Source organism: Musa acuminata, chromosome BXJ2-7 (assembly GCF_036884655.1).
Source record: "Musa acuminata AAA Group cultivar baxijiao chromosome BXJ2-7, Cavendish_Baxijiao_AAA, whole genome shotgun sequence".
Taxonomy (NCBI): Eukaryota; Viridiplantae; Streptophyta; class Magnoliopsida; order Zingiberales; family Musaceae; genus Musa; species Musa acuminata.
In genome coordinates, this window is record NC_088344.1 from 13,692,544 (window position 1) to 13,764,632 (window position 72,089).

The following is a 72,089-nucleotide window of genomic DNA, read 5'->3' on the forward strand; positions in this document are numbered from 1 at the left end:
TCAATTCTCAGCAGAGAAGACATCTTTGCATTTGAGATAAGAGCCTTAGAAAAGTCTTAACAAGTCTTGTTTTTCAAATTGCTTGAGTGTTCACCTCCTCTCATCTTGTTGAAAAGAATTGTAAGAGTGTGAACCACTTGTAAAGGTTGCAAGAGGGGTATTAGTCCTTCCCCTACAAAGAGATTTGCTAGTGGAAGTTGGGAGCCTCTTCGAAGAAAGCTTCGTAAGTGGATGTAGGTCATTTTGACCGAACCACTTTAAACCTACTATGTTATCTGGTTTGCATCCTACTCTTGCCATTTACATACTGCAAACTTCTTTACTTAGTCACTACGCTTCCATACGCTTCTAAGTTATTAAGCTTCCAAAATCGCTTTTCATCGATATTGATTTTTATCGTACGAAAGTTTTTAAACCAACGTTAATTTACCGTTGGACTAATTCACCCCCCCCCCCTCTTAGTGCCGCTCCGATCCTAACAATTGGTATCAGGGCAAGGCTCACTCTCATATTTGGTTTAATACCCAAGAGAGATGGCTTACTCCGGCATGCATGAGGGACATTCTATCACTCGTCCACCTATGTTTAATAGGTCATATTACACATATTGGAAGACCCGTATGAGGATCTTCCTCATTTCCATGGATTTCGAGCTTTGGACTATTGTCGAAAACGGATTTCAAAAATCTTCTCTTCCAATGAGCGAATGGAATGAATCAGAGAAGAAGGTTTTTGCTTTAAACGTAAAGGCTATGAATGTCATGTTTTGTGCACTAGACAAAAATGAGTTTAATCGTGTTTTAATTTGTGACTCGGCTTTTGATATTTGGAGAACTCTTGAGGTCACTCATGAAGGCACTAGCCAAGTGAAAGAGTCCAAAATCAACATCCTTGTGCACTCTTATGAACTTTTCCGAATGAAACCAAGTGAGTCCATCGGAGACATGTACACCCGTTTCATGGATGTCATCAATGGACTCAAAGCTCTTGGTAAAGATTTTTCTAACTTTGAACTAGTAAACAAAATCTTAAGATCTCTTCCTAAAAGTTGGGATCCAAAAGTTACGACCATTCAAGAGGCCAAAGACCTCAAAACATTCCCTCTTAAAGAACTTATTGGGTCTCTAATGACCTACGAAATGACGTGTCAAAATCATGACGAACTCGAGAACCCCCTTCCAAAGAACAGGAAGGATATGACATTCACATCACAAGAAGATCACTTGAAAGGAACATCAAGTGATGAGGACAGTGAAAATGACATTGAACATAAAAAGGACCAAGTGATATGCTATGAATGCAAGAAGCCAAGGCATTTCAAAAATGAATGCCCCCAAGCCAAGAAGAAGCAACCAAAGAAGAAGAAAGCTCTAAAGGCAACTTGGGACGATTTAAGTGATTCCGAAAGTGAAGAAGCTAGCAACAAAGACGAGGCAAACTTCGCGCTAATGGCTTTAGGAGAAGAGGCATGTGATTTAATTAATGAAGATTTATCTTTTGAAGAACTCTCTATTGCTTTTCATGAATTATTTGATGAATGTAGAACTATTAGTAAGAAGTTAAGTATCTTAAAGAAAGAGCATGTTTTACTATAAAATAAGTTTGATAGTCTTCAAACTCCTCCATGCTCTAAGTGTGAGCATTTAGAAGCAATAAAAAATAAAAATTTACTTCTTAAAGAAACCTTAAACAAGTTTAAAGTTGGTAGCAAAGGATTAGATATGATCCTTGCAAACAAGGGTCACGTCGCAAATAAAAGTGGAATTAGATTTGTAAAAGGATCACATTAAAATCCTACCACTTTTATAAAAGGACCTACATTACATGTTTCGTCTTATATGAAATGCAACTTTTGTTACAAATCCGGACATATTGCCTACAAATGTCCATTTAGGAAAATTAGTCCATAAAAATTAATATGGGTTCCTAAAGGAACTATAAATGATTCAATAATGAATAACAAAATTAGTGGATCAATTTTTAAGGCACCCAAAATCAAATGGGTACCTAAAAATCATCCTCTTTTATAGACAAACCCACAAGCTAGGAGTAAGAGATGGTATCTCAATAGTGGATGCTCAAGGCATATGACTGGAGATCCATCTCATTTCTCTATGCTCACTAGCAAAGAAGAAGGGTACGTCACCTTCGGAGACAACAACAAAGGTAAAATCATTGGTAAGAGAACTATAGGTAACAAATTAAGTTTTTCTATTGATGATGTTTTACTAGTTGATGGATTAAAATATAATCTCTTGAGTATTAGTCAATTATGCGATAAAGGTTATATCGTTAGATTTGAATCAAATATGTGTATTATCGAAAAACCAAACAATAACATGACTATGATTGCATTAAAACAAAACAATGTCTACACCATCAACCATGATGAACTAAGTAATGAAATATGCTTCTCTGCTCTAAATGATGATGCTTGGCTTTGGTATAGGAGATTAGGCCATGCAAGTATGAAACTAATATCCAAAACCTCATCTAGAGAACTAGTATGAGGAATTCTAAATATAAAGTTTACTAAGGACAAAGTATGCGATGCATGTCAACTAGGTAAACAAATAAAAATTAATTTCAAACCAAAAATCAAATTAGCACCACTAGACCACTACAATTGATCCATTTGGACTTATTTGGACTAATTGACACAACAAGTCTAGGAGGAAGCAAATATGCTTTTGTAATTGTGGATGACTATACTAGGTACACTTAGACCTATTTCTTAGTTCACAAAAGTGATTGTTTCAAGTGCTTCTCAAAAGTTTGTAAACTCACTCAAAACGAAAAGGGCTTCATGATTTCATCAATTCGGAGTGATCACGGTGGCGAATTTCAAAACCGTGATTTCCAAAATCTTTGTGAAGTTAATAGATACAATCACAACTTCTCCACTCCAAGAAATCCTCAACAAAATGGAGTAGTTGAAAGAAAAAATAGAAACCTATAAGAAATGGCAAGAACTATATTAAATGAACATAGTCTACCCAAGTATTTTTAGGCCGAAGCCGTGAATACGGCTTGCTACATCATGAATAGGGTTCTAATAAGACCATCTTCATCAAAAACTCCCTATGAATTATGGAATAACAAAAAATCAAATGTTTCTTATTTTAAAGTTTTCGGTTGCAAATGCTTTATTTTGAATGAAAATGATGCCTTAGGAAAATTTAATGCTAAATCCAATGAAAGCATCTTTCTTGGTTACTCTTCTATTTCTAAGGCTTTTCATATTTTTAACAAAAGAACCTTAGTTATAGAAGAGTCTATTCATGTAGTTTTTAATGAAATTTCTAATTTAAAGAAAAATGATTTTGATGATGATCTTGGTTTTGATAATTTGAATTTAAATGAACCCCCTCCTCAAAATAGCAACTTGGATGCATCTTCTTCCGAAATTTCCTTACCCAAAGAATGGAAGTATATGGATGCTCATCCAAATGAGCTAATTATAGGAGATATATCAAAAGGGGTTCAAACTCGCTCTTCTTTCAAGAATTTTTGTGCCAACGCCGCCTTCCTTTCTCAAATCGAACAAAAATGCATTGACGAGGCCTTAAAAGATGATTTTTGGGTCATTGCAATGCAAGAAGAATTGAACCAATTTGAGAGGAATAAGGTATGGAAGCTTATTCCTAGACCTAGTGACCATTTAGTCATTGGTACTAAATGAGTCTTTAGAAATAAGCAAGACGAATGCGGTATCGTGGTTAGAAATAAGACTAGATTAGTGGCCAAAAGTTTCAACCAAGAAGAAGGTATCGACTACGAAGAAACCTTTGCTCCTGTGGTAAGATTAAAAGCCATTAGGATGCTCCTTGCCTATGCTAGTAGTAATAATTTTAAACTATTTCAAATGGATGTCAAAAGTGCTTTCTTGAATGATTTTATTTCCGAAGAAGTATATGTTGAACAACCTCCCGGAAAACTCTCTTCTTCCTAATCATGTATTCAAATTAACTAAGGCTCTTTATGGCTTAAAACAAGCTCCTAGAGCTTGGTATGAAAGGCTTAGTTCCTTTCTTATTTTAAATAATTTTACTAAAGGCAAGGTTGATACTACATTGTTTATCAAACACTTTGAAAACAATTTTCTTATTGTACAAATTTATGTTGACGATATTATTTTTGGCTCTTCGGATGAATCACTATGTGAATCATTTGCCAAATGCATGAGTCACAAATTTGAAATGAGTTTAATGGGTGAATTAACTTTCTTTTTGGGATTACAAATCAAACAACTCAGTGATGGTATATTTCTTAACCAATCTAAATATACATTAGAATTGTTAAAATGATTTAACATGAATAATTCAAAAGCAATAAACACCCCTATGAGTTTCGACTAAGTTAGATATGGATGAAAATAGTGAAAATTTTGATCAAAAAATATATAGGGGAATGATAGGTAGTCTACTCTACCTCACCGTGACTAGACCGGACATCATGTTTAGTGTAGGACTCTACGCTAGATTTCAATCTAATCCTAAATTATCTCACCTTAAGAGTGTTAAAAGAATATTTAGATATCTTAAAGGAACTCCAAATTTAGGATTGTGGTATCCAAAGTCTGATAAATCTGATTTAATAGCTTATGCATATGCCGATTTTGGCGGATGCAGGATAGATAGAAAAAGTACATCCAGAACATGCCAATTTTTAGGACATGCACTTGTTTCTTGGACTTCCAAGAAACAAAATTCAGTTGCGCTATCTACGGCGGAAGCCGAATACATTGCTGCAAGTGCATGTTGTGCACAAGTTGTCTGGATGAAAAATACATTAGAAGACTATGGAATTCACTTAAAAAACATTCCCATAAAATATGATAATATAAGTGTCATATGTCTTACCAAAAATCTGATTCAGCACTCTAGAACTAAGCATATAGATATTAGGCATCATTTCATATGCGATCATATCCTTAACAATAATGTCGTTCTAGAATTTATTGACACAAAGCATCAATTAGTATACATTTTTACAAAAGCCTTAAATGAAGACTAATTTGAATTTATTAGAAGGGAACTAGGTATATTAAATTATCCCTGAAAATAAGGTTGTTTAAATGTATTTTTCGAAAAATGTCTCATCCTTGTTCCGTTTTCGTTCTTTTGTGGATTTGATTTCATCCTTCTCTTTCGATTCCAAACGATATATTAAAGTACAACTCAATATCTCAACCTATCTTGAGTCAAACATCTCTGAAAATCAAGAAGGGGGAAGAAAGAATTTTTTCTTCTCTTCCGCGGCAAGCCAGCGGTGGCACCGCCAGGATCGACAGTAGCACCGCCTGAGCGCTCGGGCGCCATGCAGTGGCACCAATTGTTTTGGCGGTGGCACCACCTAAGAGCCCCTTTATAAGTCAAGGGGTTAGGGCCGGCGGTGACACTGCCCCCAACCCATGAGAAACCGCCTCAAGCTCTCCCACAACCTCTCTAAACCTTCATTCCAGCATTTAGAAGCCTTGGAGAGTGATTCTTGTTAATCCAAGCTCTCCATCTTCTAAGAGATTCTCAATAAGGTAAAATTTAAAAATTTTCCTCTCTTCTCATTAGTTTACCTACTCCTTACAGTTTCATTTATCATCTTGTCTAGATAATGGCTCCTAAAAGATCAAAAGGGAAAAGGGTTGAAGGAGATTCATATGACCAAGACCTTTTTAGATCCAAAGAAGTAGCTCTTAAGTTTCCAAACTTCGAAACAAGATGTATCCATAAGGATAAACACATTGATCTCAATGAACTAGGAAACCTAGAACCCATTAGGTGGTTTGCACATCTAGATGCCCTACCTCTGCTACAAATAAATGAACCAATCTATCCTAGGTTAGTTAGGCTATTTTATGTAAACTTATATGTGGATAATGATAGCCTAAGTACTTACCTACTATGGACACAAATTAGAATTTTTGATAGTACTATTTGTGAACTAATTGGAATCACTAAAAAAGATAGGGGCTGTTATTTTAGAGGTAAATGGGATGTCAATACAATCGGAGCAACTTACTCCGAAGCCGTCGAAACTATTTTTGCAAATCCTGACCTTGGCATAATACCCAAGAGTTGTGAGCACCTACTGCCCTTTAACTCTAAAATCCTTCATCATATCATAACTAGCATACTATTCCCTAAGTAATTTCATCTCGATGAAATGAGTCAAATAGAAATAAGCACCATGTATTGGATCATGACCGGTCAACATAATTGTTTTGGATACTCAATCCGGTAATACATGCAAGGTATTATAGCTAAAGACACTATGTTGCCATATGGAGGGTTAATCACTCAATTCCTACTTGCCCATGACATTTTTATCCCACCCGATGAAGAAACAATTCAAAGTGATCGGTATAACATTATCAATAGAAATCTGCTGAAAAGACTTAGGTGCATATTGCTAGTCATAGGTGCCCAGCAAGCCAATCACGTGAGTGATGGCACGTGACTTAATATAAAATCTTTTTGCTTATTATATTTTGGCATATATCACTTTATATAAATGCATACATATATTGTGATGTCCTTGGATTTGTGCAATGAGAATCGGATCGTGATGAGATTACGATAGTGAGATCGATTCACCTTTAAACACATATCCTAAATAATCTCGGTCATAGGTTACTCAAGAGGGATATCGTGATAACCGGACAGACTGGTGTGCTGTATACCCGTCCATATGATGGATGCAGCTGGTCTCATAGCTGCTTGTGTAGGGACACTAGGGATACAGTACAGGTGCTCATTGGAGAATGAGTTCACTGATTGATCCGCTCACGGAATGCTGGATGGTTGATGATGCCTTATTGTCAGACAGCGATTCCGTAGTCCTAGTGGTGTATCTGGTCCTTAGACTTGAGACACCAAGGATGTTCTGTATGAGTGCTCCACTCTTTGATACCAGACTTATAGGTTTGGTTGTCCCAGATCTAGTACAGCTGGTCATTGGGAGTGGTAGTCGACCTTACGAGGGCTATTGAGTGTCAATAGAGGATCATCCACTCTCGATGTCATGAGAGGAATATCCCATGTGTTCTTGCTCAGACAAATCCCTGGCCAGGGTCATTCGGGTTGAGAGAGAAAGAGTTCTCCGGGAGAATCCGATTAGAGCGAGACTCGAGAAGAAACCGTGTGGGTCTGACAACACCATGCTCGATATACGATCTCTGGTATATTAGATGGATGAGAGACTATAGGTACACGGTAATTGAGGACAGATAGGTCCAATAGATTGGATTCCCCTGTATCGTCTAGGGACTACGACGTAATGGCCTAGTACGTCCGTAGTCGATGAGTCGAGTGAATTATTACAGAGATAATAATTCACTAAGTTAGAAGGAGTTCTGACAGGTATGACTCACGGCCAGCTCGATATTGGGCCTAGAGGGTCACACACATATGGTAGGCATTGCGATGAATAGAGGTTCGGATATGAGATATCCGACGGAGCCTTTGTCTTATTGGATGCAGATCCAATACCCACTAGGGGAGGACCCATTAGGGTTTGACAGGGGACCTCTATAAATAGGAGGGATTCAGAGCCCCATGGGCTAGAGAGCTTTTGTTTGCCTTTTCTTATTCTCCTCTCCATCTCCACCTCAGAGTAGGTTTGGAGTTTTGAGGAGCGTCGTCGCAACCCTGCTGTGTGGATCACCGCTAGAGAGGAGGACGCTTGACCTCCTTCACCCTCTCCTAAGGATCTGCAAGGAAACAGGGATATACGATCTCCCTAGGTAACACAATATACTCTATATGCAGTTTCATGTTTCACGGATTTTTGCGTATCAATCTTCGCACGACGACGAACATCTCTTTGGGAATCGGGGATTTTGTTTTTCTTGTTCTTCTGCTGCGCATATGATGTCGCCCCTAAGGATTTCCCAACAGTGATATCAGAGCCAAGTTGCTCATGCGAATGATTGGTTTTGAACTGCGTGTGTTGTGTTTAGGAAGAATTTTGACGTCAAAATTATTGACGCAAAAACAAGGAAGGGCAGCAACAGTTATAGCCCTCGATCTACGTGCATGCAGCGTAGCCGTAGGCAGGCAGCCCACGGGCAGAGGCGCCGCAGGACAGCGACGCCTGCCACCGTAGGGCAGCGGCGCCCGCCGCCATTACTCCCGCGGGCGAAACCCCCCCACAGGGGCGATCGCCCGGTGGGACAGCACCGCCCGCGGAGGCGGCGGCACCGGAAGGGGGCGCCCACCCGTAGCGGCAGCGCTGCCAGCGGGCGTGCCGCCTGCAGGCGAGGGCATTGCCCTCGCCCCGCCGCACAGGCCGCCGCCGGCAGGGTGGCGGCGACGACAGCAACGAAAAGGGGAAAGGGCATTAGGGTTTTCCGGGCAAAAGATAGTTTTGCCCCTCGAAATTTGAGAAATTCCATTTTCTGTCTTTTGTCCAAATTACGAAAATACCCCTATAAATTCAGAAATTCCCTATAATGTCCCTGATTTCAGAAAATATTAATTAATTAAAAAGTTTAGTTGATTATTATTTTTTATTATTATTATCTAGTAGTCCTACATGATGATGATTATTTATACATGTGATGTATGATGTGTGGACGGATGATCATGGACCGTGTGATGTGTGTACTTGTGATTATTATTATTGAGGTCTGCGAACCTCCAATATATTTCTCGTTTATTGTCAAACCTGCATGCCTATAATTAAGTTGTAATCACATGAGGAGACACAGCGGGAGCGTGGATGCGATAGTGGGACCCACGAGACGGACGATCGTGATGCATGAAGATGCATCAAGATGTCAACGGAACCGACAAGGACGAAATGGACGATCATAGGGCATGGAGATGCACCGTTGCACACATAGATCTTGATGTGAGTGATTAGGCCTACTGGCTCGAGCCTAATCATATTAGGTTGTGGTCCATGATCATCTGGTGTAATTGCTTATACACATACTAGATATGTATATATATTTGCATGCGATGTAGATATATATTAAATATGTATATGTGTGACATGTCATATTAGGAGACCAAATCATAGAAATATCTCTCGATAATATTAAGTCGGTAAACGTGAGGCAATTAGATTGACCCACGTGGCCTTCCATCGTTATAAGTAGGAACCGATTCCAGGTGTAGGTTGAGTTGGCCGAGTCCCTCGAGACTAACCTATATCGCGATTCGCTATCTTGCTTATGACATAGAGATGTCACCGGTGACCTGAGGGCATGGTATACTTGGTCGAGTCCCTCAAGGGTATATCATCAAATCAGACTCATCTTGTAACGAAGGTGTTGACTTAACCGAGCATCATGGTTGGTCTAGTCCCTCAAGGCCAAGGTGATTCGGAGGCCGAACAGGACGGGAATCACAAGGAGTTGTGATCGACAAGAGTTGCCTACCTTTTAGGCTTAGTGTGATTGGTCGAGTCCCTCGAGGTTACACTAAGACGCTGATTATATCCTGATCCCCACTAGAAGTCTGCCGGAGACTTCCGTTTCACGTGCTGAGGGTGTCGCGTGACTCGTTAGTAAAATAGCGAGAGCATATTAAGATAGAAGTCCATATCTTGATAGTTTATTTCTTGTAAAATTTGCATGTTATTCATTTCTGCTGCATCTTTATTTTTAGAAAATGTCATTTTCAAATCTCTTACATGGCATACTTGATGTCAACCGCCTCACTGGTCTAAATTATACGGATTGGCTCCGTAACTTGAGAATTGTTCTCACAGTGGAGAAAATCGTGTACGTCCTTGATACAATGATGCCTGCGCTCGAAGAAGGGGCAAACGAGGATGAGATCGCTCGCTACGTGAAGTACATTGATGACTCCACTCTTGCTCAGTGCTATATGTTGGGCTCTATGACTCCTGAGTTACAGAGACAACATGAAAAGATGGATGCCAAATCCATTCTCCTACATGTCCGCAAATTGTTTGAGGAATAGGGAAGGACTCAGCGATATGAGATATCTAAGAGCCTCTTCCGCGCTAGGATGACTGAGGGGACACCGGTTCAGAACCATGTCCTAAAGATGATTGAGTGGATAGAGAAACTCACAGGTCTAGGAATGGTCCTAGAGGATAACTTGTGTGTGGACATTGTGCTTAAGTCCCTACCAGATTCCTTTTCACAGTTCATAATGAATTTTAATATGAACAAGCTTGAAGTGACTCTCCCAGAGCTTCTCAATATGTTGAGGGAGGCAGAGAGTACTATCAAGAAAGAGAAGCCAGTTCTCTACACTGGTGAGACCAAAAGGAAAAGGAAAGCAGAAAGGTCCCTTAAGAAAGGAAAGGGCAAGGTCAAACCAGGTAAAGCAAAGGTTACTAAGAAAGACCCAGCAAAGGACAAAGGCCAGTGCTTCCACTGTGGTAAAGATGGGCACTGGAAGAGAAATTACAAAGAGTACCTTGCAGAAAGGGTGAAACAAAAGCTTGATGAAGCTTCAGGCACATTCATGATCAGTCTCCATTTGTCAGACTCTTATGATAACATATAGGTATTGGATACCGGTAGTGCTTATCATATATGCAATTCGTTGCAGGTTCTGGCAAGGCCTAGGAGACTAGAGAGAGGCGAGATGGACCTCAAGATGGGTAATGGAGCAAAAGTTGCTGTAGTAGCTGTTGGCGAGGTCACCCTACATCTGCCTAGTGGAGCTTTTATTGCATTAGATGCATGTTATTTTGTTCCTTCTATTATCAAAAACATTATCTCCATTTCATGTTTAACAGTTAGTGGATATAAATTTATTTTTGAGAACAATAGTTGTTCGATATTATTAGATGATAAGATCATCATGAAAGGAACATTGCATAATGGTTTATTTATATTAGACACCACTCCACATATCATGAATGTAAATGTGTCCAAAAGGAAATGAGATGAGTTGAACAGTGCATACCTGTGGCATTGTAGGCTAGGTCACATCCATGAAAGAAGGATTCAAAAGTTGCTAAATGATGGATATCTAGATCCATTCGACTATGTGTCATATGCAACTTGTGAGCCTTGCATTCGTGGAAAACTGACCAACTCTCCATTTAGTAGAACTAGAGAGAGAGCCACTGAGTTGTTGGAACTCATACATAGTGATGTATGTGGACCCATGTCAACTCATGCCATTAGAGGTTACTCCTACTTCATTATATTTACTGATGATTTCTCAAGGTATAGATATATGTACTTAATGAAGTACAAGTTCGAGGCCTTTAAGAAATTCAGAGAGTATAAGAATGAGGTGGAAAACCAGACTGGAAAGTGTATCAAAACTCTTCGATCAGATCGAGGAGGTGAGTACTTAAGTACAGAGTTCACTCAGTTCCTCAAGGACCATGGGATATTATCCCAATGGACACCTCCTTATACACCTCAGCTCAATGGTGTCTCTGAAAGGAGAAATCATACATTATTAGATATGGTACGGTCCATGATGAGTTTCGCTAACCTACCCATCTCATTCTGGGGATATGCCCTAAAAACCGCAGCTTACCTTCTGAACAGAGTTCCAACTAAGTCGGTAGTGTCTACACCATATGAGATATGGAAAGGGAAGAAGCCTGATCTTAAGGTTGTTAAGATTTGGAGCTGCCCTACACATGTTAAAAGACACAACCCCGATAAGTTAGAATCAAGAACAGAGCGATGCAAATTTGTGGGATACCCCAAGGAAACTTGTGGGTATTATTTCTATCATCTCGAGGACCAAAAGGTCTTTGTAGCTAAGAGAGCAGTGTTCCTTGAGAAGGAACACATTCTTGGAGGAGATAGTGGGAGAATGATAGAATTGAGCGAGGTTGGAGAACCAAGCTCAAGCACCACTCTACAGCCCGAGTCTGTTCAGGTACCTAATACATAAGTTTCAACTTTACGCAGATCTGATAGAGTATCCCATCCTCCTGAGAGATATGTGGGACATATTAGAGGAGAGGATGCAGAGAATATTGATCCTCAGACCTACGAGGAGGCTATTATGAGTATAGACTCCGGGAAGTGGCAAGAAGCCAAGAATTCTGAGATGGATTCTATGTACTCCAATAAGGTTTGGAACCTAGTTGATGCGCCCGAAGGTATTGTACCCATCGGTTGCAAGTGGATCTTTAAGAAAAAGATCGGAGTAGATGGAAAGGTAGAGACCTATAAAGCAAGGCTAGTGGCTAAGGGGTATCGTCAAAGGCAAGGTGTTGACTATGACGAAACCTTCTCACCCGTAGCAATGCTAAAATCCATCAGAATTCTATTGGCTATTGCAGCACACTATGACTATGAGATCTGGCAGATGGATGTGAAAACCGCATTCCTCAATAGGAACCTCGAGGAGGAGGTGTATATGATGCAACCTGAGGGATACGTGTCAAAGAACCGTCTAGATAAGGTATGTAGGTTGCTTAGATCCATTTATGGATTAAAGCTAGCTTCCCGAAGTTGGAACATAAGATTTGATGAGGCAATCAGATCTTATGACTTCATTAAGAACGAAGATGAGCCTTGTGTATACAGAAAGGTAAGTGGGAGCGCTATGACCTTTTTGGTGTTATATGTGGATGACATCCTGATCATTGGGAATGACGTAGGAATGCTATCCACAGTAAAGGCTTAGTTATCTAGACACTTCTCCATGAAAGACTTAGGGGAAGCATCCTATATTTTGGGGATTAGAATCTATAGAGATAGATCTAAGAGGATACTTGGCTTGTCCCAGTCCAGGTACACAGAAACCATTGTCAAAAGGTTTGGCATGGAAAATTCCAAGAGAGGTCTCATACCGATGAGACATGGGATATCGCTTTCTACGAGTATGTCCCCAAAGACTCCAGAAGAAAGGGCGAACATGGATATGATACCTTATGCCACAGCAAAAGGGTCTATCATGTATGTCATGCTATGTACTAGGCGTGATATAGCGCATGCTCTGAGTGTCACGAGCAGGTATCAGGCGGATCTAGGCTTGGAGCACTTGAAAGCAGTAAAGTGTATCCTTAAGTACTTGAGAAGGACTAAGGATCTTTTACTAGTATATGGAGGTAATAGCCTTAAGGTTGAAGGCTACACTGACTCAAGTTTTCAGTCTGATGTCGATGATAGTGCTAGTCATAGGTGCCCAGCAAGCCAATCACGTGAGTGATGGCACGTGTGACTTGATACAGAATCTTTTTGCTTATTATATTTTGGCGTATACAACTTTATAACTATTGCATAAATGCATATATATATTGTGATGTCCTTGGATTTGTACAATGGGAATCGGATCGTGATGAGATCACGATAATGAGATCGATTCACCTTTAAACACATATCCTAAATAATCCCGGTCATAGGTTACTCGAGAGGGACATCGTGATAACCGGATAGACTGGTGTGCTGTATACCCGTCCATATGATGGATGTAGCTGGTCTCATAGCTGCTCGTGTAGGGACACTAGGGATACATTACAGGTGCTCATTGGAGAATGAGTTCACTGATTGATCCGCTTACGGAATGCTGGATGGTTGATGATGCCTTATTGTCAAACAGTGATTCCGTAGTCCTAGTGGTGTATCTGGTCCTTAGACTTGAGACACCAATGATGTCCTGTATGAATGCTCCACTCTTTGATACCAGACTTATAGGTTTGGCTGTCCAAGATCTAGTACAGCTGGTCATTGGGAGTGGTAGTCGACCTTACGAGGGCTATTGAGTGTCGACAGAGGATCATCCACTCTCGGCGTCATGAGAGGAATATCCCATGTGTTCTTGCTCAGACAAATCCCTGGCCAGGGTCATTCGGGTTGAGAGAGAAAGAGTTCTGCGGGAGAATCCGATTAGAGCGAGACTTGAGTAGAAACCATTTGGGTCTGACAGCACCATGCTCGATATACGGTCTCTGGGATATTAGATGGATGAGGGACTATAGGTACATGGTAACTGAGGACAGACAGGTCCAATGGATTTGATTCCCTTGTATCGTCTGGGGACTACGGCGTAGTGGCCTAGTACGTCCGTAGTCGATGAGTCGAGTGAATTATTACAGAGATAATAATTCACTGAGTTAGAAGAAGTTCTGACAAGTATGACTCACGGCCAGCTCGATATTGGGCCTAGAGGGTCACACACATATGGTAGGCATTGCGATGAGTAGAGGTTCGGATATGAGATATCCGACGGAGCCCTTGTCTTATTGGATGCAGATCCAATACCCACTAGGGAAGGACCCATTAGGGTTTGACACGGGATCTCTATAAATAGGAGGGATTCACAGCCTCATAGGCTAGAGTCTTTGCTTGCCTTTCCTATTCTCCTCTCCCTCTCCACCTCAGAGTAGGCCTGGAGTTTTGAGGAGCGTCGTCGCAACCCTGCTGTGTGGATCACCGCTAGAGAGGAGGACGCTTGACCTCCTTCACCCTCTCCTAAGGATCTGCAAGGAAACAGGGATATACGATCTCCCTAGGTAACACAATCTCTATATGTAGTTTTGTGTTTTGCGGATTTTTTGCGCACCAATTTTTGCACGACGACGAACATCTTTTTGGGAATCGGGGATTTTGTTTTTCTTGTTCTTCTGCTGCGCTTATGATGTCGCCCCCATGATTTCCCAACAGTGGTATCAGAGCCAGGTTGTTCGTGCGAATGATTGGTTTTGAACTGCATGTGTTGTGTTTAGGAGGAATATTGACGTCAAAATCGTTGACGCAAAAGCGAGGAAGGGCAGCAACAGTTGTTGCCCTCGATCTGCATGCCTGCAGCCACCTGCAGCGGCAGCCGCAGCCGCAGCCAGGCAGCACAACGCCGGCGCATGCGCAAGCGCTGTGCCAGCAGCAGCCGGCCGGCGGTCTGCTTGCAGCAGGGTTGCTGCTGGTGGGGCTGGCAGCCCATGGGCAGAGGCGCCGCAGGGCAGCGGCGCCTGCCACCGCTGCTCCCGCGGGCGAAACCCCCCCCAAAGGGGCGGTCGCCCGACGGTACAGCACCGTCTGCGGAGGCAGCGGCGCCCGAAGGGGGCACCCACCCGCAGCGGCATCGTCGCCAGCGGGCGTGCTGCCTGCAGGCGAGGGCAGTCCCCTCGCCCCACCGCACAGGCCGCCGCCGGCAGGGTGGTGGCGGCGGCAGTAGCGAAAAGGGGAAAGGGTATTAGGGTTTTCTGGGCAAAAGATAGTTTTGCCCCTCGGAATTTGAGAAATTCCAGTTTCTGTCTTTTGTCTAAATTATGAAAATACCCTCAGGAATTAAGAAATTCCCTACATGTCCCTGATTTCAGAAAAATATTAATTAATTAAAAGATTTAGTCGATTATTATTTTTATTATTATCTAGTAGTCCTACATGATGATGATTATTTATACATGTGATGTATGTTGTGTGGACGGATGATCATGGACCGTGTGATGTGTGTACTTGTGATTATTATTATTGAGGTCTGCGAACCTCCATTATATTTCTCATTTATTGTCGGGCCTGCGTGCCTATGATTAAGTTGTAATCACATGAGGAGGCGCAGCGGGAGCATGGATGCGATAGCGGGACCCATGAGACGGACGATCGTGATGCATGGAGATGCATCAAGATGTCGACGGAACCGACGAGGACGAGATGGACGATCACAGGGCATGGAGATGCACCGTTGCACACATAGATCTTGATGTGAGTGATTAGGCCTACTAGCTCGGGCCTAATCATATTAGGTTGTGGTCCATGATCATCTGATGTGATTGCTTATACACATACTAGATATGTATATATATTTGCATGCGATGTAGATATATATTAAATATGTATATGTGTGACATGTCATATTAGGAGACCAAATTATAGAAACATCTCTCGATAATATTAAGTCGGTAAACGTGAGGCAATTAGATTGACCCACGTGGCCTTCCATCGTTATGAGTAGGAACCGATTCCCGGTGTAGGTTAAATTGGTCGAGTCCCTCGAGACTCACCTATATCGCGATTCGCTATCTTGCTTACGACATAGAGATGTCACCGGTGACCTAAGGGCATGGTATGCTTGGTCGAGTCCCTCGAGGGTATATCATCAAATCAGACTCATCTTGTAACGAAGGTGTTGACTTAACCGAGCATCATGATTGGTCGAGTCCCTCGAGGCCATGGTGATTCGGAGGCCGAACAGGACGAGAATCACAAGGAGTTGTGATCGGCAAGAGTTGCCTACCGTTTAGGCTTAGTGTGATTGGTCGAGTCCCTCGAGGTTACACTAAGACACTGATTGGATCCTGATCCCCACTAGAAGTCTGCCAGAGACTTCCGTTTCACGTGCTGAGGGTGTCGCGTGACTCGTTAATAAAATAGTGGGAGAATATTAAGATAGAAGTCCATATCTTGATAGTTTATTTCTTACAAAATCTGCATGTTATTCATTTCTGCTACATCTTTATTTTCAGAAAATGTCGCTTTCAAATCCCTTACGTGGCATACTTGCTGTCAACCGCCTCACTGGTCCAAATTATACGGTTGGCTCCGTAACTTGAGAATTGTTCTCACAGCGGAGAAAATCGTGTACATCCTTGATACAGTGATGCCTACGCCCGAAGAAGGGGCAAGCGAGGATGAGATCGCTCGCTACGTGAAGTACATTGATAACTCCACTCTTGCTCAGTGCTATATGTTGGGCTCTATGACTCCAGAGTTACAGAGACAACATGAAAAGATGGATGCCAGATCCATTCTCCTACATGTCCGCAAATTGTTTGAGGAACAGGGAAGGACTCAACGATATGAGATATCCAAGAGCCTTTTCCGCGCTAGGATGAATGAGGGGACACCGGTTCAGAACCATGTCCTAAAGATGATTGAGTGGATAGAGAAACTCACAGGTCTAGGAATGGTCCTAGAGGATAACTTGTGTGTGGACATTGTGCTTCAGTCCCTACCAGATTCCTTTTCACAGTTCATAATGAATTTTAATATGAACAAGCTTGAGGTGACTCTCCCAGAGCTCCTCAATATGTTGAGGGCGACAGAGAGTACTATTAAGAAAGAGAAGCCAGTTCTCTACACTGGTGAGACCAGAAAGAAAAGGAAAGCAGAAAGGTCCCTTAAGAAGGGAAAGGGCAAGGGCAAACAAGGTAAAGCAAAGGTTGCTAAGAAAGACCCAACAAAGGACAAAGGCCAGTGCTTCCACTGTGGTAAAGATGGGCATTGGAAGAGAAACTGCAAAGAGTACCTTACAGAAAGGGCGAAACAAAAGCTTGATGAAGCTTCAGGTACATTCATGATCAGTCTCCATTTGTCAGACTCTTATGATAACACATGGGTATTGGATATCGGTAGTGCTTATCATATATGCAATTCGTTGCAGGTTCTGGCAAGGCCTAGGAGACTAGAGAGAGGCGAGATGGACCTCAAGATGGGTAATAGAGCAAAAGTTGCTGTATTAGCTGTTGGCGAGGTCGCCCTACATCTGCTGTTAGGACTCTAGCTATGAGAGTCCTAATTGAGAGGGACATTCTGTTAGGACTCTAGCTAGGAGAGTCCTAATTGAGAGGGACATTCTGTTAGGACTCTAGCTAGGAGAGTCCTAATTGAGAGGGACACTCTATTAGGACTAACTAAGAGAGTCCTAATTAAAAGGGATATTCTGTTAGGAGATTTTTTCTTAGAGAAGAATTAGGAGTTGTAAGGGAATAGGAGTCTTGAGTATGAGTCATATTAGGAGTTGGTTAGAAGTAAGAGTCTTAAGTAGGAGTCCTATTAGGAGTTAGGGTTTAGAAGCCCTATAAATAGCCATGTATTCCTTCTCTTTTCATAAGCAATAGATGAATCTTTTCTGCAGCCTTTGAGCAGCAACTTGGAGGGAGGAACCCCTATAGAGTTTCATTGAGGCCGATCCCCTAAAGAGATCAACCCCAAGTTTAGAATCTGCAAGGGTTCTAACACCTAGTATCAGAGCAGCATTCTTGGCATCTCGCTGCCCTTCCATTGCCATCCATCAACCCTCCACAACCATCCAAAGCAATTCCCACAATTGCTTAAAAGATCGTTGCCGAATTCCACCATCATCTCCACCACCGCAGATCAACCTTTGATCTCCCCGTGAATTGCAACAGGTTCTGGTTTTCTACCTTACTGCTGCTGCAATTTATTTATCCCTATCCGAAAATCCAAAAAAAAAAAAAAAAATTCGTTCCTATATTGCTGCAAATTTTCATCGTAAGTTGCTGAAATTTTTCGACGAGAATTCTGCTATCGCAACTTACACCAATTTTCTTGCTATTACTGTCGAAATTTTCTTGATGGACATCTTTGCTATCATATAAACTGAGATATTGCTGTCAACTCTCTCCTCAAATCTCTCAAATTTTTTGTGGAGATTTCGTCGAGAAACCGCTGTTTCTTTGACGATAATTCTGCTCTTACAAGACAACACAATTCTGCAGCAAACTTTCACTGATTTCTATCAAATCTATACATGCCTTTAACTCGTCAACAAAAGAGAGATCTTAACATCACAGATTTGGAGTCATATACTATGGCATCTGAGGAGGCAATCAATGCAAAATTTGAAGCCTTTGAGGCACGAATTGAGGATAAGATTCGGACTCTCCTTACCGAATTCAGTTTGGGCCGACCACCAAGCCCGAAGAAATCACATCAAGGAGAGAGCTCTAACCAATCACATCATGCCCAAAGAGATGAATTCCAAGAGAGGGGAGGCTCTATGACCGACCCCAACTATTCGCGCATGAGAGTGGACTTCCCTAAATGGGAAGAAGGAGACCCAATTGGTTGGATCTCGCGCGCTGAGCGATATTTTCGGTACCATAAAACTACGGATGCATCCATGGTGGAAATTGCAGCTATACATCTTGAAGGGGATGCCATACAATGGTTTGACTGGTTTGAACACACTTATGGAGCCCTTTCATGGTGACAATTCAAAGAAGGACTACTGATCCGTTTCGGACCAACTTATTACGAGAACATTGACGGACAACTAGCAAAGATCCGACAAACCTCCACCATTCAGGAGTACCAAACCAGGTTTGAAAGGTTATCTAATCAAACTCGTGATTGGTCTGAAAAACAGTTATTGGGGACTTTTATTGAGGGCTTAAAGCCGGAGATCCGGGGAGAAGTTAAGGTGCGACAACCATACACGCTTATGGCAGCCACCTCTTTCGCACGACTTCAAGAGGAGCGATTGAACCATGAAGCCCGGAGGACAAGGATCACTCCACGACCTACAATACTAAAGCCCTCAGCCCCCCCTACTATCAACCGAGTCCCTGCACCGAAAAGGTTAACAAGAGAAGAACTTCGGGAGCGATCTGCGAAGGGGTTATGTTGGCATTGCGACGAGCCGTGGAGCCGCGAGCATCGCTGTAAAAAAGGTAGACTTCTTATGATTGAACCAGTAGAAGAAGAGGTCATTGAACATCTAGAAGAGAGCCTTGAACATGAAGAAGAAGATATGAAAGAAGAGCCACAGCCGACCGATATTACGGTACATGCACTAGCCGGCTATTCAAATCCGCAAACGATGAAAGTTGGAGGCCTTCTCAAACAACAGCCGATCACTGTTCTCATCGACACGGGTAGCACTAATAACTTCCTGAATAGTAAGGTTGCTGCTCAGATGGCACTGCATATTGAAGGTTGTGTTGAATCTCGTATTTTGATGATGAAACTACTTGATATATGTTTATGATTTAATCTGCGTTTTGAGTGACGCAGGATGCTTTGATCAGGATGAGACAATTAAAGCAGGAAAATCATGTTGTGCCGGAGGAACATGTCAGAAGATTGGACGTCGGGCCGGTGGATCGGTCAACGTATCGACAGAAGGCTTCGGGCCGTGGACTCGGGCATCGGGCCAAGAAGAGCGGGTATTGTGCCAAGGATATCGGAGTTGCGGAGTCAACTGGCCGATTGGGCAATAGGCTGCAGGAGAGGACGATGCGCCGAAGAATCGGACGAAGCGTCGAGGGACCAATGACATGTCGGACAACTTGGTTAATTGCTTAGGATTAATTGTCTCGATCGAAGTTTTGTTTTGTTGTGCAGGATTAACTATGATAACGATGAAGACATAAAGCGAAACAAAGTGTCGGAGTCAAGCGCGAAGGATTTGTTGCGAGTTCGAGAGTTCGACGGAAGTCCGAAGGTTCGTCGGGAATGCTACCGGAACTAGCCTAGAATGAGTTGGGAGCTTGCCGAAGGGTTTTTCGGAAGCTCGCCGGAAGGTTCGTTGGAAGTTCGCGGAGCTCGCCGAGAAAGATCGGAGCTTGCCGAAGAAGCTCGTTGGAACTCGCTATGATCAAATCGTGAAGTCTAGGAGCTTGCCGGGAGTCCACAGAATGGTTTCCGAGAGTTCATCGGAAGATCGTCGGAAGTTTGCCGGAAGCTCGCCAGAAGAAGTCTTGACTTGCGGACTTTGTAATAGCTTAGAAAATGTCTTTAAAATCATAGTTAGCACGTTAATTAGAGTTAGGATTAGGTGTTAATCCTATAACCCAAGTAGGGGCCAATTAGGCTCAAGTTCGGATTGGTTTGGGCCAAGTTTGGAGCCAAACCAAGTGAGCTGAAATAGTGAAAAGAGGTGCAACCGCCCCAGCAGGAGGTGCCACCGCCCAGGCTAAGTCTCCCAGCGAGACTGGGCGGTGCAACCGCCCCAGCCAGGAGGTGCAACCGCCCAGGGCTCAGTCTCCAAGCGAGACTGGGCGGTGCAACCTCCTCTGTCGAGAGGTAGCACCGCCAGAGCTCAAGTTTCGAGCTCTGGCAGGCGATGCAACCACCGAGCTCGGTCTTCGAGCTCTAGCAGAGAGCTGCAACCTCTCTGGACAGGAGATGCACCGCCTGAGCTCGGTCTTCGAGCTCTGGCAGAGAGGTGCAACCACCTCTGGCAGAGAGGTGCAACCACCTCTGGCAGAAAGGGGCGATCACCTCTGGCAGAGAAGAGAAACTTCTCTGGTCAGGAGATGCACCGCCTGAGCTCGGTCTTCGAGCTCTGGCAGGAAGGTGCAACCACCCCTGACAGAGAAGGTGGAACCGTCCGAGCTCAGTCTTCGAGCTCTGCCAGGCGGTGCCACCTCTCCAGTCGAGAGGTGCAACCGCCTGAGCTCAGACTTCGAGCTCTGCCAGGCGGTGCCACCTCTCCAGTCAAGAGGTGCAACCGCCTGATCCCGGAATTCCGGGATTTGATCGTTTTGAGCTCGAAATTTGAATTGGGTTGGGGCCTATAAATACCCCACCTATTCAGCATGGAAAAGACACAGATCCACAACGAATTCTTGATCTTTTCTGTGATTCTAAGAGCTCAAATTTGTGTAAAGTCCAAAAGTTCTCCTCTTTCTGTTCTTCAAGTCTTGAGTTGTAAAGAGAGGAGAGAAAGGATCTGTAAGGGTTGTCTCCTGAGCCCGTCAAAAGGAGTGAAACTGTAAAAGGGCAGTTGGCCTTCGCCCATTGAAGGAAGGCACCTAGTTGACGTCGGCAACCTCGTCGGTGGAGGAAGCCAAAAGTGGAGTAGGTCAAGGCTGACCGAACCACTCTAAATCTCTGGTTTGCGTTTATTTTTGAGCACTTTATCATTACTGCAAACCTCCTTCATTACTACTGCTCTCTGCGCTTTCACGAACAAGTTCTAAGTGTTGTTCTTCCGAATCTGCATTCAGACGTAAATCGGCTTTCCTCGCACAATCATCAGATCTCAGTTCATGTTTACGTCTTGATTTCAACTGCATAACTACCTTCTGCGAGTATACAAACGAGTTTCAAAGTTTAGACGTAAATCTGCGTCTAGACGTAAAACTGCGTTTAGACGTAAATCTGCGTTTAGACGTAAATCTGCGTTTAGACGTAAATCTGCGTTTAGACGTAAAACTGCGTTAAGACGTAAATCTGAGTTTAGACGTAAATCTGCGTTTAGACATAAAACTGCGTTTAGACGTAAATCTGCATTTAGACGTAAAACTGCGTTTAGACGCAAATCTGAGTTTAGACGAAAACTGCGCTTAGACGCAAAACTGCGCTTAGACGCAAACTGTGTTTAGACGCAAACTGCGCTTAGACGCAAACTGCGCTTAGACGCAAACTGTGTTTAGACGCAAACTGCGCTTAGACGCAATCTGCGCTTAGACGCAAACTGCACCTAGATATAAACTGAGAATTAGCTTTTGCATCATAATAGTTTTTATTGAACGAACGCAGCTTTCGGTTTTAATCGCTGTAAAATTTCCGCTGCACTAATTCACCCCCCCCTCTTAGTGCTCTCGATCCTAACAATTGGTATCAGAGCAGGGTATTTCTCATTTCGGATTTACACCCGAGAGAAATGGCTCTTCAAGAGGGCTTTTCGGTCTTTCGTCCACCGTTCTTTAACGGATTGGACTATACTTATTGGAAAACTCGAATGAGAGTTTTCTTAATTTCTCTAAATCTGGATTTATGGAATATCGTTGAAAACAGCTTTCAACTTCCCTCTAAACCGACGAACGAATGGTCGGATTTGGAGAAGAAGTATTTTTCTTTAAACGCAAAGGCTATGAATGCCTTATTTTGCGCTTTGGACAAAAATGAGTTCAATCGGGTTTCTTTGTGCGAAACGGCTTTCGATATTTGGCGCACTCTTGAAATCACGCACGAGGGAACTAGTAGAGTCAAAGACTCGAAAGTTAATATTTTACTGCATGATTTCGAGCTTTTTCATATGAAACCAAGCGAAACCGTTGTTGACATGTACACCCGTTTTACGGATGTCGTCAATGGTTTAAAATCACTTGGTAAAAGCTTTTCGGATTTTGAACTCGTTAACAAAGTTTTGCGCTCACTTTCTAAAACTTGGGATTCAAAAGTAACTGCTATTCAAGAAGCTAAAAACCTAAACAACTTACCACTTGAAGAACTAATTGGTTCATTGATGACATATGAAATGGTGCACAATGCACATGATGAACATGTTGAACTCTGGACAAATGAATGCCACTTGAGCGATGACTCAAGTGATGAGGACAATGATGAACAAAACAACCTTCCAAAGAACAGGAAGGATTTGGGACATAGAACATTTGAAGACCACTCGAGCATAAGCTCAAGTGATGGTGAACTTAAACTACAAATGAAACGAAAATTAAAAAGCAAAAAGAATCGAACTACTTGCTTTAAACGCAAGAAGAAGAACAAAAATTGGGATGAATCGAGCTCCTCCGAAGAAGAGAAAGTCAACAAAAGCAAGGTGACAAACTACGCCTTAACAGCCTACAATGATGAGGTAATCGAAATCCCCCTAATTTATTTTGAAATTACTTGATGCTTTCATGATATATTTTCTTTTTTAGTTTAGAATTAATTTTCTTGAAAATTACATGTTTAAAAATAAAAATACAAAAATTATGATCATGCTGATAATTTCGAAAATGATAATATTACATATTTTATGATAAACAAACAAAATGATTTTGATCATGGTTAAGAAGTAATAATGTGTATCATGTTTGATTAACATTGTTGAATGAAATCACGTTTGATTTAAAGTAATGCATAAAGATATAATATTAAATGGTTATTAACAATTTTATGCATGTGATTTTAAGTTATCCATGATCATGAGCTTGTTTGATCTTCTTGATTTAATTTCAAGATCTATAGCAAAAATCGTGTCTGAATATATGAAAGTGTTAATTTCATTTTCGGATTCACTTAACAATTGGTATCCTAACAATCAGGATTTTCTCGTACACTTATGAAAAATATTTTTCTAAAATGGATTTGAGGAAATGATTCATGCTTATAAATTCCATCTTGAAATATGAATGATAGTGTTTTTGCTTGCAAAGATTTGTTTCACATTCATATCTCCTATGATTCATGTGCAGAAAAAGAATTTATAAATCATAATACAATGAGATTTCCTATGCAAAGATAAAGTGCTTTTGTGATTCTTTGCTAAAGAGAATAATTATTAAAATCATGATCTTGATAATTATAACATGAAGCTCTTTATAAATCAAGATCGTTCATTATGCTCCCTACATTTATCAAAAAGGAGTTCTTCAAATGAAATGCAATTCAATGAAGTGTCATATTGATATCTTGAAACTTGGAATATTTTAAAATGTGATCTTGATAAGAATGTTTCAAGTTGCTCTTTGTACTATATCTTTTCGAATGAATCATGAGCCTTGATATCATATATTTCATAATACAAGATTTCTTTGCCTTATGTCTTGAACTTTCATTCTTATCTTAATTTGGCATATAAAGACTAAGGCATGCTTAGATAAAAAAAAAAAGGAATCTCTTAAAAAATGCTTTTCCTATCTGATCGAGATTAATGATTTCATGATATTTTGTGAATCTCGAAATTAATTTTAATGACTAGATTATGAATTTCAAGTTAATGATTTGATTTGAATAAGTTTTATCTAAATCATAATCTTGATCTTGCAAAATTGAAGTCACAAATAATATCTTGTGGTATTCATAAATTAATACTCACAATATGAAAGCATTGATATTCATGACTTGAATTGGATTGAAACATTGTATGCTTAAATTAATCATTCTCCTATGTTTCAAAAATTCCTTAAATGCCTTATGTGATGATTGAAAACTAACTTGATTTATGATGAATCATGAATCATGACTTGATCTATGATGTAAATGCCTTGAAATAATTGAAATATTTAACACTTTTATGCTCTTCCCCCTACCTTCTTCTTGTTTTCAATGATAAAATGGGGAGAAGTTTTGATCATGCATGGTAGGATATAATTTGACAAAATTGATACCATCATGATATGAAACATTTATGATGTGCAATTATGCATGCAATACTTGTGCTGTGATGTATTGCATATGATGTAAATCATGATCTAAAATGCTATGAGTGCCAAGTTACACATTTTGAGAAGAAATTGCTATATTGAAACATTAATGTAATTATGAATGGTGATATGATATCATGCATGTAATACTTCAACTTATGATAATGATGCATGCAATGATAAAATATTCATGATGAAAAATTGTCTTGACATTCATAACTTGATTATTCATCCTTTGTCATGATTTTGAAATCGTTGTAAAAGGAAAAAAGAACTACAAAACTGTATTCTCTCTTCCTTTTTTACAATGACAAAGGGGGAGATAGTTAGCTTGTACAAGTCAAGAAGATGCAAAAACTTGATTGCTTGCTTGCCTATCTTAAGTAGCAAAGATTGCTAATTTGCTCATTTCAAGAAGAAAAATTGTCTTCTTGAACATCACTATCTTGAATATCCCAGTTGAAGCAAAACTTGCAATTTGCACATTGCAATAGGAAGCAAGAATCATGAGCTTACACAAGAAAGCTATCTTGTATTTGCTTTCGAAATTTTTGCTAGCTTATATATTGTGAAACTTGTATATCGTAAAAATTGCTAGCTTGTTGGTCTAAAGAGAAGCAAAAAGTTGCTATCTCAAAAGAGGCAAAAATGCTAACTTGCGCATCTAGCAAAGTGAGCAAAATTTTCAAGAAGCAAGAGTTGCCTTCTTGAACATCTATAATTTGCTAGCTTACATGATGTAGAACTTGCTATCTTATATGCTATAAAACTTGCATATCTAAAACTTGATAGCATGAATGTTCTAAGCATGATGTAATACTTGCTAAATCTTCTAGCTCCAAAGATTGCATGATGATAAAACTTGATATTATGATTTTCATGCAATAAGTTGAACCAATATCACAAACACTTGATTGTGATACTTCTCCTTTTTGTTGATGACAAAGGGGGAGAAGTATGTTGATGACATGACATGTCATGCATAAGTTTATGCATATGTTCATGTTGACGTGTTGCAAGTATTCAAGATGAATATTGCAATGGCTTGAATTCAGTTTGAATTCAAGGTTCTATCAATATGGCATATTGATAGGGGGAGTTTGTTTAAACTCCGGGAGTTAAGTTTAACTCCGTCATCAAGTGGTTGTCATCATCAAAAAGGGGGAGATTGTTGAATCTCGTATTTTGATGATGAAACTACTTGATATATGTTTATGATTTAATCTGCGTTTTGAGTGACGCAGGATGCTTTGATCAGGATGAGACAATTAAAGCAGGAAAATCATGTTGTGCCGGAGGAACATGTCAGAAGATTGGACGTCGGGCCGGTGGATCGGTCAACGTATCGACAGAAGGCTTCGGGCCGTGGACTCGGGCATCGGGCCAAGAAGAGCGGGTATTGTGCCAAGGATATCGGAGTTGCGGAGTCAACTGGCCGATTGGGCAATAGGCTGCAGGAGAGGACGATGCGCCGAAGAATCGGACGAAGCGTCGAGGGACCAATGACATGTCGGACAACTTGGTTAATTGCTTAGGATTAATTGTCTCGATCGAAGTTTTGTTTTGTTGTGCAGGATTAACTATGATAACGATGAAGACATAAAGCGAAACAAAGTGTCGGAGTCAAGCGCGAAGGATTTGTTGCGAGTTCGAGAGTTCGACGGAAGTCCGAAGGTTCGTCGGGAATGCTACCGGAACTAGCCTAGAATGAGTTGGGAGCTTGCCGAAGGGTTTTTCGGAAGCTCGCCGGAAGGTTCGTTGGAAGTTCGCGGAGCTCGCCGAGAAAGATCGGAGCTTGCCGAAGAAGCTCGTTGGAACTCGCTATGATCAAATCGTGAAGTCTAGGAGCTTGCCGGGAGTCCACAGAATGGTTTCCGAGAGTTCATCGGAAGATCGTCGGAAGTTTGCCGGAAGCTCGCCAGAAGAAGTCTTGACTTGCGGACTTTGTAATAGCTTAGAAAATGTCTTTAAAATCATAGTTAGCACGTTAATTAGAGTTAGGATTAGGTGTTAATCCTATAACCCAAGTAGGGGCCAATTAGGCTCAAGTTCGGATTGGTTTGGGCCAAGTTTGGAGCCAAACCAAGTGAGCTGAAATAGTGAAAAGAGGTGCAACCGCCCCAGCAGGAGGTGCCACCGCCCAGGCTAAGTCTCCCAGCGAGACTGGGCGGTGCAACCGCCCCAGCCAGGAGGTGCAACCGCCCAGGGCTCAGTCTCCAAGCGAGACTGGGCGGTGCAACCTCCTCTGTCGAGAGGTAGCACCGCCAGAGCTCAAGTTTCGAGCTCTGGCAGGCGATGCAACCACCGAGCTCGGTCTTCGAGCTCTAGCAGAGAGCTGCAACCTCTCTGGACAGGAGATGCACCGCCTGAGCTCGGTCTTCGAGCTCTGGCAGAGAGGTGCAACCACCTCTGGCAGAGAGGTGCAACCACCTCTGGCAGAAAGGGGCGATCACCTCTGGCAGAGAAGAGAAACTTCTCTGGTCAGGAGATGCACCGCCTGAGCTCGGTCTTCGAGCTCTGGCAGGAAGGTGCAACCACCCCTGACAGAGAAGGTGGAACCGTTCGAGCTCAGTCTTCGAGCTCTGCCAGGCGGTGCCACCTCTCCAGTCGAGAGGTGCAACCGCCTGAGCTCAGACTTCGAGCTCTGCCAGGCGGTGCCACCTCTCCAGTCAAGAGGTGCAACCGCCTGATCCCGGAATTCCGGGATTTGATCGTTTTGAGCTCGAAATTTGAATTGGGTTGGGGCCTATAAATACCCCACCTATTCAGCATGGAAAAGACACAGATCCACAACGAATTCTTGATCTTTTCTGTGATTCTAAGAGCTCAAATTTGTGTAAAGTCCAAAAGTTCTCCTCTTTCTGTTCTTCAAGTCTTGAGTTGTAAAGAGAGGAGAGAAAGGATCTGTAAGGGTTGTCTCCTGAGCCCGTCAAAAGGAGTGAAACTGTAAAAGGGCAGTTGGCCTTCGCCCATTGAAGGAAGGCACCTAGTTGACGTCGGCAACCTCGTCGGTGGAGGAAGCCAAAAGTGGAGTAGGTCAAGGCTGACCGAACCACTCTAAATCTCTGGTTTGCGTTTATTTTTGAGCACTTTATCATTACTGCAAACCTCCTTCATTACTACTGCTCTCTGCGCTTTCACGAACAAGTTCTAAGTGTTGTTCTTCCGAATCTGCATTCAGACGTAAATCGGCTTTCCTCGCACAATCATCAGATCTCAGTTCATGTTTACGTCTTGATTTCAACTGCATAACTACCTTCTGCGAGTATACAAACGAGTTTCAAAGTTTAGACGTAAATCTGCGTCTAGACGTAAAACTGCGTTTAGACGTAAATCTGCGTTTAGACGTAAATCTGCGTTTAGACGTAAATCTGCGTTTAGACGTAAAACTGCGTTAAGACGTAAATCTGAGTTTAGACGTAAATCTGCGTTTAGACATAAAACTGCGTTTAGACGTAAATCTGCATTTAGACGTAAAACTGCGTTTAGACGCAAATCTGAGTTTAGACGAAAACTGCGCTTAGACGCAAAACTGCGCTTAGACGCAAACTGTGTTTAGACGCAAACTGCGCTTAGACGCAAACTGCGCTTAGACGCAAACTGTGTTTAGACGCAAACTGCGCTTAGACGCAATCTGCGCTTAGACGCAAACTGCACCTAGATATAAACTGAGAATTAGCTTTTGCATCATAATAGTTTTTATTGAACGAACGCAGCTTTCGGTTTTAATCGCTGTAAAATTTCCGCTGCACTAATTCACCCCCCCCTCTTAGTGCTCTCGATCCTAACAGGTTGCAGCAAGTTCGATGTAAAGGTTGCCGACGGTAGAATCCTAAAGTGCTACCAAAGATGCCCGCAGGTGAAACTATTACTGCAAGACCAAGAAATTATCACCGATTTCTTCCTCCTACCAATCGATGACTATGAGGCAGTGCTTGGTATAGAATGGCTGACTACACTAGGTGATGTCTCTTGGAACTTTTCTAAATTAATTATGAAATTCTACTGTAAGGGCAAACAGATCATCCTACGCGGGAAGCGCGGAAGCAACGTTACCACTGTTTCGACCCAACGAATGGAGAAAGTTTTACACAAGGTAAATGGTGCCTTTTTGATGCACCTCCAGCAGCAACTAGAGGGGAAGAAAATAGAATTTGAAGATCAAAATCTTGCCCAATTGCTTACTGAATTTGCCGACATATTTGCTGAACCATGCGGTCTTCCTCCTTCTCAGCAACATGACCATCGAATTCCAATCCTTCCGGGCAAGCCACCAGCGAACACTCGACCATACCGATATCCTCACCTCCAGAAAGATGAAATTGAAAAGATCGTAAAGGAGATGCTTGAAACAGGGGTGATTCGACCAAGTTGCAGCCCCTATTCCTCACCGGTGCTACTTGTACACAAGAAGGATGGAACTTGACGGATGTGCATCGACTACCGAGCTTTAAATGGCATCACCGTCAAGGACAAATACCCAATACCAGTGGTGGATGAACTTCTTGATGAATTGAAAGGAGCTCGAGTCTTCACGAAGTTGGACCTCCGATCCGGTTACCACCAAATTCGGGTATGTAACGATGACATTCCAAAAACTGCATTTCGCACACATGATGGCCATTATGAATTCTTGGTAATGCCTTTTGGACTCACTAATGCTCCTTCAACCTTTCAAAGTCTCATGAATGATATATTTCGGAGCTTTCTTCGTAAATTTGTGCTAGTATTTTTTGATGATATTCTCGTTTACAGCCCTTCTCTTGAGACTCACTTTCAGCATTTACGGATTATTTTGACGATTCTTCAGGAGAATACTCTTTTTGTTAAGCAACCAAAGTGCAGCTTTCTCCAGCAAAAAGTAGAGTACCTTGGGCATATAATATCAAAAGAAGGAGTGGCGGTAGACCCAACAAAAATTGAGGCAATGCGAGGCTGGCCGAAACCTACAAACGTGAAATTACTACGGGGGTTCCTTGGACTAACGGGCTACTACCGAAAATTTGTTAAGGACTATGGGAAGATCAGTACACCACTCACTTCTTTACTGAAAAAAGATGCTTTCCAATGGTCGGACAAAGCCTCTGCTGCCTTCGACAAACTTAAAGCAACCATGACAACAACGCCGGTGCTTGCGCTACCAGATTTCAATAAACCCTTCATCATTGAGGCCGACGCATCTGGAGTCGGAATTGGAGCCGTTCTCATGCAAAATGGTCGACCACTCACATACACTAGCAAGGCATTATCTCCCTCCCATCAAAATATGTCAGTATATGATAAGGAGATGCTTGCCATTGTACACGCAGTAACGAGGTGGAGACCCTACCTGATCGGCCGGCGATTTCAAATTAAAACTGACCATAAAAGCCTCAAGTACTTTTTGGAGCAAAAGATATCATCCCCTGAGCAGCAAAAATGGGTAACCAAACTTCTTGGATTTGATTATGAAATTATTTACAAAAAGGGGAAAGAAAACGTTGTTGCAGATGCACTCTCACGGCTACCTGAACAAGCTAAGGTTTCAGCCATCTCCCTTCCTACCACCGGTCTCCTTGAGGACATTAGGGAAGAATGGAAGAAGGATCCAGAGATCAGCAAGATCATAAAAAAATTGGAGGAGGATCCAAGTGCAATAACCCACTACACCTGGGATTCGAGGGATTTACGCTACAAAGGTCGCATTGTGCTTATACCTGACTCCCCTTGCATCGCAATCATCTTGCATGAAATGCACTCTATACCTTCAGCAGGGCACTCTGGATTCCTAAGAACCTACAAAAGAGTGAAGTAAAATTTTTATTGGAGAGGGATGAAAAAAATTATTGCTGAATATATGGCACAATGTGATGTATGTCAACAGCACAAGGGTGAAACTGTGGCAAATCCAGGGAAGCTACAACCACTACCCATACCAGACTCAGTGTGGACTGACATCTCCATGGACTTCATTGAAGGGCTGCCATCTTCCAAAGGTAAAAGCACGATTCTCGTGGTGGTTGATCGACTTACGAAATATGCTCATTTTTGTGCTGTGAGAAATCCCTACACTGCTGCTAGTATTGCTTAGATTTTCATAGAAAATATTGTTAAACTGCATGGGATGCCAAGGTCCATCGTAAGTGATCATGACAGGATCTTCACTAGTAAATTTTGGACCGAGTTATTTCAGTTACAAGGCACCAAACTCAAGATGAGCACAGCATATCATCCACAAACTGACGGCCAAACAGAGGTGGTAAATAGGTGCTTAGAGACGTACCTCCGGTGTTTCGCTAGCGACCGACCAAAAGAGTGGGCAAAATGGCTTCCTTGGGCCGAATGGTGGTATAATACTACATATCATTCATCTACAAAATGTGCCCCTTATAAAGCATTGTATGGTCGACCAGCACCTGTGATTCCAAAGTATGTAATTGGCTCGGCCAAGGTAGATCAGGTTGACCAAGAATTGATTGATAGGGACAAACTCTTACAATTGTTAAAAGATAATCTCTCTACCGCTCAAGCCAGAATGAAGCAGCAAGCCGACACACGACGAAGTGAAAGAGAATTTTCAGTGGGAGATTGGGTTTATCTTCGCCTACAACCATACAAGCAACTCTCTATCAACACTCGAGCCTCCATGAAGCTATCCCCACGTTTTTATGGGCCCTATCAGATCACAGAGCATATTGGAGCTGTGGCATATAGACTTAAATTACCTGAAGATGCCAAAATTCACCCTATCTTCCACGTATCATGCCTAAAGCCCAAGTTGGGAGAACACGAGTCACCCCAGATCCAACTGCCCAACACAACTGAGGATGGAGTTATTCAAGCCCAACCACAGGCCATCCTCGATCGCAGGATCGTGATGCGTCGCCGACATCCCTCTACTGAAGTACTAGTGCATTGGAATAATCTACCACTTGAAGACGCCACATGGGAACCATATGAGGAGCTGAAGACCCGGTTCCCTGAGTTCATGGAATCTCAGCCTTGAGGACAAGGCTGATTTGAAGAGGGCGGGTCTGTTAGGACTCTAGCTATGAGAGTCCTAATTGAGAGGGACATTCTGTTAGGACTCTAGCTAGGAGAGTCCTAATTGAGAGGGACATTCTGTTAGGACTCTAGCTAGGAGAGTCCTAATTGAGAGGGACACTCTATTAGGACTAACTAAGAGAGTCCTAATTAAAAGGGATATTCTGTTAGGAGATTTTTTCTTAGAGAAGAATTAGGAGTTGTAAGGGAATAGGAGTCTTGAGTATGAGTCATATTAGGAGTTGGTTAGAAGTAAGAGTCTTAAGTAGGAGTCCTATTAGGAGTTAGGGTTTAGAAGCCCTATAAATAGCCATGTATTCCTTCTCTTTTCATAAGCAATAGATGAATCTTTTCTGCAGCCTTTGAGCAGCAACTTGGAGGGAGGAACCCCTATAGAGTTTCATTGAGGCCGATCCCCAAAAGAGATCAACCCCAAGTTTAGAATCTGCAAGGGTTCTAACATCTGCCTAGTGGAGCTTTTATTGCATTAGATGCATGTTATTTTGTTCCTTCTATTATCAAAAACATTATCTCCATTTCATGCTTAACAGTTAGTGGAAATAAATTTGTTTTTGAGAACAATGGTTGTTCGAAATTATTAGATGATAAGATCATCACGAAAGGAACATTGCATAATGGTTTATTTATGTTAGACACCACTCCACATATCATGAATGTAAATGTGTCCAAAAGGAAACGAGATGAGTTAAACAGTGCATACCTGTGGCACTGTAGGCTAGGTCACATCCATGAAAGAAGGATTCAAAAGTTGCTAAATGATGGATATCTAGATCCATTCGACTATATGTCTTATGCAACTTGTGAGCATTGCATTCGTGGAAAATTGACCAACTCTCCATTTAGTAGAACTGGAGAGAGAGCCACTGAGTTGTTGGAACTCATACATAGTGATGTATGTGGACCCATGTCAACTCATGCCATTGGAGGTTAGTCCTACTTCATTACATTTACTGATGATTTCTCAAGGTATGGATATGTGTACTTAATGAAGTACAAGTCCGAGGCCTTTGAGAAATTCAGAGAGTATAAGAATGAGGTGGAGAACTAGACTGGAAAGAGTATCAAAACTCTTCGATCAGATCGAGGAGGTGAGTACTTAAGTACAGAGTTTACTCAGTTCCTCAAGGACCATGGGATATTATCCCAATGGACACCTCCTTACACACCTCAGCTCAATGGTGTCTCTGAAAGGAGAAATCGTACTTTATTAGATATGGTACGGTCCATGATGAGTTTCGCTGACCTACCCATCTCATTCTAAGGATATGCCTTAGAAACCGCAGCTTACCTTCTGAATAGAGTTCCAACTAAGTCGGTAGTGTCTACACCATATGAGATATGGAAAGGGAAGAAGCCTTATCTTAAGGTTGTTAAGATTTGGGGCTGCCCAGCCCACGTTAAAAGACACAACCCCGATAAGTTAGAATCAAGGACAGAGGGATGCATATTTGTGGGGTACCCCAAGGAAACTTGTGGGTATTACTTCTATCATCCCGAGGACAAAAAGGTCTTTGTAGCTAAGAGAGCAGTGTTCCTTGAGAAGGAACACATTCTTGGCGGAGACAGTGGGAGAATGATAGAGTTGAGCGAAGTTAGAGAACCAAGCTCAAGCACCACTCTACAGCCCGAGTTTGTTCAGGTACCCAATACACAAGTTTCAACTTTACGCAGGTCTGATAGAGTATCTCATCCTCCTGAGAGATATGTGGGACATATTAGAGGAGAGGATGCTGAGGATATTGATCCTTAGACCTACGAGGAGGCTATTTTAAGTATAGACTCCGGGAAGTGGCAAGAAGCCATGAATTCTGATATGGATTCTATGTACTCCAATAAGGTTTGGAACCTAGTTGATGTGCCCGAAGGTATTGTACCCATCGGTTGCAAATTGATCTTTAAGAAAAAGATCGGAGTAGATGGAAAGGTAGAGACCTATAAAGCAAGGCTAGTGGCTAAAGGGTATCGTCAAAGGCAAGATGTTGACTACGACGAAACCTTCTCACCCGTAGCAATGCTAAAATCCATCAGAATTCTATTGGCTATTGCAGCACACTATGATTATGAGATCTGGCAGATGGATGTGAAAACCGCATTCCTCAATGGGAACCTCGAGGAGGAGGTGTATATGATGCAACCTGAGGGATTCGTGTCCAAGAACTGCCCAGATAAGGTGTGTAGGTTGCTTAAATCCATTTATGGACTAAAGCAAGCTTCCCGAAGTTGGAACATTAGATTTGATGAGTCAATCAGATCTTATGATTTCGTTAAGAATGAAGATGAGCCTTGTTTATACAGGAAGGTAAGTGGGAGCGCTATCACCTTTTTGGTGTTATATGTGGATGACATCCTCATCATTGGGAATGACGTAGGAATGCTATCCACAGTAAAGACTTGGTTATCTAGACACTTCTCCATAAAGGACTTAGGGGAAGCATCCTATATCTTGGGGATTAGAATCTATAGAGATAGATCCAAGAGGATGCTTGGCTTGTCCCAGTCCAGGTACATAGAAACCATTGTCAAAAGGTTTGGCATTGAAAATTCTAAGAAAGGGCGAACATGGATATGATACCTTATGCCTCAGCAATATGGTATATCATGTATGTCATGCTATGTACTAGGCCTGATATAGCACATGCTTTAAGTGTCATGAGCAGGTATCAGGCGGATCCAGGCTTGGAGCACTAGAAAGCAGTAAAGTGTATCCTTAAGTACTTGAGAAGGACTAAGGATCTTTTACTAGTATATGGAGGTAATAGCCTTAAGGTTGAAGGCTTCACTGACTCAAGTTTTCAGTCTGATATCGATGATAGCAAGTCGAATTCAGGGTATGTGTACACCTTGAATGGAGGAATAGTGTGCTGGAAGAGTTCCAAGCAAGATACCACTGCTAACTCGACCACAGAGGCGGAGTACATTGCTGCATCAGATGCAGCAAAGGAGGGAGTCTGGGTGAAGAAGTTCATCACAGATTTGGGAGTCGATACAGATAGCGACAAGTCGACTTCCTTATATTGCGACAACTTTGGGGTGATTACTCAAATAAGGGAACCCGGGTCTCATCAGAAGTGTTCTGAGGAGGTTCCAGCTTATAAAAGAGATCGTAACCCGAGGAGATGTAGTAGTGGAAAGAGTTCCATCCGAAGATAACATTGCAGATCCACTGACAAAGCCGTTGTCTCAGATTGTCTTTGAGCGTCACAGGGGTCTGATGGGGATCAGACACATAGGTGATTGGCTTTAGGTCAAGTGGGAGATTGCTAATCATAGGTGCCCAACAAGCCAATCACGTGAGTGATGGCACGTGTGACTTGATACAGAATCTTTTTGCTTATTATATTTTGGCGTATATCACTTTATAACTATTGCAAAAATGCATATATATATATATATATATATATATTGTGATGTCCTTGGATTTATGCAATGAGAATCGGATCGTGATGAGATCACGATAATGAGATCGATTCACCTTTAAACACATATCCTAAATAATCCCGGTCATAGGTTACTCGAGAGGGACATCATGATAACTGGATAGACTGGTGTGCTGTATACCCGTCCATATGATGGATGCAGCTGGTCTCATAGCTGCTCGTGTAGGGACACTAGGGATACAGTACAGGTGCTCATTGGAGAATGAGTTCACTGATTGATCCACTTACGGAATGCTGGATGGTTGATGATGCCTTATTGTCAGACAGCGATTCCGTAGTCCTAGTGGTGTATCTGGTCCTTAGACTTGAGACACCAAGGATGTCCTGTATGAGTGCTCCACTCTTTGATACCAGACTTATAGGTTTGGCTGTCCCAGATCTAGTACAACTGGACATTGGGAGTGGTAGTCAACCTTACGAGGGCTATTGAGTGTCGACAGAGGATCATCCACTCTCGGCGTCATGAGAGGAATATCCCATGTGTTCTTGCTCAAACAAATCCCTGGCCAGGGTCATTCGGGTTGAGAGAGAAAGAGTTCTCCGGGAGAATCCGATTAGAGCGAGACTTGAGTAGAAACCGTATGGGTCTGACAGCACCATGCTCGATATACGGTCTCTGGGATATTAGATGGATGAGGGACTATAGGTACATGGTAACTGAGGACAGACATGTCCAATGGATTGGATTCCCCTGTATCGTCTAGGGACTACGGCGTAGTGGCCTAGTACGTCCGTAGTCGATGAGTCGAGTGAATTATTACAAAGATAATAATTCACTGAGTTAGAAGGAGTTCTGACAGGTATGACTCACGGCCAGCTCGATATTGGACCTAGAGGGTCACACACATATGGTAGGCATTGCGATGAGTAGAGGTTCGGATATGAGATATCCGACGGAGCCCTTGTCTTATTGGATGCAGATCCAATACCCACTAGGGAAGGACCCATAAGGGTTTGACACGGGATCTCTATAAATAGGAGGGATTCACAGCCTCATAGGCTAGAGTCTTTGCTTGCCTTTCCTATTCTCCTCTCCCTCTCCACCTCAGAGTAGGCCTGGAGTTTTGAGGAGCATCGTCGCAACCCTGCTGTGTGGATCACCGCTAGAGAGGAGGACACTTGACCTCCTTCACCCTCTCCTAAGGATCTGCAAGGAAACAGGGATATACGATCTCCCTAGGTAACACAATCTCTATACGCAGTTTTGTGTTTTGCGGATTTTTTGCGCACCAATCTTCGCACGACGACAAACATCTTTTTGGGAATCGGAGATTTTGTTTTTCTTGTTCTTCCGCTGCACATATGATGTCGCCCCCATGATTTCCCAACAGATAGCAAGTCGAATTCAGGGTATGTGTACACCTTGAATGGAGGAGCAGTGTGCTGGAAGAGTTCCAAGCAAGATACCACTGCTGACTCGACCACAAAGGCGGAGTACATTGCTACATCAGATGCAGCAAAGGAGGGAGTTTGGGTGAAGAAGTTCATCACAGGTTTGGGAGTCGTGCCAAGTAGCGAAGAGCCGATCTCCCAATATTGCGACAACAACGGGGCGATTGCTCAAGCAAAGGAACCTAGGTCTCATCAGAAATCTAAGCATGTTCTGAGGAGGTTCCACCTTATCAGAGAGATCGTGACCCGAGGAGATGTAGTAGTGGAAAGAGTTCCACCCGAAGATAACATTGCAGATCCACTAACAAAGCCGTTGTCTCATATTTATTTTGAGCGTCATAGGGGTCTGATGGGGATCAGACACATAGGTGATTGGCTTTAGGTCAAGTGGGAGATTGCTAGTCATATGTGCCCAGCAAGCCAATCACGTGAGTGATGGCACGTGTGACTTAATATAGAATCTTTTTATTTATTATATTTTAGCATATATCACTTTATAACTATTGCATAAATGCATACATATATTGTGATGTCTTTGGATTTGTGCAATGGGAATCGGATCGTGATGAGATCACGATAGTGAGATCGATTCATCTTTAAACACATATCCTAAATAATCCCAATCATAGGTTACTCGAGAGAGATATCGTGATAACCGGACAGACTGGTGTGTTGTATACCCGTCCATATGATGGATGCAGCTGGTCTCATAGCTGCTTGTGTAGGGACACTAGGGATACAGTACAGGTGCTCATTGGAGAATGAGTTCACTGATTGATCCGCTTACGGAATGCTGGATAGTTGATGATGCCTTATTGTCAGATAGTGATTCCGTAGTCCTAGTGGTGTATCTGGTCCCTAGACTTGAGACACCAAGGATATCCTATATGAGTGCTCCACTCTTTGATACCAGACTTATAGGTTTGGCTGTCCCAGATCTAATACAACTGGTCATTGGGAGTGGTAGTCGACCTTACGAGGGCTATTGAGTGTCGATAGAGGATCATCCACTCTCGACGTCGTGAGAGGAATATCCCATATGTTCTTGCTCAGACAAATCCCTGGCCAGGGTCATTCGGGTTGAGAGAGAAAGAGTTCTCCGGGAGAATCCGATTAGAGCGAGACTCGAGAAGAAACCGTGTGGGTCTGACAACACCATGCTCGATATACGGTCTCTGGTATATTAGATGGATGAGGGACTATAGGTAAACGGTAACTGAGGACAGACAGGTCTAATGGATTGGATTCCCCTGTATCGTCTGGGGACTACGGCGTAGTGGCCTAGTACGTCCGTAGTCGATGAGTCGAGTGAATTATTACAGAGATAATAATTCACTGAGTTAGAAGGAGTTCTGACAGGTAGGATTCACGGCCAGCTCAATATTGGGCCTAGAGGGTCACACACATATGGTAGGCATTGCAATGAATAGAGGTTCGGATTTGAGATATCCGACGGAGCCCTTGTCTTATTGGATGCAGATACAATACCCACTAGGGGAGGACCCATTAGGGTTTGACAGGGGACCTCTATAAATAGGAGGGATTCAGAGCCCCATGGGCTAGAGAGCTTTTGTTTACCTTTTCTTATTCTCCTCTCCATCTCTAGCTCAGAGTAGGTCTGGAGTTTTGAGGAGCGTCGTCGCAACCCTGTTGTGTGGATCACCGCTAGAGAGGAGGACGCTTGACCTCCTTCACCCTCTCCTAAGGATCTGCAAGGAAACAGGGATATACTATCTCCCTAGGTAACACAATCTACTCTATACGTAGTTTCGTGTTTCGCGGATTTTTGCGTACCAATCTTCACATGACGACGAACATCTCTTTGGGAATCGGGGATTTTGTTTTTCTTGTTCTTCCGCTGCGCATATGATGTCACCCCCAAGGATTTCCCAACACACATTTAGCAACGGTATATGGGTTAGGCAACCTAGTAGGACTTATCCAATTCCCCCACCAGTTGAACACCCTGAAACACCAATTCTTAGGAGAAATGAATCTCCTCCTCCTAGTCCCTTTGGCGCAGCACCTTCGGCTCCTGTTTCATCCTCCGAAGAACTCATTATAGCAAAATTGAATTAGATCAAATCGCAGCAAGAACAAATTCAAATCCAGCAAATTGAAAGTTTGAAGGAACTACGATATATGAATCAAAAAATAGATGTCATATATCAGCACTGTGGCTTACCTCCTAAGGATTAATCAATGTAGTTTCTTATTCTGTTCTGATTACTCTTAATGTGAAGTTAGAAGTCTATCTTCTTTTGAACAAAAATTGAACCTTTGTTTAAGATGTATTGTTAAATTCTGGATAATTGCTGATTTGGTTTTGAATCTAGATAAATATTTCTTGCGAGATTAATTTTGAATGATGAATTTCATATGATTAATCTTTATGCTGACTTCTTTTGATTTTATGATCACAAACTGTGTGTTTCAAGTCTCATCTCCTTATTTTTTGTTGATAACAAAGGGGAAGAAGTGATGACTTGTATGACTTTTGCACATCGATAGCATCACTTGTATGAATTACAAAAGCTTGTCTTATATGCCTTGCTTGTCTTATATGTCTTAATCTTTGAGTATATCGCAAGATTGGTTGATCATATGAAATCATTCCTCACATTTATATCATGAAATTCATATTAAAAATCTTTATCATTTTTTTATCTCTCGTCAAAATGAAAATTGTCTCTTATCATTTGACTTAAAAATGATTTTCAATAGCTAAAAATTATGAGAAATACGAAGGTTCATATTTGCTCATGCTTAATAAGACAACGATAAGTTCAACGTTAGAACTTCTCGATTTATGCTTGAATTCAAAGGGATGGAATTCAAGTGATTTTATCTGCTCACAATATGGCATATAGATAGAGGGAGTTATGTTTAACTCCGTCATCAATTGATTGTCATCATCAAAAAGGGGGAGATTGTTGAATCTCGGATTTTGATGATGAAATCAATTGATAGGTTAATTGATCTAATCCATATTATTGAAGTTGAGTGTGCAGGATTAATTATGACAGCTTAAAAACATAAAGCAAGGATACCGGAGTCAAGTTCGATGGACATTTGAGAGTCCGAAGATTCGTCGGAGATGCTGTCGGAACTAACCAAGAAAGATCGGAGACTTGTCGGAACTTTCAGAAATCTGCCGAAGAGATCGTCGGAGGTTCGCAGAGATCACCGAGAAGGCTCGGCTACTCATTGAATGCGTCACAAGATCGGGAGCCTACTGGGAGTCCGTCGAAAGAAACCCGAGGGCATATCGGAAGTCCACCGGAAGAACACGGGAAAGCTCGCCGAAACAAAACTTGACGTTGGCCAGTTAAACACTTGCTTAGGATTATGTTTTTAGGTATGTAGTTCACATGCAATTAGGGTTAGGATTAAGGGATAATCCTATACCTTAGTTATGGGCCAACTGGGCCCAAAAGTGACTTGGTTTGGGTCGGACGTGAAGCCCAACCAGAAATTTGTAAGGACAGGCGGTGGAACCACCGGATTGGGTGGTGGCACCGCCCAGAACCCGAAGTGTTAGGCGGTGGCACCGCCAGACTAGGCGATGGCACCGCCCAGCACCCGAGAACAGGCGGTGGCACAGCCACCAACAGGAGGTGGCACCGCTAGTACGCCTGCCTAACAGACATTGATAGGCGGTGGCACCACCACCGACAGGCGGTGGCACCACCACCGACAAGCTGTCACGAACGGTCGTCGCGCACCCGCAACAACTCCGTTCAACGAACCGTTCGTCGCTCACACCTGCATGTACAGCTGCTTGACAGCATGTTTTCTCTTAGTTTTGGGTCATTTTTCTTGTAAATATGTAAGTTCGAACAAGCTGCAGCGTTGCAAAGCGACCGTTCACCGAACCGAGCAAAACAGCCCCAAAACAGCCCAAAACAGCTCCGTTTTCGCGTGCCGCGGGAGGTGAGCGGAGAACTGCCTCCGCTCACCAAAACGTCAGCCATCTTAGACCCCAGGAACCCCCCGGGTGGCACAAGGCTGGATGGGGCTTCGGTTATATACCGGGCGTTGAGATCTCTTTCGCAAGTTCTCACGTGACCTTTACGGGAACTTGTCTTTGCGCCCGGGACCATGTGAGCGGCTGTTTGTGGGCTTGCAGCTGTTCGTTCATCCTTGAAAGCCTTGTGTTTCTCCCTCTCCCTCTTTTCTCTTGTGCACACAAGGTGTTCGTCGAATTGCTTGTAAAGCTTCCCCTTTCGTGAGACTTCGGGACTTGTCCGTTGCTCGTTCTTTCAAACTAACTTCTTTCTCTTTTACAGGTCCTTAGGGACCTGCGAGAGGTTATAAAGTGGGCTGATCCTTGCGGAGCAAGATCGCAAGGGCGAAGCGCGACTTAGGGAACGCAAGCTAAGTTCGCGTCTTTGGCCGCAAGGGTGCCTCACGCCTTAGGCAATTCTAACTAAGGTCGTGACATTGTGGTATCAGAGCGGGCAAGCTCTTCGATCGAACAGCAAACGAACTTCGCAACTTCGCCATGGCAAAGTATCGTGGCGAATCAAGCAAGACGGGGCAAGCCGGACCCTTGCCCCAAGCAGCCACAGGTGGGCTGCATGTGCACACTCGCTCGCATGCTGTTGGAGCCGCTCAAGAGGAGCGTGGTAGCGAACAAGACGAGCGAGAAGTTGGCAACTCTCCATGAGCGGAGGAAGTGCAATCTAGTGTGCTAATTGGGAAAAAGAGTCATAAGGAGAGACTCACGACGGCGGAGACCTGCCTGGATGTTCTGGAAGCGAGCATGGAGGAACTTTACCATGACCAACAAAGACTTGTTGGGGTAGAGAGCTCGCAAGAGGAAGCGGAGTCTAGGATCGACAAGGTCAAGGCCCTAGTCGATCGACTGTCTGATGACACCAAAGACTCCGTGCAACACTTACAGGATGTTGTGGTAGAACTCACTGCAAAGGTGGCCATGCTTACAAGAACACTAAATGCGGGAGGAGGCAACACCCGCGCGGCACCGCCATAAAATTTGAGGGCACCTGAGCCTTATGGATATGGAGGGGCCAGAGATGCCAAGGAGCTCAAGAACTTTCTGTTCGACATGGAGCAATACTTCCGAGCTACGAGGCCCGATTCTGAAGATACCAAAGTTTCAATAGCAACAATGTATCTGAACGGAGATGCGAAACTTTGGTGGCGAACTCGTTGGGAGGAGATCCAATAAGGTCGGTGTCGAGTCGACACATGGGAAGACTTGAAGCGGGAGTTGAGAACTCAGTTCCTACCGGAGAACACAGAGTTCGTCGCAAGAAGGAAGTTGAGACAACTCCGCCAAAGTACCACCATCTGAGACTATGTGAAGCAGTTTTCTGCATTAATGCTGGACATACAGGACATGTCTGAGAAGGATAAGTTGTTCAGCTTCCTCGATGGTTTGAAACCATGGGCTCAACAGGAGCTAAATCGAAGGAATGTTACCGATGTGGTCGGGGCAATTGCTGCTGCAGAAAGGCTCACCGAGTTTGTTTCCTTTGAAGACCCAGCGAGAAGGAAACAATCTTTAGGAAACCGCCCTCCAAAACATTCTCGAGGGAAGGAGCTCGGGGGTGAACAAAAGAAGAAGAGCTCCCACAAAGGGCCGAACCCAAAAAGCAAGGCCTCAAAACCTGGAGGATGCTTCTTGTGCGGAGGACCGCACATGGTAAGGGAGTGCCCACAGAAACAGACACTCAATGCTTTGACGGCTTCCATCCACCCTCCCCGATCGGACAAGGGCAAAGCTGTTGCTCTTAGTTCGAGCAGTTCAGAATCCAGCAGCGACGACGAGGAGTCGCAAGGACCCCGAATGGGAGCAATGCGTTTGTTGAACGCTATGCGGGGTCAAGTGGGGGAGAACACGAAGATGAAGGCACAAAAAGCAGGAAGTAGTGAGCTTATGTATGTGGACATCAAGCTAAATGGCCAAACGACCCGTGCAATGATGGATACGGGCGCTACCCACAACTTCATAGCCGATCGCAAAGCACAGTGACTTGGGTTGACCTTAGAGAAGAGCCCAAGCCGAATGAAGGCGGTGAATTCGGAGGCCAAGCGAATCTCCGGGTTGGCGAAGGGAGTTCCCATCAAAATCGGGACTTGGAGCGGAAATACCAACATGATGGTTGTGCCACTGGACGACTTCCAAGTGATTCTTGGAATGGAGTTCATGCACGCGGCGAAATTGGTGCCAATGCCGTTCTTAAACTCCCTATGTATGATGGGAGGTGATGACCCCTGCGTGGTTCCCATCTCTTGGAGAGGAACTAAGGAGCCCCAACATATTTCGGCATTACAATCGAAGAAAGGGGTGCGAAAAGGCGAGTTGACATTCGTGGCTGCTATAAAGCTAGAGCCACTCAACGAGGAGGCCATTCAAGAACCTGCTGTGGTGGCGAATGTCCTAAAAGAGTTCAAAGACGTTATGCCACTCCCTCCATGCAGAGGCGTGGATCACAGTATCGAGTTGGAGCCGGGAGTGAAGCCTCCAGCAAAACCACCCTACCGCATGCCTCCACTAGAGTTGGTCGAACTCAGGAAGCAGTTAGGTGAACTACTAAGCGGTGGTCTCATCCGCAGCTCTAAAGCACCTTTCGGAGCTCCAGTTCTCTTCCAGAAGAAACAAGATGGGAGCCTCCGATTATGCGTCGACTATCGAGCCCTCAACAAAGTGATAGTGAAGAACAAGTATCCCATCCCGCTCATTACTGACTTGTTCGATCAATTGGGCAAGGCAAAGTATTTCTCAAAACTCGACCTTCGATCGGGGTATTGGCAGGTGCGTATTGCTGAAGGCGATGAAGCAAAGACTACCTGTGTGACCAGATATGGAGCGTTTGAGTTCTTGGTGATGCATTTCGGCTTAACCAACGCTCCGGTCACATTCTGTACTCTCATGAACCAGCTATTCAAAGAGTATTTGGATAAGTTCATGGTCGTCTACTTGGACGATATCGTCGTCTACAACCAAACGCTCGAGGAGCACTTCAAGCACCTTCGGACGATTTTCAAGGTTCTCAGGGAGAACACTATGTTGGTAAAAAGGGAGAAATTCTACTTTGCTCAAACTGAGATCCTATTCTTGGGGCATCGAATCGGTGATAGCTCCATTCGGATGGATAAGTCGAAGTTGCAAGTAGTTGCGGAATGGCGAACTCTAAAGAAGGTGCCAGAGTTGAGATCCTTCCTTGGTTTCGTCAACTACTATCGATGCTTCATTGCGGGATATTCGAAGCGGGCAACCCCACTGACGGAGTTGCTGAAGAAGGAGCAGCCTTGGAAGTGGTCTGACAAATGTGAGATAGCATTCCAGGATCTGAAGGCTGCTGTTCTAGAAGAACCAGTGCTCAAATTGCCAAACTATGGAGAGCCCTTTGAAGTCCATACAGATGCTTTGGACTTCGCTATTGGGGGAGTACTCATGCAGGAAGGTCATCTGGTGGCCTATGAGAGCCGCAAACTCAACGAGACCGAGAGGCGGTATCCAGTGTATGAGAAAGAGATGACAGCAGTGATCCACTGTCTGCGAGTTTGGCGACACTACCTCCTTGGGTCACGATTTGTGCTGAGGACAGACAACATCGCCCTGAGCTATTTCCAAACACAGAAGAAGCTCTCCCCAAAGCAGGCATGGTGGTAGGACTTCCTGGCTGAATTTGATATGGCGATGGAGTACAAGCCTGGGAAGGCGAATGTCGTGGCCGATGCGCTAAGTCGGAAGGTGGAATGCGTGAATGCTGCACAACTGGAGGGCAGGGGCCAAGCAAGTCAGTTGCACTCCAACTTCCTTTCCCGAATCAAGGATGGACTGTATAGTGATCCCCAGGCAGTTATCCTAATGCAGCTCATCAAAGAAGGCAAGGCACGACGGTTTTGGGTCCAGGAGGGACTTGTTTACATGAAAGGGAATAGGGTCTACGTTCCCCGAGTGGACAATTTAAGGCGTGAACTCTTAAAAGAGTGTCACGATTCCCTTTGGGCTGGACACCCGGGTATTCACAGAACGTTGGCTCTCGTGGAGAGGGCCTTCTACTGGCCGAAGATGGGGATTGATGTGGAGGAATATGTTCGAACATGCCTTACTTGCCAACAAGACAAGGTGGAGCAACGGAAGCCGGTGGGACTTTTGGAGCCGTTGCCCGTACCAGAAAGGTCATGGGAGAGCATTTCCTTAGACTTCATATCAAGCTTGCCACCTGTAGGGGGACTCGGATCGATACTTGTGGTGGTCGATCGGTTTTCAAAGTATGCAACCTTCATTATTGCTCCCCTACACTGTTCAGTAGAAGAGCCGGCCAGACTGATGATGAAGAATGTAGTGAAGTATTAGGGAGTCCCGCACAATATCATTAGTGATCGAGACGCTCGGTTCTTGGGACGATTCTGGACCGAGCTATTCAAATTATTGGGGTCAAAGTTATACTTCTCTACAAGCCTCCACCCCCAAACGGATGGCCAGACTGAAAGAATAAATTCACTCTTGGAGCAATATCTTCGGCACTACGTGAGTGCCAATCAACGAGATTGGGTGAAGCTGTTGGACATTGCCCAATTCTCCTACAACTTGCAGCGGAGCTCTGCATCCAACAAGAGCCCCTTCGAGATTATCACAGGACAACAATCGTCGACTCCACACACCATGGCAATTGGGTATACTGGGAGCAGTCTATCAGCCTATCATTTCACAAAGGAGTGGCATCGAAATGCAGATATTGCGTGGGCTTACTTGGAGAAGGCGACAAAACGGATGAAGAAGTGGGCAGACTTGGGAAGGCGACCACAAGAGTTCAAAGTTGGCGATTTGGTGTTGGTAAAGCTCCAACCAGCATCACTCCAATTCTTCAGGAATAGAGTCCACAAAGGATTGGTGCGTAAGTATGAAGGGCCCTTCCCAATTATCAGCAGGATAGGCAATGTCTCTTACAAGTTGCAGCTGCCGACATGGTTCAAAATTCACAACGTTCTTCACGCCAGCAACCTAAAAGCCTACCACTCAGATCCGCAAGATGCTTCCAGAAGTGTTCCAACTCGGCTACCTCCCATCACGGCCTCCTACGAGAAGCGAGTGGAAACCATTCTGGCGGATCGCAAGACGAAGCTACCCAACGGAGCGGAGCAAACAGAGTACTTGGTGAAGTGGCAAAAGCTTCCCCGAACTGAAGCCAGTTGGGAGCCAGAAGATACCCTACGACATGAAGAGGAAGTCATCAACAACTACCAACAAGCGTCGACGAGGGTGTCGATAGTTTAAGTGGGGGAGAATGTCACGAACGGTCGTCGCGCACCCGCAACAACTCCGTTCAATGAACCGTTCGTCGCTCACACCTGCATGTACAGTTGCTTGACAGCATGTTTTCTCTTAGTTTTGGGTCATTTTGCTTGTAAATATGTAAGTTCGAACAAGCTGTAGCGTTGCAAAGCGATCGTTCACCGAACCGAGCAAAACAGCCCCAAAACAGCCCAAAACAGCTCCGTTTTCGCGTGCCGCGGGAGGTGAGCGGAGAGCTGCCTCCGCTCACCAAAACATCAGCCATCTCAGACCCCAAGAACCCCCTGGGTGGCATAGGGCTGGATGGGGCTTCGGTTATATACCGGGCGTTGAGATCTCTTTCGCAAGTTCGCACGTGACCTTTACGGGAACTTGTCTTTGCGCCCGGGACCAGGTGAGCGGCTGTTTGTGGGCTTGCAGCTATTCGTTCATCCTTGAAAGCCTTGTTTTTCTCCCTCTCCCTTTTTTCTCTTGTGCACACAAGGTGTTCGTCGAATTGCTTGTAAAGCTTCCCCTTTCGCGAGACTTCGGGACTTGTCCGTTGCTCGTTCTTTCGAACTAACTTCTTTCTCTTTTACAGGTCCTTAGGGACCTGCGAGAGGTTACAAAGTGGGCTGATCCTTATGGAGCAAGATCGCAAGGGCGAAGCACGACTTAGGCAACGCAAGCTAAGTTCGCGTCTTTGCCTCAAGGGTAACTCGCGACTTAGGCAACGCAAGCTAAGTTCGCGTCTTTGGCCGCAAGGGTGCCTCACGCCTTAGGCAATTCCAGCTAAGGTCGTGACAAGGCAGTGGCACCGCTAGTCTCGAAAACCCAAGAGGAATTCAAATTTGGAGCCTAAATTTTGAATCCTCTTGGGGCCTATAAATACCCCTCAATTCTCAATAGAGAAGACACAGTTTGCAAAGCAATAGTTTGAGATAAGAGCCTTAGAAAAGTCTTAGCAAGTCTTGTTTTTCAAATTTCTTGAGTGTTCACCTCCTCCCATCTTGTTAAAAAGAATTGTAAGAGTGTGAACCACTTGTAAAGGTTGTAAGAGGGGTATTAGTCCTTCTCTTATAAAGAGATTTGCTAGTGGAAGTTGGGAGCCTCTACGAAGAAGGCTTCGCAAGTGGATGTAGGTCATTTTGACCAAACCACTTTAAAACTACTGTGTTATCTGGTTTGCATCCTACTCTTGCCATTTACATACTGTAAACTTCTTTACTTAGTCACTACGCTTCCATGCGCTTCTAAGTTATCAAGCTTCCAAAATTGCTTTTCATCGATATTGGTTTTTATCGTATAAAAGTTTTTAAACCAACGTTAGTTTACCGTTGCACTAATTCACCCCCCCTATTAATGCCGCTCCGATCCTAACATAAATGGCTTTTTGTAATTTGCAGACATATCTTAGATATTGGTGATGAACAAAGCTAGGGGGTTGATGTATAAAGATATCTTCAGTTAGAGTCCCCTGTAAAAAGGCATTGTTAACGTCTAGTTGTCACAAGTGCCAAGAGATGGCCAAACTTAGAATAAGTCAAATTATTATGGGTTTAACTACAGGACTAAAAGTCCCTGTGAAGTTAACTCCAGGTCATTAATGAAACTCTTTGGCTTTTATATCAAGCAACGAACCCGTTGGGATTCCGTTTAATTTAAAAGATCCATTTACACTCGATGATAGTTTGTGTAGGATGAAAAGGTACAAGAGTCCATGTGGAGTTATGGAGTAGAGCATCATATTCTTCACACATGGCTTTACGCCAATGAGGAGATTTTTGGGCTTAAGTAATTGTGGTGGGTTCACTGGTCTTGGGAGAGGATTTGGTAATAGCATACAGGTCGAGAACTTGACGTAATTTAAAGATACCACTTTTTGAGCGTGTTGTCATTGGATGTCTAGGAATTGTAAGTTGTGTTATTGGTATGGGTGGTAGAGAGGTATCGATAGGGGTCGGGATAGGCTAAGATACATCAGTGGCACTAGATAAAGAAGGTTGCTATATTTTTGAGGATATTTCTTCAGTAGTAGGGGAGGCTTATGAAGAATGAAGAGGAGAAGGAATGGAGGGAGTGAGGAGCTGTTGAACTGGGAGAACAAGAGAGTGTAGATCTTTAAGAAAAGGACTAGATGATGTGGGAAGAGGTTTGTTTAAGGGGATCGATAGAATACTCTAGTGATGTATATTTGTTGGAGTGGCTTGCATGGGAGAAGACTCATTGTTTTGAAATAGAAAGGCAGACTCCAGAAAAACAACATGATGTGAAATAAAGACTTTTTGAGTTTTTGGTTCGTAGCACCGAAAGGCATTATGTTCAAGAGAATATCCTATGAAGATACAAGGTTTGGATCTTGACGCTATCTTATGTGGGGCATAGGGACATAGCCACGAATAACATAAACAACCAAATATTCTAAGTTTTTAAAGGTTTGGGAATGTAAAAAATAGTTTTTCAAATAGAGACTGGTATTCGAGAATTGGAGTGAGTAGACGATTAATAAGTTAAATGACAGTTTAAAAGGCTGCAGACCAAAAGGTTGCTGGCATTGAAGCTTGATGTAGAAGCGTGAGACAAGTTTCTATGATATGTCGATGTTTGCGTTCAGCAAAGCTAACTAGTTGAGGAGTGTGTGGGGGTGACTTATGGTGTTGGATACTACAGTTTGAGAGGTAAGATGTGAGGGCTTGATATTTGCCTCCACCGTCAAAGTAGACTATTTTAATTGTAGACTAAAAGAATTTTTCGACCAGTTTTTGAAAGTCGGTGAAAATTGTTGAAACTTCTTATTTATGTCGGAAAGGGTAAATCCATGTGTACTTAGTAAAATAGTCTATAAAAATAATATAAAATCTAAACTTGTCAAAGGAAGTGATGAGAGCAGGACCCCAAACATCAATATAAATAATTTCAAATGGTGTCGAACATGATATGGAGGAAGAACCAAAAGGGAGTCTATGACTTTTATTACTACAAATAAAACCTATTATTTGTAGGAATAGAAAGAGAATAACGAGAAAGTAATTTATTTTGGATAGAGAGGGAGGGATGACCGAGACGAAGATGCCACATATCGATTGGACCTGCCACTAAGGAGTAACCAGTCGGCTGTTTGATTTATGGAACTGACGGTCATTCATAAACATTGTCCTTACTCTGGCCTTGGACTAAGGGTGCCTCCGTGTTTAAATCCTTGATAAGAAAAGAGTTAGGAAAGAATTCAATAGAGGTATTATTTTATTTATAAAATTAAGAAATAGAAATAAGATTTTGTAAGAGTAAAAGTTGTGGTAGGTGAATTAAGAATTATGAAACCAATATGAGTAATAGGAAGTCCTTTATCATCACAGATGATGATATTGCCATGGCCACTATAGTTGTTGTAGATCGACAAGTTCTGTAGATCAAAGGTAATGTTGTAAGATGCGCCAAAATTCACGATCCAATTATGATCAGTAGTGGTTGGAGTAGTCATGAGATTTGCTTGAGGCCAACGTGATTATGTAGGAAGTTGGGGTCGAGATCGACAGATCTTTGCAGAGTGACCAACTTTATCACATAATTGGCAGACAACTCTTCGTTGGTTTGTAAGTTGAGGGTGCCAGTACTGCTGATGATTGACATAGCCACCTTAGTTGTTTTGATTGAAATGTTGATGATGTAAAGGAGGGGTTTGGTTGGAGCTCAAAGGTTATCATCGTCGTCAACCCTTTGTTGATAGTCTTGTTATATTGATTACCCCTCCTCATGGATTTTTGATTGACTCGAGTCATGATTAATAGTCCTGGCAATTCATCCTCACACTTAGATATATCTCAAAGTTAGTCAGCTTATCGTGTCATAGAGTTCTTCAAACGACACTAGTGAATCAATGCCCATATTGCTACTGCCAATTCCTTGTACTCATCTACTAGGCCATTGAGAATATGGACAGTAACTTCTTCACTAAGGGAATAACCTATCAAGGTCAAGTTATCAATGATAATCTTTATGTTGTGTAGATAATCAGCAACAGTACTTCCCTCTTGTTTTGTTTTCATAAGTCTGGATAGGAGACTAAGCATGCGAGTTCGTGAATGATTTGTCAGGGTGGTTTGCAACTTGCACCAGGCTTCGACAGTAGTGTCACACGAGAATATAAATGGGGCGAGAGATCCAGTAATTGAAACTTGAATTGCTTGAAGAATGAGATGATCCTGACATAACCATAGTTTGTGGTCCGGATTTGATACTAGACCGGGTGCTCCTAGGATATTGATTCACTGGTAGACATCGAAGAGAGCCATCAACATAACCTAGAAGATTATAATCAAATAGAAGATTAAAAAATTGAGCACACTAAGATGCATAATTATCACCTTTGGATAATTTGAAGGGGATGAGAGTTGTTGTATTTATGGAGATAAGACCTATAGAATGACTCTATGTGGGAACAATAATTGGAGCAGTAGAGATAGATGATAAGACATATGGAAGATATGGACTGCAGTAAGGAAGAAGAGTTCTATAGTGAGGAGGAAGAGTTCTATAGTGAGTTCTACAGTAAGGAAGAATCAAGAGTGCGTGCTCCCTTAGAAGCAGGGAAGCTACCGAAACGAGGAACCGGTGCTTGTCCCAGTTTCGTCTCTTGTCAGTTGGTTGAAGAAGAACTGCAATCGGTGCAGTTCAGAGAACAATGGCAGAGGAGGGATGGTTGCAATCAGACGTCTCCCTTCTAGAACACGGAATGGGATGGATGGGGTTGGGAATCCAAATGTGTGCAGACTCGCCGCTCCCCAGGCTAGTCCCAGAGATGACAGGACCCTCAATCGAGTCTGCGACAGAAATCGGAAGCGTCGTCTCCTCGGCGATGGGCTTCAGATCGGAAGCAGCGACATCGCAAACGGTGAGAGCTGCGCGGGCCGCAATGGAGCAGACGCAGGGCAGGGCCATGTAGTTTGGGTGTCGATGGCCATCGGAGAAGGGGGGGGGAGGGCGGCACAGGTGATGAATGGACTGCCACCAAGGAGAAATTTGATAGCGGGAAAGCGGGAACCGCCGCAGACGAGGAGAAATTTGGCAACGGTGTGATGTCGGACAACAAGAAATTTTCTCGGCGTCGACTAGACATGGGTGCTGCAATAGCAGCGATGGCTACTCACAATTTCTGCTTCGATAGCATATTGAAATGAAAGTGAAAAATAGCAACAAAGAAAGCATATTAGTATTACATGAAGTCTATTTATACATGGTAAAAGAGAAGATTTCTTTAACTGAGTAGAGAGATTTTCTCGTGCAGTTGAGAAAATCTCATTTGCTATTAGAGAAAATCTCTCTGTTATTATACACTAATCATCAAATCAATTGGATAGATATACCAAAATATAGAAGTAAATTGCATCATGAGTTACCAATTTTGAAAACTCTAGAACACCATATTTTATCATTGATTAATTATATAAGTAATGACCTTTGTGTATTTCATGATTATTTTTTATTTGAAGTTTACCGAGCTCTTACTTTTTAGATATTCTATTTACACATTCTCCCAAAAGTAGATGAAGGCGTATCATAATTTTATGGATAATATAATCAGTATGTATAAAAGTCTTTTGTGATCTTACCCAAATCACCTTCTATGGATAATATAATCAGTATGTATAAAAGTCTTTTGTGATCTTACCCAAATCACCTTCTAAATGGTCAAAAATTATACATATGGATCAATTTTGTGGAGAATATGTTTCTTTAAAATTTTGTAACGCACCTCGTACTAAATTGTGTACTAAATTGTGTAAACATAATATGTTCTAAGATATTACAGAGCATTTCTATGAAGTGTAAACATAATATGTACTATTTTTTGGGGGATCAATTCAAAAATAAGTATATATCATAGGAGGACTAATAAAAATAATCTAAAATCTTTTGAAAACGTTGGAATGGTACTAAAATAGACTTTTATAACACGTTTTTTATTGAGGAATTTTTTTTCAAAATTTTTTGTGAATTATTCAACATCTAACAATTTGTCTTGTTTCAAGTTTCTCCAAGTTTTTTTCATTTACACTAAAAAATCATGGATACATGTAATATTTTTTTATATTTAAACTTCTAAATATGTCAGAAAAATCATAAAAAAATTTGATCCAAAAAATATTTTCTAATATACGAAACACTATTTTTGGGATCAATTCAAAAATAGTGTATTGCATAGGAGGACTAGTCAAAATAATATGAAGTCATTTCAAAAACTTGGAATGGCACTAAAAAGGACCTTTATAACATGTTTTCCATTTTAGAGAATTTTTTTTAATATTTTTATGAATTATTCAGCACCTGAACTATGTGTTATATTCTAATTTTCTCTATTTTTTATTTGTTTCGAAATATCATGGATATATAATATTTTTAATATTTGAGCTTCTAAATATGTGGACAAGCAAAGGTAAAAATTTAAATATAAAAAACATTTTTTAATATATGATACATTATTTTTGGGTAAAAAATAGTGTATCGTATATCAGGTCCAAATCATCTAATTTTTTTATGAAGACTTTAAATTTATCTCAGATGGATATATGTCACTATTTTTCTAATTTAGAGATTTTTTTTTAATTTTTTAGATTCTCATCATGTGAACTATGTGCTATTTTATAATTTTCCCTAGGTGTTTTCCATTTGGATAGAAAAATAATGGATATATACGATATTTTTTTATATTTGAGCTTCTAAATATGTTCACAAGCTAAGATAAAAATTTGGGTGTGAAAAACTATTTCTCTAATATACAATACACTATTCATGGGGTCAAAATAAAAATAGTGTATCACATATCAGGACTAATCTAATTCATTTAACATATGTTACTATTTTTCTAATTTAGGGAAATTATTTGTTTCTAAATTATTCAACATCAAACCATTGTGTTTTTTTTTCTAATTTTCTTCAAGTTTTTTCCATTTACACCAAAAAAACATAGATATATGTAATATTTTTTTATATTTGAACTTCTAAATATGTCAAATAACCATGAAAAAAATTTGATCTAAAAAAATATTTTCTAATATACGATACATTGGTTTTAGATTCTATATAAAAACATCATATCACATAAAAATATTTTCTAATTTTTTAAAAACTTTAGAATGGCACTTCAATTGAGTTTTATAGCACTTTTTTTTATTTTAGAGATTTTTTTTTATTTTTTGAATTATTTATATGTAATTTTCTAATTTACTCTAAGTTTTTTTCATTTCCACTTAACTATCGTAGATATATGTAATATTTTTTTACATTTGAGCTTCTAAATATATGATAAAATGTTGGTTTAGAAAATATATTTCCTAATATACGATATACTATTCTTAGGGTTAGACCAAAAATAATATATCGTATACCAAGAGACTAGTCAAATGACCTAAACTTTTCATCAAATCTTTAAAGTGGCACACAGATGTGATCATTTTTTTCATTTTAGAAAATTTGTTTGATATTTTTCTAATATTTTTTAACTTCTAAAAAGTGTGTTATTTTCTTTAACTTTTTTCATTTCCAACAACATATCATGGATCGATGTAATGTTTTGTAACATTTGATATTCTAAATTGGTTCAAAAGACCTAATAAAAATTTGGTCCCCAAAAGTCAGTCATCTCACATTTTTTAGGGTTTTTCAACATATAAAACAGAGCATATATTGTAAAATTGAAAATATACTGAAACTTAACTTTAAATATAATTTTCTTCAACTTTAGACAACCAAATAGTTATTATATATTAAGACATATTACATTACAAAGGTATAAGTCATTGAAATTAAGTTTTTACTAAGCAAATTAAAAAATATAGTTCAATTTTCAATAAGCTACTACTACTACTTCACCCAAAAATCCTATCTAAATGTCATTGCCCTCGAGGCTGATGATACATGTGAGAATTTACATGATAGATGATTATGTCTAAATTGTTAGTACCTTAAACACTTAATTCTTTTTCTTGCGGTAGGTAGGTATGTGTTGATCCAATTCTTATTTTCATTTACCTGCACCGTACTACTTCTCGGAGGTAATATGATATGAGATTATATCTATCTAATATTATTTGATTCTCCGAAAAAGTTATCATTATAGTTCTTCTTGTAGGTAGGTGTTAGCTCTATAATAATTTTCACAAAAGGAATATAGATTACCATTCCTATACCATACGAACAGCAATCATAGCATAGCATGATAACATAAAATTCTTAAAATAAATATCAAAACATCAAATATAAACCATTTCTACTATAACTATTTTAGACGATGTCTATATCGACCCTTATCCTTCGTCTTACTAAGTTGATCCTCAACAATAATTACCAAAGTTAATTTTAATTATACGATGGTAGAAAGAACCATTCAGCAACCTTCCGACTAGTTGTTTCAATTATAAAAATAATATATAAGCCACAAGCATCCTTGAATAATGAATTCATACTTTATTTTCTAATACATTTCTAACGAAGATCGATTGTGTAATGATTGACTAGAAAAAAGTGCAAAAGTTTATATCTCCTTCTCGATTTTGAATATTCATATAATTTAAGCAACCATCGATTATTATAGTTATAAGCACCAAGATATTTGCCTAATAGATGTGCAGTATCAATACCAAAAATATATCACATATATAATAATATGAAACTTTCAAGGTAAGATCCAAAAATCCAAAATGTTCTTTGAAAATAATTTTCAGAAAAAATTATTATTGTAACATGAGTCTAATAGTCATTCAGTTTTAAATCCCTCAGAAATGTAATGTAATTATATGAATGTATGACTGGTCAAATTTACCACAAACCTCATCAAGTTTAATCTCCCATGCAAGGTAAGTCTTCTTGTATGATACAACAATTTCAAATCTTTTTGAATATCAGTAATAATTATTTTTAGAATATAATTAATATTTATTATATCCTGGTCTTTGATTTAATTTACAATGAAATAACTAACTATTACATTTCTTATTATTAATGTTTAATATTAACAAATTGCATTCATGCTCTTTATGAAACTTAGTAATTTTGAAATTATCAATTCCACTAGGAGCTCCTATCATCCATTCATAATAAAAAAAACTATACATTTAGTTTTTATCTTATAACCTGTGGTTATAACTTGTTTTTCAAATGACATAGTGTTTTAAGACTTTTTTAAAATTCAACCCTATCTTGAAATACTAATACAAAGACACTATTTGCGTTGCAAAATAATTTATATAAAAAATATACAATTAAATAATTTTAATGTCATTCAAATATTATACCTAACCAATAAAAAGTTCATTATAAAAACAGTTATCATTTTCAATAAAAGAAACAGATGTGTTTAATAAATAATACACAATTATCTCCGTTACAAATGTATTTACTTTTTCAATATTATCATACAAGTCATCACTTAAAATAAGTCGTCGACTAACGACATCTAATACTTGATAGATATTAGAGTTCGTTAAACTCACCTTCAAGTTTTTTTTTTTTCTTCAATCGATTAATTCATTTTCAAAGACTTCATCATCGTTACATCATTTTTATTATAATAAAATGGACAATTCAAGTATATAGAAAAAAAAAAAAAAGTGTCAAAACCTATGCTACTTAGCAATTGATTTCCACCCAAATTTGATATCTCACAGAATGTCTATCTATCAATATCATCAAAAACTAAAAAAAAAAATTATTAGAAAGTGGATCCTCCTTACAATGAGATCATAAAAATAAAAATAATATAACTTATTATTTTGACATCGCTTTATTCATAAAACCCTATATGGATATTATCTTATCTAAATAACTATTAAACGATAGAACAGTGACAAAGAGAACAATATATTTACATAATATTTATTTTTCTCGATTGAATATTAAAATAAACAAAGAAAGAAAAGGAACAGCCCCACCACGTCCGAGTCTGAAAGAAAGAGAAAAGAAAACAAAATTGTACTTTTAGTTTGCAGGTTTTCTTAACAATGTTAATAACCAAACTAATATGAAACTATTTACTGAACCGACGATCTTAGCAGTCTTAAGTGGACAAACTAAACTAATATTAAACCAAGTAGTGTTTTGGGTCGACAAACAGTCTTAGCTGTCTGTCTATCGGTATAATAATAAAATTAGTATTCAGATGGCTCTCTGTTTGAACATTTTTCAAAGTAGAGAATGTTCTATGAAAAAATAAATAAATAAATAAATAAATATTCACCCTGTAACTTATATAATTATTGACATGTTGACTACTTGAAACAGAGACCTACTCATTAACTTTGAAGAAACGATTTTGAACTTCAGCTTCTCTCATGTGATAAATTGGTATAATCTTCTCACTCATGAAATTAATAATTTATCATCCAAACTCTCTACGTAGAATATTGACAGCATAATAGAAACATGTAATAGAATATCATAATAGAATATTGATAGGTGATAGGTATAATACCACGTAAGAATTATTTGGCATCAACTTGTATTTCTAAATCATTATAATAGAAACACAATAAAAATTGATGCAGAAACGAAATAGCGTACCTCCAGTCATTGTTGTCAAGAATTTCTACAGACGTTTCTTCTTGAACTTTAGCACTTCTCGGCTTAGAACTCTCACTGGTGTAAGAAAGTCTTTTTGCTTCAAAGAGATGATTGAGTCCAAAAACCAAAATCCTCATATATATATATATATATATATATATATATATATATATATATATATATATATATATATATATATATATATATATATATATATATATATATATATATATATATATATATATATATTCTCCCATCAAGAACATTTATTATCACCAACTCATAACGTTCAAGAATTAATTCAAATTTGTAACATTTGAATCATAATAAAGAACTTAATGATATTAAATATTTAATAATAATGATTACATTTAGAATGAAAAACTGAAATATTTAAAACATAATAAATGAATAAATTGATTACATTCTCCCACTTGATCCATACGTTTAGCTTAATAATTTGAACTAATCTTTCTCGAATAACTTTCTTAAGAAATAAATACATGAATCATAGCGATAAGTCCTCTGAGAATAAGTATTATCATCTATGTATCACGATGTATTTTGTTTCTTAATCTTAATATGGTAATGTTACTTAAACCTTATGTTTATTCTTGGTCCAGTAACAATATATTTTCTCAAAATAACGTGCACATGAATGAGAAAATTTCATAATATATAAGAGTTTTAATGCAATTACAAAGTGGAACCAAGTCCCATTTTCTTTACATGATCCTTGAATTTCATAGATGGCATCCCTTTAGTCAAAGGATCAGCAATCATCAATTCAGTGCTTATATGCTCAATGACCAGTTTCTTTTCTTTTACACGTTATCTTATGACTAAATACTTAATGTCGATGTGTTTACTTCGACTTTTATTATTTTTAGCCATAAAGACAGTAGCTGAATTATCACAAATAATTCTTAATGGCTTAGAAATAGAATCCATGATTCTAAGCCCAAAAATGAAACTCTTAAGCCATACACCATGTGAAGAGGTCTCAAAACACCAGACAAACTCAGCTTCTATGATAGAAGTAGCAGTCAAGGTCTGCTTAGCGCTTTTCCAAGAAATAGCTCCACCAGCCATCATAAAAATATATCCTGATGTTGATTTACAAGAATCAACACAACCGGCGAAGTCTGAATCTGAGTAAACAATCACATCCAGATTGTTTGTATGTTTATACATAAGCATATAATCTTTGGTTCCTTGTAGATCACTTTCTTTGCAGCTCTCTAGTGTGTTAGGATCGGAGCGGCAGGGGGGGTGAATTAATGCAGCGAATTAAAACTCATAAGTTTAAAAACGATTTCGTAAATGCATAGAGATTTCAATTCGTCAATGACTTAGAGAAAGTAGCTCGAGTAAAGTGAGAAGATGAAAACCGAACACTTGTTGCTATGTAAATAATGGTTTCAAAAAAGTAAGAACTCACACATTCAAGGAACGCACCAATTTAAAGTGGTTCGGTCAAAATGACCTACATCCACTTGCAAAGCCTTCTTCAATGAGGCTCCCAACTTCCACTAACAAATCACTTTAAAGGGGAAGGACAAATACCCCTCTTACAACCTTTTACAAGTGGTTCACACTCTTACAAATTTTCAAAGAGAAAGAGAGAGGTGAACACTCAAGCTATTGAAAACAAAACTTGCTAAAGACTTTGCTAAGACTTTTATCTCAATCTCTTGCTTCTCAAAGGTTGTTATCTCAGCTGAGAATTAAGGGGTATTTATAGACCCCAAGAGGATTCAAATTTGGGCTCCAAATTTTGAATTCTCTTGGGTTTCCGAGGCTAGCGGTGCCACCGCCAGACCTCTCGGGTGCTGGGCGGTGCCACCGCTTAGTCCAGCGGTGCCACCGCCTACACTATTTCAGCTCACAAATTGGGCTCCAAACTTGGCCCAAAACAGTCCGAACTCGGGCCCAATTAGCCCCTACTTGGGTTATAGGATTAATGCCTAATTCTAACCCTAATTAACGTGCTAACTACGAATTTAAAGACATTTCCTAAGCTATTACAAAGTTCGCAAGTCAAGACTTCTTCCGACGAGCTTCCGACGAACTTTCGGCGGTCTTTCGGCGAACTCTCAGAAACCATTCTGCAGACTCTCGGCAAGCTCCTAGACTTCACGATTTGATCTTAGCGAGTTCCAATGAGCTTCTTCGGCAAGCTCCGATCTTTCTCGGTGAGCTCCGCGAACTTCCCATGAACCTTCCGGCAAGCTTCCGAAAAACCCTTCGGCAAGCTCCCTACTCATTCTCGGCTAGTTCCAGTAGCATTCTCGATGAACCTTCGGACTTCCGTTGAACTCTCGAACTCCCAACGAATCCTTCGCGCTTGACTCCGGCACTTTGTTTTGCTTTATGTCTTCATCGTTATTATAGTTAATCCTACACACACAAGCCAAAACTCTACTCTGATCTAGACAATTATTACAATGCGAATCGACATTCTATTGCCCGGCACGTCATTGGTTGGTGCTTCGTCCGATTCTTCAGCGCATCGTCCTCTCTTGCGGCTTGTTGCTCAATCGGTGGTTGACCTCCACAACCCCGATATCCTTGGTGCAATTCCGCTCTCCTTGCCTCGATGCCCGATGTCCGAAGCCTTCTGCCGTCCAATATCCTGATGTGATCTCCTCTGGCGCAACATCAATTCCTCCTGCGTCAATTGTCTAATCCTGATCGAGTAGACCTGCATCACTCAAAATGCAGTTAAACATCTAAACACAATCAATTAGTTTCATCATCAAAATCCGAGATTCAACATAGTGGTCCATACTTGGATTACTCTGATATCGACCTAGCATCCCCACAATAAATGCAATATCAGGTCTAGTACAGACCTGAGCATACATAAGGCTTCCTACGATAGAAGCATATGGGATGTTTTTCATTGATTTCCTTTCAAAGTTATTCTTTAGGCATTGGTTCAAATTGAACCTATCACCTTTCATAATGGGAGCAACACTTGGTGAACAATCCTTCATCCGAAATCTTTCTAAAAGTTTATCGATATAGGTTTCTTGTGATAGACCAAAAATGTCTCGAGGTCTATCTCTATGGATCTTAATACTAATGACATAAGATGTTTCACCCATATCCTTCATGTTAAAATTTTTAGAAATGAATTGTTTCACCTTATGCAGCAAACCCTTATCGTTGGTTGCAAGCAAAATATCATCTACGTATAAAACAAGAAAACATATTTTACTCCCACTGACCTTCTAGTATATACATTGATCCATGAGATTTTCAACAAATCTGAATGAAGAAATCACTTCATATAATTTAAAATACCATTAACGGGAGGCTTGTTTTAAACCATATATAAACTTCTTAAGCTTACAAACCAAGTGCTCACCAACACTAGAGGAGAAACCTTCAGGTTGTTTCATATAAACCTTTTCCTCTAGATTTCCATTAAGAAATGTCGTTTTCACATCCATTTGTTGCAACTCAAGGTCAAAATGAGCAACTAATGCCAAAATGATACAAAGAGAATCTTTCTTAGATACAGGAGAAAACGTCTCCGTATAATCGATTCCCTCCTTTTTGCTAGTCATAGGTGCCCAGCAAGCCAATCACGTGAGTGATGGCACGTGTGACTTGATACAGAATTTTTTTGCTTATTATATTTTGGCATATATCACTTTATAACTATTGCATATGTGCATATATATATTGTGATTTCCTTGAATTTGTGCAATGGGAATCGGATCGTGATGAGATCACGATAATGAGATCGATTCACCTTTAAACACATATCCTAAATAATCCCGGTCATAAGTTACTCGAGAGGGACATCGTGATAACCGGACAGACTGGTGTGCTGTATACCCGTCCATATGATGGATGCAGCTGGTCTCATAGTTGCTCGTGTAGGGACACTAGGGATACAGTACAGGTGCTCATTGGAGAATGAGTTCACTGATTGATCCGCTTACGGAATGCTGGATGGTTGATGATGCCTTATTGTTAGACAGCGATTCCGTAGTCCTAGTGGTGTATCTGGTCCTTAGACTTGAGACACCAAGGATGTCCTGTATGAGTGCTCCACTCTTTGATACCAGACTTATAGGTTTGACTATCTCAGATCTAGTACAGCTGGTCATTGGGAGTGGTAGTCGACCTTACGAGGGCTATTGAGTGTCGATAGAGGATCATCCACTCTTGGTGTCATGAGAGGAATATCCCATGTGTTCTTGCTCAAACAAATCCCTAGCCAGGGTCATTCGGGTTGAGAGAGAAAGAGTTCTCCGGGAGAATCCGATTAGAGCAAGACTCGTGTAGAAACCGTATGGGTCTGACAGCACCATGCTTGATATACGGTCTCTGGGATATTAGATGGATGAGGGACTATAGGTACACGGTAACTGAGGACAGACAGATCCAATGGATTGGATTCCCCTGTATCGTTTGGGGACTACGGCGTAGTGGCCTAGTACGTCCGTAATCGATGAGTCGAGTGAATTATTACAAAGATAATAATTCACTGAGTTAGAAGGAGTTCTGACAGGTATGACTCACGGCCAGCTCGATATTGGGCCTAGAGGGTCACACACATATGGTAGGTATTGCGACGAGTAGAGGTTTTGATATGAGATATCCGACGGAGCCCTTGTCTTATTGGATGCAGATCCAATACCCACTAGGGGAGGACCCATTAGGTTTTGACAGGGGACCTCTATAAATAGGAGGGATTCAAAGCCTCATATGCTAGAGTGTTTGCTTGCTTTTCTTATTCTCCTCTCCCTCTCCACCTCTAAGCAGGCTTGGAGTTTTGAGGAGCGTCGTTGCAACCCTACTGTGTGGATCACCGCTAGAGAGGAGGACGCTTGACCTCCTTCACCCTCTCCTAAGGATCTGCAAGGAAACAGGGATATACGATCTCCCTAGGTAACACAATCTACAATATACGCAGTTTCATGTTTCGCGGATTTTTGCGTACCAATCTTCGCACGACGATGAACATCTCTTTGGGAATCGGGGATTTTGTTTTCTTGTTCTTTCGCTGCGCATGTGATGTCGCCCCCATGATTTCCCAATAGTGGTATCAGAGCCAGGTTGTTCGTGCAAATGATTGGTTTTTGAACTGCGTGTGTTGTGTTTAGGAAGAATTTTGACGTCAAAATCGTTGACACAAAAGCGAGGAAGGGCAGCAACAGTTGCTGCCCTCGATCTGCATGCCTGCAGCCACCTGCAGCGGTAGCCGCAGCCGTAGCCGTAGCCAGGCAGCACAGCGCCGGCGCATGCGCAAGCGCTGTGCTTGCAGCAGCCGGCCGGCGGTCTGCTTGCGGCCGGCGAGCTGGCAGCCCGCGGGTAGAGGTGCCTGCGGCCGCTGAACCCGCGGGCAGAGGCGCTGCGGGGCAGCAGCGCGAGCTGAGGCACCGTAGGGCAGCGGCACCTGTGGCCGCTGCTCCCACGGGCAAAAACCCCGTAGGGGCGCCAACCTACAGCGGCAGCACCGCCAGCGGGCGTGCCGCCCGCAGGCGAGGGTAGCCCCACGCCCCTCGCCGCACAGGCCGCCGCCTGCAGGGTGGCGGCAGCGGCAGCAGCAGCAAAGGGTAGTAGGGTATTAGGGTTTTCTGGGAAAAAAGATAGTTTTGCCCCTCGGAATTTGAGAAATTACAGTTTCTGTCTTTTGTCCAAATTATAAAAATACCCCTATAAATTTAGAAATTCCCTACATGTCCCTGATTACAGAAAATATTAATTAATTAAAAGATTTAGTTGATTATTATTTTTATTATTATCTAGTAGTCCTACAAGATGATGATTATTTATACATGTGATGTATGATGTGTGGACGGATGATCATGGACCGCGTGATATGCGAGCCTCCATTATATTTCTCGTTTATTGTCGGGCCTGCGTGCCTATGATTAAGTTGTAATCACATGAGGAGGCGCAGCGGGAGCGTGGATGCGATGGCGGGACCCACGAGACGGACGATCGCGATGCATGAAGATGCATCAAGATGTCGACGGAACCGACGAGGACGAGATGGACGATCACAAGGCATGGAGATGCACCGTTGCACACATAGATCTTGATGTGAGTGATTAGGCCTACTGGCTTGGGCCTAATCACATTAGGTTGTGGTCCATGATCATCTGGTGTAATTGATTATACACATACTAGATAAGTATACATATTTGCATGCGATGTAGATATATATTAAATATGTATATGTGTGACATGTCATATTAGGAGACCAAATCTTAGAAACATCTCTCGATAATATTAAGTCAGTAAACGTGAGGCAATTAGATTGACCCACGTGGCCTTCGATCGTTATGAGTAGGAACCGATTCCCGGTGTAGGTTAAGTTGGTCGAGTCCCTCGAGACTCACCTATATCGCGATTCGCTATCTTGCTTACGACATAGAGATGTCACCGGTGACCTGAGGGCATGGTATACTTGGTCGAGTCCCTCGAGGGTATATCATCAAATCAGACTCATCTTGTAACGAAGGTGTTGACTTAACCAAGCATCATGGTTGGTCGAGTCCCTCGAGGCCATGGTGATTCGGAGGCTGAACAGGACGGGAATCACAAGGAGTTGTGATCGGCAAGAGTTGCCTACCTTTTAGGCTTAGTGTGATTGGTCGAGTCCCTCGAGGTTACACTAAGACGTTGATTGGATCCTGATCGCCACTAGAAGTCTGCCAGAGACTTCCGTTTCACGTGCTGAGGGTGTCGCGTGACTTGTTAGTAAAATAGTGGAAGCATATTAAGATAGAAGTCCATATCTTGATAGTTTATTTCTTGCAAAATCTGCATGTTATTCATTTCTGCTGCATCTTTATTTTCAGAAAATATCGCTTTCAAATCCCTTACGTGGCATACTTGATGTCAACCGCCTCACTGGTCCAAATTATACGGATTGGCTCCGTAACTTGAGAATTGTTCTCACAACGGAGAAAATAGTGTACGTCCTTGATACAGTTATGCCTACGCCCGAAGTAGGGGCAAGCGAGGATGAGATCGCTCGCTACGTGAAGTACATTGATGACTCCACTCTTGCTCAGTGCTATATGTTGGCCTCTATGACTCCTGAGTTACAGAGACAACATGAAAAGATGGATGCCAGATCCATTCTCCTACATGTCCGCAAATTGTTTGAGGAACAGGGAAGGACTCAGCGATATGAGATATCCAAGAGCCTCTTCCGTGCTAGGATGACTGAGGGGACACCGTTCAGAACCATGTCCTAAAGATGATTGAGTGGATAGAGAAACTCACAGGTCTAGGAATGGTCCTAGAGGATAACTTGTGTGTGGACATTGTGCTTCAGTCCCTACCAGATTCCTTTTCACAGTTCATAATGAATTTTAATATGAACAAGCTTGAGGTGACTCTCCCAAAGCTCCTCAATATGTTGAGGGAGGCAGAGAGTACTATTAAGAAAGAGAAGCCAGTTCTCTACACTGGTGAGACCAGAAAGAAAAGGAAAGCAGAAAGGTCCCTTAAGAAGGGAAAGGGCAAGGGCAAACCAGGTAAAGCAAAGGTTACTAAGAAAGACCCAGCAAAGGACAAAGGCCAGTGCTTCCACTGTGGTAAAGATGGGTACTGGAAGAGAAACTGCAAAGAGTACCTTGCAGAAAGGGCGAAACAAAAGCTTGATGAAGCTTCAGGTACATTCATGATTAGTCTCCATTTATCAAACTCTTATGATAACACATGGGTATTAGATACCGGTAGTGCTTATCATATATGTAATTTATTGTAGATTCTGACAAGGCCTAGGAGACTAGAGAGAGGTGAGATGGACCTCAAGATGGGTAATGGAGCAAAAGTTGCTATATTAGCTGTTGGCGAGGTCGCCTTACATCTGCCTAGTTGAGCTTTTATTGCATTAGATGCATGTTATTTTGTTCCTTCTATTATCAAAAACATTATCTCCATTTCATGTTTAACAATTAGTGGATATAAATTTGTTTTTTAGAACAATGGTTGTTCGATATTATTAGATGATAAGATCATCACGAAAGGAACATTGCATAATGGTTTATTTATGTTAGACACCACTCCACATATCATGAATGTAAATGTGTCCAAAAGGAAACGAGATGAGTTGAACAGTGCATACCTGTGGCATTGTAGGCTAGGTCACATCCATGAAAGAAGGATTCAAAAGTTGCTAAATGATGGATATCTAGATCCATTCGACTATGTGTCATATGCAACTTGTGAGCCTTGCATTCGTGGAAAACTGACCAACTCTCCATTTAGTGGAACTGGAGAGAGAGCCACTGAGTTGTTGGAACTCATACATAGTAATGTATGTGGACCCATGTCAACTCATGCCATTGGAGGTTACTCCTACTTCATTACATTTACTGATGATTTCTCAAGGTATGGATATGTGTACTTAATGAAGTACAAGTCCGAGGCCTTTGAGAAATTCAGAGAGTATAAGAATGAGGTGGAGAACCAGACTGGAAAGAGTATCAAAACTCTTCGATCAGATCGAGGAGGTGAGTACTTAAGTACAGAGTTTACTCAGTTCCTCAAGGACCAAGGGATATTATCCCAATGGACACCTCCTTATACACCTCAACTCAATGGTGTCTCTAAAAAGAGAAATCGTACATTATTAGATATGGTACGGTCCATGATGAGTTTCACTGACCTACCCATCTCATTCTGGGGATATGCCCTAGAGACCGCAGCTTACCTTTTGAACAGAGTTCTAACTAAGTCGGTAGTGTCTACACCGTATGAGATATGGAAAGGGAAGAAACCTGATCTTAAGGTTGTTAAGATTTGGGGCTGCCCTGCCCACATTAAAAGACACAACCCCGATAAGTTAGAATCAAGGACAGAGCAATGCAAATTTGTGGGACACCCCAAGGAAACTTGTGGGTATTATTTCTATCATCTCGAGGACCAAAAGGTTTTTGTAGCTAAGAGAGCAGTGTTCCTTGAGAAGGAACACATTCTTGGCGAAGACAGTGGGAGAATAATAGAGTTGAGCGAGGTTGGAGAACCAAGCTCAAGCACCACTCTACAGCCCAAGTCTGTTCAGGTACTTAATACACAAGTTTTAACTTTACGCAGGTCTGATATCACATCCTCCTGAAAGATATATGGGACATATTAGATGAGAGGATGTTAAGGATATTGATCCTCAGACCTACGAGGAGGCTATTATGAGTATAGACTCCGGGAAGTGGTAAGAAGCCATGAATTCTAAGATGGATTCTATGTACTCTAATAAGGTTTGGAACCTAGTTGATGTGCCCGAAGGTATTGTATCCATCGGTTGCAAATGGATCTTTAAGAAAAAGATCAGAGTAGATGGAAAGGTAGAGACCTATAAAGCAAGGCTAGTGGTTAAGGGGTATCGTCAAAGGCAAGATGTTGACTACGACGAAACCTTCTCACCCGTAGCAATGCTAAAATCCATCAGAATTCTACTGACTATTGCAGCACACTATGATTATGAGATCTGGCAGATGGATGTGAAAACCGTATTTCTTAATGGGAACCTCGAGGAGGAGGTGTATATGATGCAACTTGAGGGATACGTGTCCAATAACTGCCCAGATAAGGTGTGTAGGTTGCTTAAATCCATTTATGGACTAAAGCAAGCTTCCCGAAGTTGGAACATAAGATTTGATGAGGCAATCAGATCTTATGACTTCGTTAAGAACGAAGATGAGCCTTGTGTGTACAGAAAGATAAGTGGGAGCGCTATCACCTTTTTGGTGTTATATGTGGATGATATCCTCATCATTGGGAATGATGTAGGAATGTTATCCACAATTAAGACTTGGTTATCTAGACACTTCTCCATAAAGGACTTAGGGGAAGCATCCTATATCTTGGGGATTAGAATCTATAGAGATAGATCCAAGAGGATGCTTGACTTGTCCCAGTCCAGGTACATAGAAACCATTGTCAAAAGTTTTGGCATGAAAAATTCCAAGAAAGGGCGAACATGATACCTTATGCGTCAACAATAGGGTCTATCATGTATGCCATGCTATGTACTAGGCCTGATATAGTGCATGCTCTGAGTGTCACGAGCAGGTATCAGGCGGATCCAGGCTTGGAGCACTGGAAAGTAGTAAAGTGTATCCTTAAGTACTTGAGAAGGACTAAGAATCTTTTGGTGCGTATTGCTGAAGGCGATGAAGCAAAGACTACCTGTGTGACCAGATATGGAGCGTTTGAGTTCTTGGTGATGCATTTCGGCTTAACCAACGCTCCGGTCACATTCTGTACTCTCATGAACCAGCTATTCAAAGAGTATTTGGATAAGTTCATGGTCGTCTACTTGGACGATATCGTCGTCTACAACCAAACGCTCGAGGAGCACTTCAAGCACCTTCGGACGATTTTCAAGGTTCTCAGGGAGAACACTATGTTGGTAAAAAGGGAGAAATTCTACTTTGCTCAAACTGAGATCCTATTCTTGGGGCATCGAATCGGTGATAGCTCCATTCGGATGGATAAGTCGAAGTTGCAAGTAGTTGCGGAATGGCGAACTCTAAAGAAGGTGCCAGAGTTGAGATCCTTCCTTGGTTTCGTCAACTACTATCGATGCTTCATTGCGGGATATTCGAAGCGGGCAACCCCACTGACGGAGTTGCTGAAGAAGGAGCAGCCTTGGAAGTGGTCTGACAAATGTGAGATAGCATTCCAGGATCTGAAGGCTGCTGTTCTAGAAGAACCAGTGCTCAAATTGCCAAACTATGGAGAGCCCTTTGAAGTCCATACAGATGCTTTGGACTTCGCTATTGGGGGAGTACTCATGCAGGAAGGTCATCTGGTGGCCTATGAGAGCCGCAAACTCAACGAGACCGAGAGGCGGTATCCAGTGTATGAGAAAGAGATGACAGCAGTGATCCACTGTCTGCGAGTTTGGCGACACTACCTCCTTGGGTCACGATTTGTGCTGAGGACAGACAACATCGCCCTGAGCTATTTCCAAACACAGAAGAAGCTCTCCCCAAAGCAGGCATGGTGGTAGGACTTCCTGGCTGAATTTGATATGGCGATGGAGTACAAGCCTGGGAAGGCGAATGTCGTGGCCGATGCGCTAAGTCGGAAGGTGGAATGCGTGAATGCTGCACAACTGGAGGGCAGGGGCCAAGCAAGTCAGTTGCACTCCAACTTCCTTTCCCGAATCAAGGATGGACTGTATAGTGATCCCCAGGCAGTTATCCTAATGCAGCTCATCAAAGAAGGCAAGGCACGACGGTTTTGGGTCCAGGAGGGACTTGTTTACATGAAAGGGAATAGGGTCTACGTTCCCCGAGTGGACAATTTAAGGCGTGAACTCTTAAAAGAGTGTCACGATTCCCTTTGGGCTGGACACCCGGGTATTCACAGAACGTTGGCTCTCGTGGAGAGGGCCTTCTACTGGCCGAAGATGGGGATTGATGTGGAGGAATATGTTCGAACATGCCTTACTTGCCAACAAGACAAGGTGGAGCAACGGAAGCCGGTGGGACTTTTGGAGCCGTTGCCCGTACCAGAAAGGTCATGGGAGAGCATTTCCTTAGACTTCATATCAAGCTTGCCACCTGTAGGGGGACTCGGATCGATACTTGTGGTGGTCGATCGGTTTTCAAAGTATGCAACCTTCATTATTGCTCCCCTACACTGTTCAGTAGAAGAGCCGGCCAGACTGATGATGAAGAATGTAGTGAAGTATTAGGGAGTCCCGCACAATATCATTAGTGATCGAGACGCTCGGTTCTTGGGACGATTCTGGACCGAGCTATTCAAATTATTGGGGTCAAAGTTATACTTCTCTACAAGCCTCCACCCCCAAACGGATGGCCAGACTGAAAGAATAAATTCACTCTTGGAGCAATATCTTCGGCACTACGTGAGTGCCAATCAACGAGATTGGGTGAAGCTGTTGGACATTGCCCAATTCTCCTACAACTTGCAGCGGAGCTCTGCATCCAACAAGAGCCCCTTCGAGATTATCACAGGACAACAATCGTCGACTCCACACACCATGGCAATTGGGTATACTGGGAGCAGTCTATCAGCCTATCATTTCACAAAGGAGTGGCATCGAAATGCAGATATTGCGTGGGCTTACTTGGAGAAGGCGACAAAACGGATGAAGAAGTGGGCAGACTTGGGAAGGCGACCACAAGAGTTCAAAGTTGGCGATTTGGTGTTGGTAAAGCTCCAACCAGCATCACTCCAATTCTTCAGGAATAGAGTCCACAAAGGATTGGTGCGTAAGTATGAAGGGCCCTTCCCAATTATCAGCAGGATAGGCAATGTCTCTTACAAGTTGCAGCTGCCGACATGGTTCAAAATTCACAACGTTCTTCACGCCAGCAACCTAAAAGCCTACCACTCAGATCCGCAAGATGCTTCCAGAAGTGTTCCAACTCGGCTACCTCCCATCACGGCCTCCTACGAGAAGCGAGTGGAAACCATTCTGGCGGATCGCAAGACGAAGCTACCCAACGGAGCGGAGCAAACAGAGTACTTGGTGAAGTGGCAAAAGCTTCCCCGAACTGAAGCCAGTTGGGAGCCAGAAGATACCCTACGACATGAAGAGGAAGTCATCAACAACTACCAACAAGCGTCGACGAGGGTGTCGATAGTTTAAGTGGGGGAGAATGTCACGAACGGTCGTCGCGCACCCGCAACAACTCCGTTCAATGAACCGTTCGTCGCTCACACCTGCATGTACAGTTGCTTGACAGCATGTTTTCTCTTAGTTTTGGGTCATTTTGCTTGTAAATATGTAAGTTCGAACAAGCTGTAGCGTTGCAAAGCGATCGTTCACCGAACCGAGCAAAACAGCCCCAAAACAGCCCAAAACAGCTCCGTTTTCGCGTGCCGCGGGAGGTGAGCGGAGAGCTGCCTCCGCTCACCAAAACATCAGCCATCTCAGACCCCAAGAACCCCCTGGGTGGCATAGGGCTGGATGGGGCTTCGGTTATATACCGGGCGTTGAGATCTCTTTCGCAAGTTCGCACGTGACCTTTACGGGAACTTGTCTTTGCGCCCGGGACCAGGTGAGCGGCTGTTTGTGGGCTTGCAGCTATTCGTTCATCCTTGAAAGCCTTGTTTTTCTCCCTCTCCCTTTTTTCTCTTGTGCACACAAGGTGTTCGTCGAATTGCTTGTAAAGCTTCCCCTTTCGCGAGACTTCGGGACTTGTCCGTTGCTCGTTCTTTCGAACTAACTTCTTTCTCTTTTACAGGTCCTTAGGGACCTGCGAGAGGTTACAAAGTGGGCTGATCCTTATGGAGCAAGATCGCAAGGGCGAAGCACGACTTAGGCAACGCAAGCTAAGTTCGCGTCTTTGCCTCAAGGGTAACTCGCGACTTAGGCAACGCAAGCTAAGTTCGCGTCTTTGGCCGCAAGGGTGCCTCACGCCTTAGGCAATTCCAGCTAAGGTCGTGACAAGGCAGTGGCACCGCTAGTCTCGAAAACCCAAGAGGAATTCAAATTTGGAGCCTAAATTTTGAATCCTCTTGGGGCCTATAAATACCCCTCAATTCTCAATAGAGAAGACACAGTTTGCAAAGCAATAGTTTGAGATAAGAGCCTTAGAAAAGTCTTAGCAAGTCTTGTTTTTCAAATTTCTTGAGTGTTCACCTCCTCCCATCTTGTTAAAAAGAATTGTAAGAGTGTGAACCACTTGTAAAGGTTGTAAGAGGGGTATTAGTCCTTCTCTTATAAAGAGATTTGCTAGTGGAAGTTGGGAGCCTCTACGAAGAAGGCTTCGCAAGTGGATGTAGGTCATTTTGACCAAACCACTTTAAAACTACTGTGTTATCTGGTTTGCATCCTACTCTTGCCATTTACATACTGTAAACTTCTTTACTTAGTCACTACGCTTCCATGCGCTTCTAAGTTATCAAGCTTCCAAAATTGCTTTTCATCGATATTGGTTTTTATCGTATAAAAGTTTTTAAACCAACGTTAGTTTACCGTTGCACTAATTCACCCCCCCTATTAATGCCGCTCCGATCCTAACATAAATGGCTTTTTGTAATTTGCAGACATATCTTAGATATTGGTGATGAACAAAGCTAGGGGGTTGATGTATAAAGATATCTTCAGTTAGAGTCCCCTGTAAAAAGGCATTGTTAACGTCTAGTTGTCACAAGTGCCAAGAGATGGCCAAACTTAGAATAAGTCAAATTATTATGGGTTTAACTACAGGACTAAAAGTCCCTGTGAAGTTAACTCCAGGTCATTAATGAAACTCTTTGGCTTTTATATCAAGCAACGAACCCGTTGGGATTCCGTTTAATTTAAAAGATCCATTTACACTCGATGATAGTTTGTGTAGGATGAAAAGGTACAAGAGTCCATGTGGAGTTATGGAGTAGAGCATCATATTCTTCACACATGGCTTTACGCCAATGAGGAGATTTTTGGGCTTAAGTAATTGTGGTGGGTTCACTGGTCTTGGGAGAGGATTTGGTAATAGCATACAGGTCGAGAACTTGACGTAATTTAAAGATACCACTTTTTGAGCGTGTTGTCATTGGATGTCTAGGAATTGTAAGTTGTGTTATTGGTATGGGTGGTAGAGAGGTATCGATAGGGGTCGGGATAGGCTAAGATACATCAGTGGCACTAGATAAAGAAGGTTGCTATATTTTTGAGGATATTTCTTCAGTAGTAGGGGAGGCTTATGAAGAATGAAGAGGAGAAGGAATGGAGGGAGTGAGGAGCTGTTGAACTGGGAGAACAAGAGAGTGTAGATCTTTAAGAAAAGGACTAGATGATGTGGGAAGAGGTTTGTTTAAGGGGATCGATAGAATACTCTAGTGATGTATATTTGTTGGAGTGGCTTGCATGGGAGAAGACTCATTGTTTTGAAATAGAAAGGCAGACTCCAGAAAAACAACATGATGTGAAATAAAGACTTTTTGAGTTTTTGGTTCGTAGCACCGAAAGGCATTATGTTCAAGAGAATATCCTATGAAGATACAAGGTTTGGATCTTGACGCTATCTTATGTGGGGCATAGGGACATAGCCACGAATAACATAAACAACCAAATATTCTAAGTTTTTAAAGGTTTGGGAATGTAAAAAATAGTTTTTCAAATAGAGACTGGTATTCGAGAATTGGAGTGAGTAGACGATTAATAAGTTAAATGACAGTTTAAAAGGCTGCAGACCAAAAGGTTGCTGGCATTGAAGCTTGATGTAGAAGCGTGAGACAAGTTTCTATGATATGTCGATGTTTGCGTTCAGCAAAGCTAACTAGTTGAGGAGTGTGTGGGGGTGACTTATGGTGTTGGATACTACAGTTTGAGAGGTAAGATGTGAGGGCTTGATATTTGCCTCCACCGTCAAAGTAGACTATTTTAATTGTAGACTAAAAGAATTTTTCGACCAGTTTTTGAAAGTCGGTGAAAATTGTTGAAACTTCTTATTTATGTCGGAAAGGGTAAATCCATGTGTACTTAGTAAAATAGTCTATAAAAATAATATAAAATCTAAACTTGTCAAAGGAAGTGATGAGAGCAGGACCCCAAACATCAATATAAATAATTTCAAATGGTGTCGAACATGATATGGAGGAAGAACCAAAAGGGAGTCTATGACTTTTATTACTACAAATAAAACCTATTATTTGTAGGAATAGAAAGAGAATAACGAGAAAGTAATTTATTTTGGATAGAGAGGGAGGGATGACCGAGACGAAGA